General features: G+C 33.4%; 5 protein-coding genes and 1 pseudogene across 6 annotated transcripts; 4 read left to right on the top strand and 2 right to left on the bottom strand.

Annotated features, from left to right (window-relative positions):
* Positions 1-4442: 4442 nt before the first annotated feature.
* LOC120134284 lies at positions 4443-19136 on the bottom strand (annotated as a pseudogene).
* Positions 19137-20619: 1483 nt separating this feature from the next.
* LOC120134351 (phenolic glucoside malonyltransferase 1-like) lies at positions 20620-21998 on the bottom strand. Its single transcript, XM_039150784.1, has one exon. The coding sequence runs from the start codon at positions 21943-21945 to the stop codon at positions 20635-20637; it is 1311 nt and encodes a 436-aa protein (XP_039006715.1). The 5' UTR covers positions 21946-21998; the 3' UTR covers positions 20620-20634.
* Positions 21999-30962: 8964 nt separating this feature from the next.
* On the top strand, positions 30963-34701 carry LOC120134283 (probable inactive poly [ADP-ribose] polymerase SRO2). The gene is made up of 5 exons (XM_039150737.1): positions 30963-31462; positions 32034-32275; positions 32486-32607; positions 32702-32812; positions 34642-34701. Exons 1-5 carry the CDS (start codon positions 30963-30965, stop codon positions 34699-34701), a joined length of 1035 nt encoding a protein of 344 aa, XP_039006668.1.
* Positions 34702-36510: 1809 nt separating this feature from the next.
* LOC120134550 lies at positions 36511-60907 on the top strand. 2 transcript variants are annotated; one of them, XM_039150981.1, is made up of 2 exons: positions 36511-37333; positions 60875-60907. In XM_039150981.1, exon 1 carries the CDS (start codon positions 36541-36543, stop codon positions 37318-37320), a length of 780 nt encoding a protein of 259 aa, XP_039006912.1. In that variant the 5' UTR covers positions 36511-36540; the 3' UTR covers positions 37321-37333; positions 60875-60907. The 2 variants fall into 2 exon arrangements, with proteins under 2 accessions (XP_039006912.1, XP_039006911.1); XM_039150980.1 differs by lacking the exon at positions 60875-60907 and adding an exon at positions 38601-38641.
* Positions 44401-46544, top strand: LOC120134551 (uncharacterized protein At4g28440-like). The gene is made up of 2 exons (XM_039150983.1): positions 44401-44583; positions 45992-46544. Exons 1-2 carry the CDS (start codon positions 44469-44471, stop codon positions 46144-46146), a joined length of 270 nt encoding a protein of 89 aa, XP_039006914.1. The 5' UTR covers positions 44401-44468; the 3' UTR covers positions 46147-46544.
* On the top strand, positions 56284-58272 carry LOC120134549 (polygalacturonase 1 beta-like protein 3). Its single transcript, XM_039150979.1, has 2 exons — positions 56284-56370; positions 56464-58272. Exons 1-2 carry the CDS (start codon positions 56290-56292, stop codon positions 58255-58257), a joined length of 1875 nt encoding a protein of 624 aa, XP_039006910.1. The 5' UTR covers positions 56284-56289; the 3' UTR covers positions 58258-58272.
* Positions 60908-61649: the final 742 nt, after the last annotated feature.

Raw genomic sequence — 61649 nt, 5'->3', positions numbered from 1 at the left:
TTGTAAAAAAATAAAAAAAATAAAATTCATTGATTAATCTCAATAATTAGAAGGAATGCTATGAGGGCTTAAAAAAATAGAAGGAATATTATTTTCTTTTAAGGTCTTAAATTCAAATAATTTTGTTTGTAGGTATATATAAATTGTCTTTAAAAAAATCTAGATATATATTATCTTATAATAACTCAATATTATCAAAAATTTATAAAAAATTTATAAAATATGTGAACGAAAATCACGTAGCGTATAAAATTGTGTAGTAAAAATGAAAGAAATATTAAGTCAATTTCGGTACCTTTTGAGATCATTTTTTACAAATTGATGTCATAATCCTATAAGTCATGAATCTAACATCAATTTGTACACTATATGGGTTCTGCAAGTGTCCGAAAGTTAGGGTCGAACTGTGGTGGATCCATAAACAATACAAAATAGATACACATAAATAAAAATTTAGAGTGAATATAATTAATAAAATGATTAATTAATTAAAGAAAATTTAAATTTCAAAATTAATACTTATTCACCTTACTACCTTAGACATGAGGTGGATCCACCAGTGAGGCCGGGTGCTTCGGGTACGAATTGCAAAACAATGGTGAGACGCAAGCAAGGAGATTAAGTTTTCATCATTCTCATATGCAATTTCAAATGCTGCTGGGTCAAATAACTTGGGCTTTCAGGTCTTATGCCAAAATCGGGTCGGATATATGACCCATACGGGTCTTCACTTTTTAATATTTAATTATTTCACAGATTAAGTCTAATGGGTAACCTACAACAATAGTCACCCAACTATTTTTTTTCTACTTTAGCTACAAAATAATATTTTTTCCTGCAAATTTGATCATATGCTATATTTTTTTTTCTATTTTGATCATTGATAGTTAAATTTTCAATGAAACTTAACGAAAATGGTGAATAGGGGTGCTTATCAAGTAAGTCAATCACAAGTTGGGCAATGCTTGACTCGACTCGAAAATTGTTCTACTTGTGCTTGACTTGACTAGTTGTTCGTTAAACTTGATAAAATTTTGTTTGACTTATGTTCAATAAACAAACTCGAAATTCGACTCGACTCCTTGCTAATTATAATTTTTCCTTTTTTAATATATATATAATATAATAACACTAAATAGAACTAAATATAAACATAAATTAAAAAATTGATCAAAATAGTGTACGAAGCAATTCAAAGTTTAAACTTGAAAGTAGTAATCCATAAATACACCAAACTAATATATTACAACTAAAGTAACAATCCACAAATAACCAAATTAATATATTACAACCCTTCTTGAAAAATAAAAGTTTAACAATACATAATCAAACTTAAAGTTAAAACAAATAACATCCTTAAAAAATTGTAAAAATATTAATTAACTGCTCATGAATTTATTAGGTAAAATTCAAGTTGCTCAACTCAGATAACATCTCTAATGGTGATGTCATATAGTATAATTGCAATTTTAATTTTCAAATTTTATTCATTCTATCTATTGAATCCTGATTCTGAATTTGTAGAAAAAAACAAATGAAGAAGCGGTAATAATTATGTAAATGGAGTAGTTTACCGTAGCCTAAAATGGCATTTAAGATGAATAAACAGTTTCTCCCAAACACTTAAATTTTACATTAAAATCAAAAGCTTGATGACAACTGAAACCATCTCGAGTTAATCTTACCTATATTAAAAAGACTACTCTGTACAAAGCTTTCTCCCCCACTCTGATATGTTCATGATTCAAAGGGAAACTAAAGAAAGGTCATTTACATGAAGAAAAAAACATATGCTATAAGCGACTAGTACTCTTATTGAGGCACCCCTATAGGGATGGCAAACGGGCGGGTCGGGTGCGGATACCCCCTCCTCCATCCCCATACCCACCTAATATTTTTCAATCCACCACCCGCCTACCACCCATGATGGGTAAAAATTTTCAAATCCACACCCGCCCACGCGGATACATTCTCAAATCCATCCCTACACCCACTACCCACTGGAGACGTACCCGGCTAGACCCGCCTGATAACAAACTTAAGTTATACATAAGAAACAAACATAAAACAAACACATCTATTAAGAAAAATAATAAAATAAACCAATGATTATCTGAGTTAAGTGTTAATATAGATCTTAAAGTACATAAAACATCATAATAAAAGACATAATTAAAGTCTAGAAACATAAATGACAAACACATAATGTTTTTGTTTTTTGGCACAACATTCTAAAATTTCAAGCAATACTTGTGACATCTGATACTTCAGTATTACAATCATCATTCTCATAAAACACCATAATAAAACACCAATATTGTAAAATATTCGGTTGAAATTTGAATTTGAAAAAGTCTGTTTCAATGGCGTTAAAAATGGAGGTTTGAGAAGCACAAGTGAAACACATAATTCTATTAAGTGGCGTTAAAAATAGAGATTTGAGAAGCAACGATCTGACTCTGTTAGCAAAAAATGTGGGTGCTCAGTCACAAGATACTGATTTGTAGAACATTAAGAAATTAAGCTTAAAACAAACATTAAGATGAATCTAAAAAATAATTAAAAATCAGTACGAGCAAATAAAAATTAAACTCTTAAAACGAAATGCAGAGGAGCTTAAAACGAAATTACTACGGAATTGACTCTTACAAAATTAAATTTCAAGTAAAAAGGGAAGAAACATACCTGAATAAGCTTGAGAGTGAAGACAAGAGGTTTGAAAGAAAAAAATTATGCATAAACTTATCCCTAATATTTGGTTAAATTACAAGTTATATCTTATACAATATTAGGATTTATAAATTAGTTCTTAAAATTACACCTAAATTCATAATGGTCCAAAATTTAATGGATATTTAGTTGGGCGGGCGGATGCGGGGCGGGCGGATGCGGGGCGGGTGGATGCGGTGCGGTGCGGATGCGGGGCGGGTAAGGTCTCAAACCCATTACCCGCCCACTACCCGCGACGGGTATCACTTTCTAAATCCACATCCGCCCACTACCCACTAAAATTATACCCATCCCCGCCCCAATTGGAGCGGGTGCGGTGCGGAATCCACGAAATTGTACCCGCTTGCCATCCCTACACCCCTATGCTCACCATTACCTGGTTTCAAGGCCCGAGTTTCTAACTGCTCGTCTGATCACCCGACACTTCCCTGGAAATGTATCCACTACTGTACATAGGGATGGCAAACGGGCGGGTCGGGTGCGGATACCCCCTCCTCCATCCCCATACCCACCTAATATTTTTCAATCCACCACCCGCCTACCACCCATGATGGGTAAAAATTTTCAAATCCACACCCGCCCACGCGGGTACATTCTCAAATCCATCCCTACACCCACTACCCACTGGAGACGTACCCGGCTAGACCCGCCTGATAACAAACTTAAGTTATACATAAGAAACAAACATAAAACAAACACATCTATTAAGAAAAATAATAAAATAAACCAATGATTATCTGAGTTAAGTGTTAATATAGATCTTAAAGTACATAAAACATCATAATAAAAGACATAATTAAAGTCTAGAAACATAAATGACAAACACATAATGTTTTTGTTTTTTGGCACAACATTCTAAAATTTCAAGCAATACTTGTGACATCTGATACTTCAGTATTACAATCATCATTCTCATAAAACACCATAATAAAACACCAATATTGTAAAATATTCGGTTGAAATTTGAATTTGAAAAAGTCTGTTTCAATGGCGTTAAAAATGGAGGTTTGAGAAGCACAAGTGAAACACATAATTCTATTAAGTGGCGTTAAAAATAGAGATTTGAGAAGCAACGATCTGACTCTGTTAGCAAAAAATGTGGGTGCTCAGTCACAAGATACTGATTTGTAGAACATTAAGAAATTAAGCTTAAAACAAACATTAAGATGAATCTAAAAAATAATTAAAAATCAGTACGAGCAAATAAAAATTAAACTCTTAAAACGAAATGCAGAGGAGCTTAAAACGAAATTACTACGGAATTGACTCTTACAAAAATTAAATTTCAAGTAAAAAGGGAAGAAACATACCTGAATAAGCTTGAGAGTGAAGACAAGAGGTTTGAAAGAAAAAAATTATGCATAAACTTATCCCTAATATTTGGTTAAATTACAAGTTATATCTTATACAATATTAGGATTTATAAATTAGCTCTTAAAATTACACCTAAATTCATAATGGTCCAAAATTTAATGGATATTTAGTTGGGCGGGCGGATGCGGGGCGGGTGGATGCGGTGCGGTGCGGATGCGGGGCGGGTAAGGTCTCAAACCCATTACCCGCCCACTACCCGCGACGGGTATCACTTTCTAAATCCACATCCGCCCACTACCCACTAAAATTATACCCATCCCCGCCCCAATTGGAGCGGGTGCGGTGCGGAATCCACGAAATTGTACCCGCTTGCCATCCCTACACCCCTATGCTCACCACTACCTGGTTTCAAGGCCCGAGTTTCTAACTGCTCGTCTGATCACCCGACACTTCCCTGGAAATGTATCCACTGCTGTACTGTACATGTCCACTTCCGAACTGTTCCCCGTACTGCTCAGCATTTGCCTGAACTTCATGATCTCTTCGCTGTACTTGGCCGAATTGTATGCCGTGCTGTCGCCGTATTTTACACCGTTAGAGAGATCGGGATCGCCCTCGAAATCCAAGGCTCTTACTACCTATAAACATGGTGTTGATAATCACATGTTCAGTATATTTCTTTGATGAAGGCAACGTAGAGAAATGAAACGATGCAGTTTGTTAAATGTTACCAGTGCCATTCGAGGCCGCTTTGAAGCAGAATACCGAACGCAAGCTGCAGCTGCCTCGACCATCCTAACAATTTCTCTCTCTTCGTATCGCTTTTGAAGTCACAGATGATTAGTTCACCGTAATCACCGGTTTCCAGGGCTTGTATGAGAAGCAGTCTTGCCTGCATGCAAATGTAGAGGATTGGTAATCAATGGATTGATTTTGAGTCATGTCAACTCTGCATGATATATTCATATAAGATTATATTACACAATGTAAAACTCTTTTAGTTTTACACAAATTTAGACCGTTCGATGAGTGAAAATAGATGATTGAGATTAATAATAGGAAATGAGAAAATATTCGCTAGAAAAAAATAAGGAGTCAATCTCAGCCATCTATTTTCACTCATCAAACGGTCTTAAATCTATTTAAAATTAAAGAGTTTTACATTGAATAGTAGATCATAATCCTCATATATATATATATACTACAGCAAAATAGAGTTTTAGCGACGTTTTTTTAGTCTTATAACGGCATTTTTAAGCGCCGCTAAAAGTATTTGTGGCGATAAGAAAAACGCTGAAAGAAGCGCCGGCAATACCAGTGCCGCTAAAGTTAGCGGCGTTTGAGAACAAAATACGTCACAATAGGTCAGTATTTATTACGGCGTTTTTTGAACAAACGCCGCAAAAGGTCGATATCTATAGCAGCGTTTTTGGAATAAACGCCGTAAAAAGTTATGATATATAGCGGCGTTTCTAGAAAAAACGCCGCAATAGGTCAGATCTATAGCGGCGTTTTTGGATACAAACTCCGCAAAAGGTCAGACCTATAACGGCGTTTTTGAACAAAAACGCCGCAAAAAGTCAGACCTATAGCGGCGTTTTTGGATACAAACGCCGCTAATTACCTTTCTTTAGCTAATATTAATTGATTTTGCATATTTCATTTCTGCTATACATCACCTAAATTTATATCTAGCTTTATCTAATTAACAACAACCATACATTTTAATTAAGACAAAAAACATAAAGAAAAATACTTAACAACAAAATAAATTAAAGTTTTTTTTGGAGAGAGAACCTTAAAAGACATTAAATTATAAATGAGTTACAACTGAACCTCAAAGTGTAGATATACATGGATTTGTTGTTCGATACATCCTCAATTTCACTAGCGTCATCATCATAACCTCCAGATATGCCTTCTAAAGCTACTTTGTTTCCCACTTCATTGGAATTTGTCATATTCATCGTCTTGACATCTTATTTGAAAGTATCATTTGACAGTGAATGATCTCTCCTCAATAGATTAAAAACAAATGGGAAACGCTGTGCCAGTCTATTGAAGAAGCCGTTTTTTGTTGAAGTTTGTTCTTCAAGATTACTGCAATTACAATAATTTAGATGAGACTAAGAAGAGAAGGAAACAACCAGCAGAACTTGCATTCATAACCTACATGTGAGTGATTGAGAATTGAAAAAAGATGTTGCAACAAACAACAAAAACAGGAAGTCAGGAACCATGAAAACTAAAATATATTCTACATAAGAATATAAAAAATGTCATCATAAAGAAAAATTTTAATAATGTATTGGTTGCCATCTTACTTTTAGAAGTTAGAATTCTTACCCCAAGATAACAACTATTGTGACTAGAAGGTTGGGCTCCAGCTTAGGATCATGAAATACAAATATAATAATGTCCTTTGTGTACTCTGTAGTTTGACGGAATGTACGCAAAAAGGCTTGCAAATCGTCATCGCTGATAACATTAGAACTTGCAACAACACATATAACTATGCCATCGAGTTCCTACGTCCAAAAATGAAATGGTCAAAACTTTAATGTGACACATGCAACAAATAAAAGGAGTAGGTTGCCCCGTACAAAGAAAATCGGAAAAACATTTATGTTTGAAGTTTGAACCGACAAGGAAATAGGGTGAAGGAGCACTTAAACAACATAAAGTAAAAAGTCATGCATGCACATATATCTCAACATTTCAAATGAAACTTATGTCACATCTGCATTAAAATTTTCTTAATAATACCTTTACCCCTGCACCAATAAAAGGGCAGTCATGCATAGCTTGCAAAATTGAAGTTCTGATGCTGTAACCAGCTCCAAATCTAAGTTTTGCATCTTTGTACTTCCCAAGAATCTGAACAAGTTTGTATTCTTAGAAAAGTTAAGGAAATACAAAAGAGGGATAAGCAATGAAATCTTATAATTTTGGATCAAGAAAGCATGCATGTCTAAGTCCCTCAAATTTCAACCAATGTCGAGAAAAAAAGTGTCAGTAGCATATCCAAAGGATAATGAAAAAAGGTAGTTTAAGAACAGAATATAAAGGGTTGAGTAATAATAAACTCATGGGTAGTAACTAGAACAAAATGTAATGTCAGGTCAACTCACATTTATAACTTCTGAAACTCCAAACACCTTAATATTATCACGAACTGCATCAATGAGTTTTCTTTGCATCTCCTGGAGAATTCCCAGAGCTTACCAATGATATAAGCATGGCATAAAATTCAGAGCCAACCCAACAAGGCAAAAGAAATGCTGACACTTATGACAACTGACATGGCATTTATGGCAAGTATAACAACATTATTGGCAGTTCTCAAAGTCTCATCTAGAGTTGCCAACTCATTTTTTAGCAAGGAGTCGGTGTCAATTTCCGCGAATAAGAAAACCTGTGAGAACTCCCGATATTATAATGGGAGGCTTTTAGAGATCAATATCATAAATGATATAAATAGATTATCAATAAATTTTTTAAAAGAGATGATAAATACTCAACTAACAAAATCTTTATGTCATGCTTACCAATACAAAAAATTGTCATCTCTTGAAGTTTTCCCGTCAAATCCTTGACCTGCAAATTGTGTTACAAAAACTGAGTTAAGAATCAGTTTGAATTGTTGTCATAGTTATAAGCCAATAACCTCAAATTTCAAACTTCCCCCTACCGGTACACCAAAAAAACGACTTGTTATAGGTGGTAGAGAAGTTAATGATTATGCACGAAGAATGTTAGGAAGGTAATTATCAATCTGTTGAGAAACTGAGGACTACAAATCCTCCACCAGTCGCTCATGTCAAACCGGTAATTTCTAGTTATTCAAACCCTTTTGCTTATGTGTTTTGTAGAATAAAATATACTACATGATACTGTCTCTATTTATTTTTGCTTCTGTTTATTCTTGCTTATTTCCTAGGCTTTGATTCAATGATCAGTATAGCTGTGTTGGTATGTTGAAGGTAACATACTATATTCTACTCAAACTAGAAATAATTCATAGATAAAGAGTAGACTAACACCCCGTGTTTTCTAGATTTCAATCACAGAAAAATCAATTCTTTGCCGCAACCAAATTTACCAAATCCAATACAGAAAATCTTTGCATATTGATATGTATAGCTTTGAATTGACTTTTGAGCTACAAATTACAACTTCAAATTCTTAAACAAAGTAAACAATCAAATTATCTCTGATTATCAAATCAAAATTAATCATAATAATAAAAGAAAAATACCATTCTTTCTTCGATTTCAGCTAGTCGACGAATCATAATCCAAAACAGTGACATCAGTGTTCTACCTTCACTCCCATTTGATTTTCCAAACCTTTAAAAATATGCAGAACTTTCACATTTAGTAAACAAAATAAACCCCTAAGCTTGCAAAAATTAGGAAAATAAAATACCTTGGAAAGAGAGATTCAAAAATAACTTAGAATTTCAAGGATTATATCTTTATATGAAAACAGAAAAGAAACTATAACCGACGCCTCCACCTTTTGAAAAATATTTCTGAAAAGCCCGAGTTTCAGGTTAAAAGAGAAGATAAAAAAATTTGTATTATATTTCCCTGAATAATAACACATACATCCAGACAGCACATTTCAACCGAATCTAATTCCCTTAATCCAAGAACAAGCATTAGAAGAAGCCAATTTAATCGAGAAATCACCAAAACAACCCTAAGAGCAGAAGAAAAACACGATTCTTTTGACTAAACAATGCAGATTCGATAGAAATTTTAAACATACACAGAGAAGGATCCTTCGACATGATCAATCACACAAAAAAATCCTAAAAGGAATTACTGAAATAAAAAAAATTGAAAAAGACAGAACGAAAAGGCATAAATGAAATAGGGGAATGAAAAGAATGGAGATATATGGGTTGAATGTAAGGGGAAGATGGATCGAACAATGGAGGTCGAATGATCAAAGGATGAGAGTGGATGCGAAGAGATAAAAGGGAGGGGAGATGTATTTCGATGCCCAGACTGAATCTATGGAATTAGGGTTTTGTTTCGATATGTTAAAGTAGTGTTCAGTAGCAGCATTTTTTTACGTAAACGCCACTAGGTTATATGACAATTGCGGCGTTTGGTATTAAAACGCCACTAAAGTACGAGTCTATAGCGGCGTTTGTATAAAAACGCCACTAAAGTACGAGTCTATAGCGGCGTTTGGTATTAAAATGCCACAAAAGTACGTGTCTATAGCGGCGTTTCTGTAAAAACGCCACTAAAGTACGTGTCTATAGCGGCGTTTGTGTAAAAATGCCACTAAAGTACGAGTCTATAGCGGCGTTTGGTATTAAAACACCACAAAAGTACGTGTCTATAGCGGCGTTTGTATAAAAATGACACTAAAATACTAGTTTATAGCGGTGTTTGTATAAAAACGCCACTACATTACGATTCTTTAGCGGCGTTTTTATACAAACGCCACTAAAGTATAATATTTTGCGGCGTTTGTTCAAAAACGCCGCTATATGTAAAAATTACCGGCGTTTGCAGTAAAAACGCCGCTACATCCGCCGCTAAAAACCATTTTTGTTGTAGTGATAATTATAGTTATAGAAAATTATTTATATTGAAATTAATTAGTGTCATGACATTATAAATATTTACAAATAAATTTAAATAATAATTCGAACAACTCAACTCGACTCGAATTTTATAAACTAAAATAAACTTATCAACTCGACTAACTCAAAAAAATTTGATCCTACTCATTTTTGACTCAATAAAATACAAATCCCTAATAATAATAAGGTTTCTCAGTTGAAAATATATGATTTAGAGTTTAAGTAAACGTACATATTGGACCAAACTTTCTTCTCCCAAAGGCTGAGTTGAATCGGCTGGTTTTCTCCCCGTGATGAGCTCAAGCATCACAACCTCAAATGAGTAAACGTCTGATCTGTCCGTCAACTTCCCACTTGAAGCATACTCTGGTGCTAGGTACCTGAAAAAAAGCCATTGAAGCTTAATTACAATGCATGGTCTTAAACAGATGGGTTATTAGTATAAGAGGGTTATAAAAATGGAGGATTACAAGAGTTCCAACCCCTCAAGTGTTGAAAACTTGACCTACCCAAATGTGCCCATGGCTCGAGTCGAAACATGGGTCTGACTCAGAGCAGCGACGTTAAGCCTGGCTAGCCCAAAGTCTTCTACCTTTTTTTCTAACAAATTAATGTTTTGATTTCTAATGCTAAACCTTCACAAATAGAGAAAAAAAAATCAGAAAATTTGTCTTGAGGTTAACTTGCCTTTGCTTCAAAATTATCTTCCAACAAAATGTTTGCTGACTTGATGTCTCGATGAATAATTTTTGGATGACCTAAATACACACATATATGAATATATATTCAATCATATAAGTAGGAATAAACATTTTATTTGGCCCAATTGGTTTCGACCCGATCCGATATAATTAATTTTTTATTTTGAAAATTCAGGTTTGGATCAAGTCGTGTAAGATTCTTTTAGGGTGTGGTCGGGTCAAACTCGATTTTATGATGAAAAAAATCTGATATGACATAATATTATAATTATCTCTTATATATTTAAGGATAATTATAATAATATTTCTTTTATATATATTTTTAATTAGATAGAGTTGGGTGTGGGTTTTGACCTTAAAAATTAGATGATTTCAAGTCAGATGGGATCTCATAAACTCGGGTCAGATCAAATGCATACAGAAAGATTTAATTTTCAAGTAAAATTTGATTAAATAAGAAATTTAACTTAATCCAACCTATAACCATCGCTAGTTACGTGAAAGATTATAAGAGTTGCATGTGTTTTTAACATCCAATAAGAGATACGTACAATCTTCGTATAAATATGCCAAGCCCTTAGCTGCTCCCAAAGCAATCTTGATTCTTTTGGCCCATTCAAGCACCGGCAAATCCTTATTATGCAAATGATGTTCAAGGGTTCTATTTGGAACAAATTCATAGATTAGCAATCTTTGATTTTCAGCCATGGAATATCCAACCAAAGACACCAAATGTTTATGATGAACCCTGCTAATGATCTCCACTTCAGCTCGGAATTCTCGCTCCCCTTGTCCACTATCAACCTTCAATTGCTTAACGGCAATAACCCTCTCGTCCGGCATCTGACCCTTGTAAACACATCCGAACCCACCCTCGCCGATTACATTCCCACGAGAGATTCCATCCGTCATTTCCATTAACTATTCGTAAGTGAAATATGTCTTGGGACTCGCTATAATACCCGAGTCGGGACCTCTTTCAGGGCTGTTCGCCCTCCTAGATTGTTGACCATGTAATTTAGAATTATATGTTGGTCAAATAATAAATGCTAGCAGCCGGTGGCTGCTTGAAATTCAAAGGTGGAGGCTACTTTAAATTTCAAAAGTTAGGCGGCCCATTTTATTGAATTTGGGCAGGGATAATCACCAAATTGAGTCATTGAACTTTAAGGTATTTATAAGATTAGTCCTCAAGCTTCAACTATAAATACCCTAGCTCATTTAGCTTCAAAATCATCCCAAAAATCATTTCTTTCTCCCATTACTAGAGAGTTTTCTTGTGAGTAGTGAGTGTTTTGTGAACACCTGTAAATTTTCTCTCTTAGTAAAAGATCTGCAGCAGTCTGGAGACGTATGCACAATTAGCTGAACTCCGTTATCAATTTCGGGTATTATTTTTCCGCTTTTATTTCGCATTCTCACTAATCTGATTATAGGGAAATTACTTGTTACTCGTAAAGGGTTTATTTCCTAACAACTGGTATAAGAGCTTTTGGTTGTGAATTTTGTCAATTTTTTGTGAGGTTACTATTCATTACTATTCACGTGAATAGTGAATTTCGTGAATAGTGAAATTTTGTTGACGATACGAATTTGTCGACGGAGGTGTTCTAATATACGGTGGTTCGTAAGAATTGTAGAAACGATCCAAACGAAGCCAGATTCGAGTGGGAGCGATGGCTGCAGACAAAGGGAAGGTGAAAATTGAAAAGTTTGATGGTGCAGACTTTAGCTTTTGGAAGATGCAGATCGGAGATTTTCTGTACCAGAAAAATCTATATCAATCTCCCTCAGGAAAGCAACCAGAGGGCATGAAGACTGAAGACTGGGCTCTTCTCGACAGACAAGCCCTCAGAGTTATCCGACTGACGTTATCTCGCAATGTTGCTTTCAACATAGCAAAGGAAAAGACCATGACGGGTCTTATGGCGGCTCTCTCCAGTATGTATGAGAAGCCATCGGCCTCAAACAAAGTGCACTTGATGAGACGATTATTCAATTTGCAGATGACGGAAGGGGCATCAATGGCACAACACCTAAATGAACTCAACACAATCACAACCCAGTTGAGTTAAGTGGAAATTGAATTCGATGATGAAGTTCAAGCTTTAATTCTCTTATCATCTCTACCAGACAGTTGGAATGCTACTGTTACAGCAGTCAACAGCTCGTCGGGAAATAACAAATTAAAATTCGACGATGTTCGGGATCTGTTATTGAGTGAAGAAATTCGACAGAGAGAATCGGATGAAACATCAACCTCCTCAGCCTTGCACACGGAGTCCAGAGGGAGAAATTCAGAAAAAAATTCAAATCGTGGCAGATCGAAATCCAGAATGGGCAAATCAAGAACAGGAAAGAAAGATTTTACCTGTTATAATTGCGGCAAGAAGGGTCACTTCAAAAGAGATTACCGAGCACTGAAGAAAGATACCGGTGCACAGGAATCTGCCAACGTGACAGAGGAGACAGGTGATGCTATGATTCTAAGCGTCAACAGTCCGATTGAATCATGGATCTTGGATTCAGGGGCATCTTTCCACTCCACCCCATACCAAGAAATCATGGAGAACTATGTCAGTGGTGATTTTGGGAAGGTTCATCTTGCTGATGATGAAACCTTAAAGATCGTCGGAAAAGGAGACATCCGACTAAAGTTGCCAAACCAGACCACCTGGAAGCTGACAGGAGTGAGACATATTCCTGGCCTCAAAACAAATCTGATTTCTGTTGGACAGCTTGATGGAGAAGGATATAGCACAACCTTTTCAGGCTGTGAATGGAAGATTACCAAAGGAGCAGTCGTCATTGCTCGTGGTAAGAAGACTGGTACTCTCTATGTAACCTCAAATTTAGAGAATATCATTGCAGTAGCAGATGCTGATGGAAAATCAAACCTATGAAACCAAAGGCTTGGCCATATGAGCGAGAAAGGGATGAAGACACTTTTATCAAAAGGGAAGCTGTCGGATCTAAAGAGTGTAGATGTCGGACTATATGAGAATTCTATCTTTGGAAAACAAAAGAAAGTCAGTTTTGTAAAGATTGGCAAGACACCCAAGACAGAAAAGTTAAAGTTGGTTCATTTTGTTGTATGGGGACCATCTCCAGTTCCATCCCTTGCAGGCTCACTATATTATGTCACATTCATCGATGATTCAACAAGGAATGTGTGGGTTTATTTTCTGAATAAGAAATCAGAAGTCTTTGATACCTTCAGAAAATGGAAGGTCATGGTGAAAAATGAGACTGGTTTGAAAGTCAAGCGGTTGAGGTCTGATAATGGAAGAGAGTACAAAAATAGAAGATTCAGAGATTTCTGCGCAAATAATGGGATCAAGATAGAGACAACATTTCCCATGACACCACAGCAGAATGTCGTAGCAGAGCGCATGAACAGAACTCTGAATGAACGTGCCAGAAGCATGATGATACATGCCGGATTGCCCAAATTTCTATGGGCTGAAGATATCAACACTGTAGTTTACCTGATCAACCGTGGGCCCTCAGTTCCTTTGGATGATAGAATACCAAATGAAGTTTAGAGCAAGAAAGAAATAAACCTTTCACACTTAAGAGTGTTTGGTTGTATTTCTTATGTACACATAGATTCTGTTGAAAGAAGTAAACTTGATGCCAAGACCAACAAATGCGTCTTTGTTGGTTATGGTGGTGATGAGTTCGGTTACCGATTTTGGGACGACGAAAATCGAAAGATCATCAGAAGCAGAGATGTCATTTTCAATGAGAATGTGATGTACAAAGACAAGTCAACTGTAGAATCAAGTAGCTCCAATACCGAAGCTGAAACAAAGGAATTTGCTGAGTTCGAGGAGATTTCTAGAAATGATGTTCAGATCAATCCTGAAGCAATTCAAGAAGAACCAGGCACACCAGAACTGAGACGCTCCTCCAGAATTCCTAAACCAACCCAACGTTATTCGCCTTCTTTGCACTACTTGTTGCTGACTGACAATGGTGAACCAGAGTACTATGATGAAGCAATGCAGGTGGAGGATTCAATCAAGTAGGAGTCTTCCATAAAAGATGAGATGGACTCGCTTATGTCAAATCAGGCATGTGAATTAGCTGAATTACCACCAAGCAAGAAAGCGCTCCATAACAAGTGGATTTACAGAAGCAAAGAAGAGCATGATAGGAGCAAACACTACAAAGCAAGATTGGTCATCAAAGATTTTCAGCAAAAAGAAGGTATTGACTACAATGAAATTTTCTCTCCAGTCGTAAAACTGCCTACAATCAGACTGGTGTTAAAAATTTTAGTTGTAGAGAATTTTCATCTTGAGCAGTTAGATGTAAAGACAACTTTCCTTCATTGTGATTTGGAGGAAGAAATCTATATGAGGCAGCCAGAAGGCTTTATATAGGCAGGTAAGAAAAACCTAGTATGCAGGTTGAAGAAGAGCTTGTATGGTTTAAAACAAACTCCTAGACAGTGGTACAAAAAGTTCGATAGTTTCATGAGTAGCAGTGGTTTTACCAGATGCCAAGCAGATCATTGTTGCTACATTAAGAAGTTTGACAACAACTTCATTATTTTATTGTTGTACGTTGATGACATGCTCGTTGCATGATCAGACATGAAAGAGATTATAAACTTGAAGCAAAAATTATCGAAACAGTTTGTAATGAAAGATCTGGGCGCTGCAAAGAAGATTCTTGGGATGATGATCAAGAGAGACACAAAGTCGGGGACTTTGATGTTATCACATGCTAATTACATCAACAAAGTACTCTTCAGTTTCAACATGCAAGATGCTAAACCAGTAAGTACACCTTTAGGTGTTCATTTCAGACTCTCCAAAGAACAATCACCAAAGACGGAGGAAGAACGTGTACACATAGTGAAGGTGCCTATGCCTCAGCAATTGGAAGTCTGATGTATGCCATGGTTTGTACCAGACCATATATTGCTCAAGTAGTGGGAGTTGTTAGCAGGTACATGAATAATCTAGGCAAGGTACACTGGGAAGCTGTCAAATGGATCCTTAGATATCTGCGGGGTACTACAAACAAAGCACTTTGTTTCAAAGGTGGAGATACGATACTAACAGGCTATGTAGATACTGACTTAGCCAGAAATGTTGACATCAGAAGGAGTACTATAGGGTATGTCTATACTCTAGGAGGTACTGCAGTGAGTTGGGTTTCTCAACTACAGAAGATAGTTGCTCTCTCCACAACTGAAGCAGAATATGTTGCTGTTACGGAAGCCAGCAAGGAGATGGTTTGGCTCCAAAGTTTCTTGGAAGAGTTAGACAAGAAACAAGAAAACAATGTCTTGTATTGCAATAGTCAAAGTGATATCCATCTAGCAAAGAATCCGTCTTTTCATTCCAGGACAAAATGTAACACCCCAACCCGTATCCGACCCGGATACGAGTCCGAAGTGTCACATTGACTTTTCAAACATTTATTCGTATAAAATAGTGAGTAATTTAAAAACTTTTATAACATTTAACTTATTCAAAACATTTACAAAACTATTCTGAGCTTATACAATATATTCTTTTGATTACATGCCAACTAGAACTTTATATATAAAAATACATATTATTCACCTCTCTTCTGATCTGACATTCGATAAGGAGAACTGACCTGTCTTGTTCCTCTTTACTTCTCTTTCCGCTTTCCAAACCTACGTGTGAAACAATCACACGCTAAGTCGATGACTTAGTGAGGCATATAAAATATATAATATTTCATATAACATAAAGCATACATAAACATATATCATCATTATCATAATCTCTATCATTATCATTAAGAAACACACATAACATCATATGGTTCATGAAACACATTTCAAATCACTTATAAACCCATCGTATACATATCACATTCAGTATATTTGTTTATTCTCTTTATTAGCCCATGTACACTAGTGAGAACTTAAGGTATGTGAGTACATTGAGGTTGTGCACACATATGCTGTCACCACAGCTCGATCAATGTCCCGAAGGACTTATCCAGAGGTCATAAAGATCCTCGGTAACTATCCAGAGGTCATAAAGATCCTCGGTAACTGTCCATAGGTCCCGAAGAACCTAGGTAAACTATCCATATGTTCCCTTAGAACATAGGTATACTGTCCATATGTCTCGAAAGACATAGGTAGTTCTTTGACTCTTGGCATGCCAACTATACCTACAGTTCTCATAACTCATAACATGGGCATTATCATTATGAATACATTTCTCATCACTTGTTCTTTCTCTTCTGTCACATACCACATGTATGTGTAACCATGTATTTCATATCATATATTTTATAATAGATTCTTATATCATTATTTGTTTCCTTCCTACCTATTCACAATCACACTAACATGTAATGCAAGCAAGATGTATTAATACATACATGTAATCACATAACTTATATCATATCATTTCTCTTATAAACACATATCTCTTCTTTTCTGTCACGTATCACATATACGTGTAATCATTGATCTTATAATCTCATGTTCCTTCTCTTCTGTCACATACCCTATGTATGTGTAAACATATATCTCATAAACATATATTTATGAATCTCATATCGTATCACATATTCACATAAACATGTAATCCACTTTCACATAGCTTGTCACATAGGCATGTATTCTCATATATTATAATTTCATATAGTTCAATATCACATATCACATATACATGTAATCATGTACTCATACACACATAAGCATCATATCAGTCACAAATCAAATAACATTTTAGGAGTCACTTCTTACCATAGTAACTCCATCACTGGCTCATCACAAGCCAATGTTTATTCGATAACATAAGTACAATTAAATTGCACTCACCTTAGCTTTGCTTTGATTCGATTCTAATCCTTCAATTGTTTCTGAATGGGATCACGTTCTATATCTACATGATCATTCATAGATCTATATCAGTATTATAACTAATATACTCTAATGGTTCACTCCTTAGACTAAGAAAAATGCCAATTTCATCTTTCAATGAAAGTATGCATCGATGCACTACTGATGCATCGGTGCATAAAATGCATTCGATGTTGTATTATCACTGGGATGCATCGATGCATGCCTTATGCATCGATGCACTAATTGCATTTGATGTTTCTATTTTAAAAGAGTGCATCGATGCACTACCTATGCATCGATACACCTTCAAACAAAATTCTGGGTTTTAACCTTGATGCATCGATGCACTATGAATGTGCATCGATGCACTCTGCCCAGAACCTCTTTTTGAACCCAAAAATCATCAACTCTTCACTCAAATGCTTCATATTTCATCCCCTTTCATAATCCTAACTTTCATATACATGTTTAAACTCACTTATAATCATTTATCCCATCTTTAACCTTAATATCCTCTCCTCTTTAGGAACTTCAAGAATCATACCCTATTTTCCACATGTTTCAAATCCAATTCTAACATTTAATACTTCTTAATTTAGCTGATGACAAGTCAAATTTAGTTCCCAATTCAACTTATCATCTCTTTTCCAAAGATTCACTTAAAAACCCATTTTCTTTAATCTTTCATAACTCCTTTATCTTTTGATTTTAAGATAACTTAAGCTTTCCTTAAGCTTAGTTATCCTCTAATGATCAAAACCCAACCTTTAATTAAACAAATAATCAAGAAATCAGAAACTCACCTTTGCTTAGCTTCCACAGGGAGGAGGAAGAAGAAATGAAGAAGAAGATGAAATTTTTTTCATCTTCCACGTTTTCATCTCTTATAAAAGGGATAAAATATCTTTAATGTCAAATGACCATTTTACCCTTTAATTCCTTTAATAATTACTAACAACTTTTAGGAAATATTTTCAAACAAATAACTGAACTAATCCATTCTTCTACTTTAGTCACCAAATTCTGAAACTTTACAATTTGGTCACTAACCCATAGTTTGGGATGTTACACAAAAAACATACAATTGAGATATCATTTTATCCGGTCTCTTCTGGAAGATGAGATTTTGAGACTTTAAAAGATTAGTGGAGCTCAAAATCCGGCAGACATGTTGACAAAGACGGTGACTACGGACAAACTGAAGTTGTGTTCAGCTTCAGTTGGCATGCTAGAATAACAAGACCAGAAATACTGTTGTATTGATCGAGGTGTGAAGACAAATTAAAATCAGTCTTCAAGTGGGAGATTGTTGGTCAAATAATAAATGCTAGCAGCCGGTGGCTGCTTGAAATTCAAAGGTGGGGGTTGCTTTAAATTTCAAAGTTAGGCAGCCCATTTTATTGAATTTGGGCAAGGGATAATCACCAAATTGAGTCATTTAACTTTAAGGTATTTATAAGATTAGTCCTCAAGCTTCAACTATAAATACCCTAGCTCATTTAGCTTCAAAATCATCCCAAAAATCATTTGTTTCTCCCATTACTAGAGAGCTTTCTTGTGAGTAATGAGTGTTTTGTAAACACCTGTAAATTTTCTCTCTTAGTAAAAGATCTACAGCAGTCCAAAGACATAGACATAATTGGTTGAACTCCGTTATCAATTTTGGGTATTATTTTTCCACTTTTATTTAGCATTCTCACTAATCTGGTTATAGGGAAATTACTTGTTACTCGTAAAGGGCTTATTTCCCAACATTATAATATATTGTATCAATTCCGGCAGACTGCCCGGATTGTACATCTGCATGAGTAGATAAGATAAATAGATGATTGTCAAACGAAAATGAGAAATTTGGCAAAGAAAGTCGAGATTACTCGAATTTCCATACCCGATGTCATTGTTAAGTTTATCGGTGGTGGCATTTTAGAACCGCCATTGGAACCTTGTTTCTTTTTTCTCCCCCTTAAATAGAAAAACAAGACGATGAATACAACGACCAAAACACCCACTACTGTCGCATCAATCACACTTTTATTGATGGGGTTTCCGGCATTACTACTACTACTACTAACAATATTCCTTTGTCTGTTATTACTGGAGTTGCCTGAACTGGAAAATCCGTCGCTTGGGTTAGAGTTGGGAGATGTGGATGTGCTTGGAGTAGGAGGACGTAATGCTTTAGGAGAGGAACTAGATTACGCTGTAGCGGATCCATTTGCCTCTGCTGGTGAAGATGCTAGTGAAGACGACGGTAATGACGAAGATGATGATGATGCTGATGATGACAACCAGGTGTGGAGTTGGATGAAGATGGTGATGATGAGGTTCGAGGAGAACTTGGGGGTGGCAAAGGACTAGTTTCTGTGGAATTTCCCGAAGACTCAGAAGGAGAAGGATCGTCTGATGAACATTCTGATGGTGATGACAATGATGATGACGGCGATGGTGAGTTCTTAGAACGTCCGTTGGGAGTTGGTTGTGATTGCTGCTGATAGCTTTGAGTTTGAGGTGGTGAAAGAATTTGTTGCTTAGGAGTTTGAGAGCTAGGAGATGGTTCCGACGTTGAAGGTGGTGGCGGAGAGAGTGGTTTCTTTTCCTATGGCTCCGGGGGTGGAGGGGCAGATGACTTTGTACCTGAAGAAGGCAAAGATGAAGATGGTTGCTTATTTGAAGAATCGATAGGCGGAGGAGGAGAAGGTGAAGTCGAAACCGGAAGGGATGCTTCCGATGAAGCCTTATCGCTGTTATTATCAGCACTGCTTTCTAGAGTGGAAGAGCCCGGTGACGCCGACAGAGAAGTATCAATATCCGGCGAATCCTTCGGTTGTGACATTCTCCAATTCCTCTTTCCACTTTCTCCGTTATCTCAAATTATAATTATACAAAAAAACATACATTTCTTATGCATTAAAACAATAACATTAAAGGGTGGGAAAAAAACTTCAGAAACGAAATTAGTTTTTTAGAGGGTGAAAAGAAAGGAGTTGAAGGAGAAGAGAAGATGAAAGAGAGAAGCCAGGGAACACAAAAACATGAGAAATTCACAGCTTTACTTAAATTAAGGAAAATCGTCGTTATGTATAGTTAATAGTTGTAGCCTTGGTAGGCATCTGTTAATTAGTAGTAACAGCCTTTTTTTCTGATCAATCATCCTTGAGTTTCGGGTTACCAGACAACTTCAGTTTTTATATTGTATTTGAAAACACTATAACATTAAAATTTGTCTAACAATTAATTAGGGGTAAATGAAATAATAAATAATTTATAAATAAATTTGCACTAATACGTCAATAGTTAAAAAGATAAATAAATTTATAAATTATATTGTTAGATTCATAATAACTATTTTTATATAAATACAGAAATATAAACACCATCAGTAAAACAAAGCAGCAAATTTCTCCATTTCATGCTTCTTCAGTGCCAAACCAACCTCAACTCCTACTCTCGGCCATGAAAACAGCTTCATCCCTCTCTATGGACACAATCTCCACCTTCTTGATCTTACTCTGTCCGAAATCCGCCTCGTAAACATTCAACTTAGGTGATCCAGCAACCATGATCAACTGCGTACCAGGTAATTTTGGAGCGTAGAAATTCGTAGGATTCATTTCCGCACCTTCAAGAACGCCCTTATTGATCTTCTGCACCAATTCGCTCACTATATCTATAGCAAAGGCAAAGCCACCTTCTCCCATGAAATTTGTCGCTTCCGCCGAGTTGGAATAATTCACAACGCAGTTACCGAAGTATGTCGGTGGAGCCGGCGGGTCTAGTCGAGCCCTACAATCGACTCCGAATTCGATGACGACGTCTCTGTCGCCTTCTCCTTTTGTTTTAACCAGACAGGTTGATGTATAAGCAAGCGTGACGACGAAACTCGAGAGATGATGTTGGTGTTTCCCTCTCCCATGATCGGTTGCTAATTCAGACAAAGCCTTTTCTCTGAGTCCCTTGATGTCTTTGCAGCTGAATTCAAACGTAGCTCCAACAATGTTGTCGGAAACCGCCTGTAACGAGGCCGGGATTTTCATGCTTCTCGTATCGGACTCTTGTTCGAAAATAGCTCGCCATTGATTCAAGAAACTTATGACCAGTCCCGATGGGTCTTTGATGATGCTCCTATCGAACGACGGGGTTAACTCGGGTGGCAATTCGTTAGTACCGTGTTTGCATAGATAAGCCCATGACCGCATAAACATGCTCGCGATTCTACCGTCGAACGCTGAATGGTGCGCTGCCGTGCCGATGCTAAATCCTTGACCGGGAAACAGTGTTATTTGCAAAGGGAGTATTTCCGCTTTATCATCGAACAAGATCAACGGAGGTGCAAAAGGATGCAACTCTTTTGCTCGATGCATTTCATTGCTGATTAAAGTGTCAAAGATGGCTACATTGGATTCGGCGACCGAGAGAGTAACGCCGTCGTTAGGAGTGTAGGACACGACGGGTTTGTCGGATTCCGATGGCCACTTCAAGTAGACGGCGATTGGAAGGTAGTGGGAAAGTGCGAGTGAAAGAGATTGCTTGAGTCTGGGGAGGATTTCTGAGTTGAAATAGGAAGGTGTGGAATGGGAGTCACTGAGTTGGTATAAGTATAGGCTTTGAACGGGAGGGAACTTGAACCAATAGGTGTCGAAGAAAGTGAGTGGAAGGCTGAATTCGTTGGCGGAGTTTGGTGAGTCGGAGGAAGGGGTGACTCGAGTGATCTCATGTATTTTAACTGTACTTTCAGATGTAGGCATGGTTGAGAGAATTTAAGGGAAGAAGAAAGTTATGGTTTTTTATTATTAAGAATGAAGAAGACAGCTCTTTTGGCACGTGAGATTTGAAAGGAAGGGGAGACAATTTATATGGATTACGGGCTGCTGAAGTTCACCTACCCAAAATTGAAGAAAACACTTAAAAGAATTTTGGTGAACAAAGTGCTTTAAACTATATAACTAAAACGTCCTCATCTCTAAACCCTCTTCATGGAGGATTTGCGAACAGGTGATACTCAATTCAGTATTGTGATAATTTTTCTTTATTAAAATAATATTTTATTGTAAAATTTCAACTTTAAACTATAAAGAAAGAAAGTTTTGATGTTTTAGGTATTAAATTTATGAGGTTACAACTTTTTTTAAACTTTTTTTTATAATATTTGTTTTTCAATATTTCTTTTATAAATTTTAAATTTAAAAAATATATACATATAACGACATCATCATTAACGTATGTTATAATATTATATTATTATATCATTAAAAATACTCGAACTAAAGGGTCGGGTTTTTTTGAACATCCCTGATGAACACTGCATATCCTTGGACAAGAGGAGTGGAAGTGATTAACACGACACTCCTTTAAGTATTACACTAAGGTGGTGTTTGTTTTTACTGTGTAAGGTCTGCAAAGTTCTTATGTCTGCGCCGCGCAGACATTGGGCTTCGCAGACCGTTTGTTTTTTAGAAAACAAAATCTCTTCTAACGTCTGCACGAGCTCTTCCTAGTGCAGACATGATTTTATGTATTCAAAAGTCTTCAAACCTCTTCAAAGAGCATTAAAATTATTTAAATCTATTTTAAAATGAGAAAATAACCTCAGTGACAAAAAATGCCTTATAATATACGATTTTAACCAACTTTTTTTGGATTTACCAAAATGGTCAACTAAATCGCAATGCGATCGATAATTCGTAACGCGATCTTCGGTATCGCAAATCAGTTTCCAGATTCGCAACGCGAACTTCGACTATCGCAATGCGATTTTCCAAATTCGTTGCGATAGTCCAAGTTCGCGTTGCGATTTATTCCAAATTCGCGTTGCGATAGTCCAAGTTCGTTGCGATAGTCGAAGTTCGCGTTGCGATTTATTCCAAATTCGTTGCGATAGTCCAAGTTCGTGTTGCGATAGTCGAAGTTCGCGTTACGATTTATTCCAAGTTCGTTGCGATAGTCGAAGTTCGCGTTGCGATTTATTCCAAATTCGTTGCGATAGTCGAAGTTCGCGTTGCGATAGTCGAAGTTCGCGTTGCGATTTATTCCAAGTTCGTTTCGATAGACGAAGTTCGCGTTGCGATTTATTCCAAGTTCGTTGCGATAGTCCAAAATCGCAACGACTGGTGGTATTGTATTTGTTTCTTAAGAATTTTCTCTAAAAAGATAGTATTCGTGCGGACGTGTCGAAGACACGTATTACCACGACCACGACCCGAGACGAGACGGACGGCGGCGGCGGCGGCGCGCGAGAGTCCCCCTTGTTCTCTATCACTCAACAAGGAAGTGGGAAAGACAAGCCTTAAATATCATTCCCAATAGTGTTTCCAATACTATGCGGGATTGAGCATTACCAACACTTGTTCCCAATACTATGTGAGATTGAGCCTTAAATAGTGATATTATTTGTGAATTATAGTTAATGACTTTAGTATTTGTATGAAAAGTATTTGTGGTTCGTTTAGTTTTCATGCAATTCTAATTTATTTTCAATTGATTGTAATTGCATGATAACAATTTTTTTTATTCTCGCGAGTGATGCAATTTTTTTGAATGTTTTGCTTAAAATTGCAATAATCGTGATTGATTGTAGATTGACTTTTAATTATGACATATTTAATCGTATAATACTAATGCAATTGGTTGCTGATTCGGTTGTTTTAAGGTGCATGATTGTTAATTGTTTCCTGAATAATCACATAGTATTAGAAACAAGTGTTGGTAATGCTCAATCCCACATAGTATTAGAAACACTATTGGGAATGGTATTTAAGGCTTGGTTTTCCCACTTCCTTGTTGAGTGATAGAGAACAAGGGGAACTCTCGCACGCCGCCGCCGTCCGTTCGTCTCGTCTCGTGTCGTGGTTGTGGTCGTGGTCGTGGTAATACGTGTCTTCGACATGTCCGCGCGAATACTATCTTTTTAGAGAAAATTCTTAAGAAACAAATGCAATACCATCAGTCGTTGCGATTTTGGACTATCGCAACGAATTTGGAATAAATCGCAACGAATTTGTAATAAATCGCAACGCGAACTTCGACTATCGCAAATCAGTTTCTAAATTCGCAACGCGAACTTGGACTATCGCAATGCAAATATATAAATCGCAATGCGATAGTCGAAGTTCGCGTTGCGAATCAGGAAACTGATTTGCGATATTGGAGATCGCGTTGCGAATTATCGATCGCATTGCGATTTAGTTGGTCATTTTGGCAAATCCAAAAAAAGTTTGTTAAAATCCTATATTATAAGGCATTTTTTGTCACTGAGATTATTTTCTCTTTTAAAATTTATTTTAAAATATGGATTGATTTATTTTAAAATATAGATTGATTTATTTTAAAATATGGAAAATTTATTTTAAATTATGGATTGATTTATTTTAAAATATGAAAAAATTTATTTTAAAATATGGATTGATTTATTTTAAAATATGAAAAAAATTATTTTAAAATATGGATTGATTTATTTTAAAATATATATTGATTTATTTTAAAATATGGATTGATTTATTTTAAAAAATTTATTATTGTAGTTGTATGGATTATTTTAATTTCAGTTTTATAAAACTAAAATTATTTAAATTTCAGTATTGCAAAACTCTTTTAAGTTTAAAAATCAGTTTATTTTAACAGTCTAAAGACGTTAAAAAATAAACAGTCTTCTTCTTGCAGACTGGAGACTTTTTGTCCACCTCTTCTGCTGCAGATGCCTGCAGATATAGTCCACAGACTGCAGACCTTTTACCTCTGCAAAAACAAACACCACCTAAGTGGACCGACCCTAGGTCACAATTTTAACGTGTTTCAAGAATTCATTGATATTCTAGGCACTGTGTAGATACTGGCACAACATTTCCTATCTATAGACCTTCATCCATATTTATACAATTAGATATAAAATTATTTATTTAAAAACAGAAATTAAAGTAATCAATTTTCTAATTTCTGATCATCGTGAAAAAAAAAATCAAACTACTTTAAAATTTGAATAGATAAAACAATACTTATTATGAAATTGATAATTAGGATACGAAAGTCTATAAGGATATATTCGTGTTCAATAGAGTAGGTAATGGATGCATCAATGAAATTATCTTCACTTATATAAACCATAAAAGTATATAAATACGATTTTACCTTCCCTCTAATGATCATAGCAATAATATGAATGTGGTGCAAAATTTCAAACCCAAATCAAGAGCGGTTGTTGCACCAAACCAAATACAGTCCCTCAACCAACGCGAATAAAACGAGTGGCGACGGGATAAGGATGAGACGACGTTTTATCGATAACAAGTCACAATGGGAAAATGGACAAAAGCCTAAAAAGGAAGTGCGTTGCGTTGGGTATAAGTACACTGTAATTTTGTTGAAATTGTTTGTGGTCGGACGACGCGGCAATGTGAAAGGATATTTTTGTGTAGTCCTATAAATGAATCGAACAAGTATATTCATGTTCATTCGTTTAACTTTAACCGAATAAATACGAACATAAACGAACGAAAAATTTCTTGCTCATGTTCGTTCGATAAGGAATATAGCTTGCTCGTTCGTATTCGTTCATTTAAATGATAAACGAACACAAATGAACGAACATAAACGAACACAATAAACGAATGTAAACAAACACAATAAATGAATATAAATGAACGTAGACGAACATAAATGAAAATAGATTTTTTTTTTCTTTCCTAACAATTTTATAATTATATTTTATTTAATTGTTTTGAGATTTTTTTATTTGTATTTAAAATTAATAGAATTTTAAAATATTTATGGGTATCAGATTAAAATTTATTGGGTTTTAATATTTTAAATGGGTCTAGAGAGATTAGGTTAAACATAAATGAACGCACATAAACGAACATAAGCAAACGAACATAAATGAACGAACACAAACAAACATAAATGAACGAACATAAACGAACATATTATCGAACGTTCACGAACGTAAATGAACGAACAAGCCCTCTGTTCATGTTCATTCATTTAATTAAACGAACACAAAATATTATTCATATCCGTTCGTTTAATATATAAATGAACATAAACGAACTTTCCGTCGGTTCACGAACTGTTCGTTGAACCTTTGGTTCATTTACAGGTTTACTTTTGTGCAATAAAATTAGAAAAGGTGGGTGGAGACTTTATAGTAAAAGATCATCTTGTTATTTTAAAAATACAAGCGTTTGTCTCAATTTGGATTTGAAACTTCCCACAAAGTCATTTTATCATCCCGCCGTTGTTTTTATTCCATTATGTATAATCATATCATATAATATTTAGGGTAAATTACATTAGATATATTAAATTTTATTTGTTGACTCGTTTATACTATTGAACTTTCAATTTTGATATTTATAGCACTAAATTTTAGTTTTACATTCAATAATATATGTCACTTCTTCGTTAAGTCACTAACAGAACGATGACATGGCTAACTATTGCTAACATGGCTAACTATTGCTAACATGGCATGCCACACCAAAACGACGTCATTTTGGTACAGTTGTTCTGATGCCTAAACGATGTCGTTTTAGAAATTAAACTTTAGGGGTTTACTGATTATGCCACTAAACTTTTAAACAATTTTTTTTTACCACTGCATTTTTCGACCACCCCAAAAGTCAATCACAACTCGTCACCGATCATATTTTACAACAAAATCAATTTCAAATGTTCACGTTTGACTCATCATTCTTCTCATATGATTAGTTTTTCATGAAACACACTTAAAATTGATGAAATTAAACGCAAAAAATCTACCATTTTTTAAATGTTTGGAGACTTTATTAGATTTAAGGGATTTGAGGTGTTTGTTAAAAAATATGAAAGGTGAAAAACATTGATTTGATAAGATAAACAACATACCTCAAAACTAGTTTCATCAATCGATCATTGAAAGAGATCAGAGTATTAATATGTTGAACTTTTAAATGGGCTTTTGACGATTTTAAATGGGTTTCATGGAAAACATATCATGTGAGAAGAAAGAGGAATGAAATACGAATATTTTGGTACCTATCTTATTGCAACATATGACGAATGAACGACGGTGCTTGGCTGCTGACAAGGGCCAAAAAGTGTAATGGTAAAAAAAGAAAAGTGTTTAAAAGTTTAGTGACAAAATTGATACACTCCAAAAATTTAGTGTTTAATACGACATCGTTTTAATCATCAGAACAGCCGCACCAAAACAATGTTGTTTTGGTGTGGCATGCTACGTCAGCAACCATTAGTCATGTCATCGTCTCGTTAGTGACTTAACGGAGGAGTGACATAATTGAACCTTAAAACTAAAGCTCAACGCTATAATTGGAAAAATTAAAATTTTAGTGGTATAAATAAGTCAATGGGCAAAGTTTAGTGGTATCTGACATAGTTTACCCTAATATTTGTTAAATAACTATTGAGTGACTTTAATGATAAATGAGAATATTATTCTTTTATTCAAGAAAAAGAAAAAAAAATATTATTTCCTTTAAATATTTTGAGTTAAAATAATTGTATATATAGAATGTGTATATGTTACTTTTAATCTAAAAAAATATCAAAATAAATACTATTTTATAATCATCCAAACTATTAAAAAATAATTGAAAAAAGTTTGATAGTGTCAAAGTTCTCATGTTTTTTTATATATAAATAATCAGTTAAATCTCATATAATCATGATTAAATGAAGAGTTCGCAGTTCCAGAATACCTTTTTTAATTTCCTTAATCGAAATTTCCTTCTTACCGTCCACAACTTCCTCTTCTAAGATAATATTCCGAATCCCGTATAATTATCTTTGATTGTTGTACTAAATCTAATTAAATTTAAAAATTATCTTTAATAGTTTAAAACCAACGTATTTTATCATAAAAATTTTAAGGTTCACAATACTTATTTATAAGTTTTTTAAGGGTTTAAAGATAACATTCTAAATATATACTTATTAAGTGATTGAATATAAGATATATATTTATATATATATATTCACATTGCTATCACCGCTTAATTAGCTTGTGCTTACGTATGTGTTAACTTTTTGAGTAAATTTTTTTTTATTATTTTAAATTTATGATTCATTTCTTTTATTTTGGTATTGCATGATGTTAGCGTTGAAAAGTTTGTTTGAAAAACATTTCACATCAATAAAGGTTAGGGATGAGCATGAGATCTGAACTTGACGGATTTTGACATGATTTGATTTAATTGGATTAGATTTTTTTTAAAAACTCGGGTCGGGTCGGATCGGGTCGAGTTAAGGATTATGGTGAAAAAATCTAACCCGACCCGAAAAAAATATAAGTTTACATTATATATATTAGGAATAATTGTAAAATACTCCTCTATATATTATTATTTTCAATTAAGTCACTGTTTTTATTGAATAAAAATAATTTTTTTATTATTTCGGATCGGATAGGGTTCGGGTCGGGTCTCGGGTGGAGGACTCCTTGTTCTCAGATCAGGTCAGGTATACCAAAAATCGGACCCAACCCGACCCATGCCTATCCCTAATAAAGGTACGTCCTACAATCTTTTGAAAAGCATCTTCCATATCTTGTCCTTTTATTAAAAAAAAGTCATTTTAGTAAATAATATTATTTGGGTGTCATTTGAATAAATAAATATAAAATAAGTATTATTTTTATATATTAACTGAGAAAAATGAAAAAAAAACAATAAATGAATGAAAAAAAATTCTATATAATATAGTTACATTTTCATAAAGATGTTAAATGATATTATTAAAAGTTTAGTGCTCGAATCTGAGACCTCTATGAATAAAAATTATCCTCTTAATTATTGAAGTAGCTTGATTCATGTAATTTTAATCTTATTAAATTAAATCGAGTCATGATCTATCAAATTTAAATATTTTAACTATTTCTAACTCTCAAGTATACAAGAGACCCAACAATTTTGAGCTCTTCATTATCCACGGCCATTTTATTGGCTGATTGGGCTTGGGCTTCATTCATATCGGTGTTAACTAGACCACCCTCCATGCTTTGTTGATCCATCGCAAGGCCCTAAGTTTGTGACTCAGAAGTTGGCCCAAGATAGGGTGATCCCAATAACACATTGAATCATTGCAGAAACAAATGGTATTTTGCCTGTTGGGGTCTAAAACCATTTTGTACAATATAGCATATCCTAAAATATGAAAGTAATTGATCTTATTTGGAGGTCGTGAGTTCAAACATAATGTTTGTAGGGGTGTTTGAGCATTCATTATCAAATAGTTGATAATTTTTCAAACAAATATTATTTTATATTCATCTCATACTAATAAAAAAAATACGAAACAAGCCTACACTTTTCTCCAGTGTTAATCTTTTTCCTTTGTAGCATAGATGCCATAGTGGTCCATTGAAGTCTACGACAATTCGCACTTTGTTTAATTGTTTTATGGTGGGTTTAGGGATTAATTACTATCTTCCCAAGTATATATTCTATTTCAGCTCCAGACTTAGAACAATACTACTTAAATCTTGTTCATTTAAGAGAAAGAAAAGGAAAGACATCTTACATTTTTATTATTGAAATCATTTATTAGATTCTTTTCTAATATTATTATTCAATTCCTAGAGGAGGGTTAAGGATTAAAAAAACCTATATTCGAAGAATTTGGGTTCGATACGGTAGATATTTGTTTTTATAGAATTCGAGTTTTAGGTTGGATCAATTTTCTTTTAAGTTTAGTAAAGCTGAATCGAGTTTTTATTTAAGAAGAACATGTTCTATCATTCTTTAAGAGAATTATAAAAATATTCTTTTATGTATTTATATTGGGTTATGATCCACTTACAACTAATGTAAAATTTTTAGTTTTATACATTTTTAGGATCGATGGATGAATTAAAATAGACCATTGAGATTATCTCATTATTTTTTTTACTGTGAATATCTTCTCATTTTCTAGTGTTAATATCAATCGTTTATTTTCACTTATGTAATGATCATAAAAGATATAAAATTAAAAAAAATTACAGTATAAACGGATCATACTTCATTTATATATTATTAGTTAGGTTTGGATAAAAACATACGTAAAATTTTGACATGGAGGTAGAAGAATTATGATATTAATTTAAAATTTATTTTACTTTTATAAAATTAAATTGGATAAAATAATTTTTTAATTAATTTTTTTGACAAAAAATATAAAAAGAATCAAAATTATGTTATATCATAGTGAAATCTAATTTTTAATTAAGATTTTAAATTAAATTCAACAGAGTACAAATATTCTTAATTTTGAACCAGAATCAAAATTTATTATTATAATATTAAGTTAAAATTGAAGTTTTTAATTATAATTTTAATTATAATATTTAAAATAATTATAAATACTTTACTAATGAGATTGGTTAAGTGGTAAACAGTTTAATAAGCATGTCTCGAGTTTGAGGTCATATGTATGTAAAAAGTCTTTGTCAGGAGACTGACTTATCAAAATTAGGTGTTTGATACGTATCGATCCAAATTAATCTAGAAAAGACCTTGGAGAATTGAGAGAACAAAAAATATATATATATTTTTAATAAAAATTAATTTTTATTATTATAATATCAAATAAAAAAAAACTACCCTAATCCGGCAGTTGGCATCCCTAGTCATACCATGGACTCTATACACCAAAAGGTCGGTATTTATCAAACTTTATGAAAATCCATTAACTTCTAAAAGCGTAACCGACTTTGCAGTGTAACTCTTCATTTCTTGAGATTTCTTCAGTAAAAAGAGAAAACCTGTTTTCTTCATTCTCCGGAGATTGTCAATGCATGGAGTTTATGGATGAAATTGCTGAAGATGGTTATCAAGAGTCGGCGATGATTGTTGGTAAAGATAAAGATGAAATTTCACGCGCTGCAGCGTCGAAAGACGACGAGATTGATTCTGGTTATTGTTTCGATATTTTTCTCAAAAGCGATTTGATTAAGCTGCATGAATCAAGCACTGAATATTTGATCATCACAAAAGCTTTCTTCTCTGGCATGGAAGAAAATTTGAGCAAGATGATACAAATCGTCGCGATTCATAAAATCTCCCATTCTAGTCTCCCGGCGAAAGGTCGGGCCGAAAACTTCCAGATTCTGAAGAAGGCTGTGGCCGGAAAATGCGGCGGAGATGCGAATATCAAGTACACCTGGTATAGTGGTTCCAGGGATGAGATCTGCGAGATTGTGATGCACGGATTTAGCTGGTATAGTAAGACTGCTGAAAATCAATATCGTTGTAGGAATAGCGTCTATTTGTCTGCTGCAAAGTTTTCCTTTGACAGGTTAGCCTTTTTATTCTCAACTGTTCTCTAATTGCTTTGTTGATAATTTCAAATTATCATGTAATTATTATTTATTACAAACTTTGGAATCAATTTTATTTTCCTCATTAAAGATTTTGCTGCTTTCAAATACCTGTTTCTATGATAAATTCCTTGTGTTTGATTGGATTATTACGAGCATTAGAAAGTAGTTGTATTAACTTATGTTTATAGGTTTCAACATCAAATTATTAAATGAATAATTAGGGATCCGTATTTGATGCTTCCTCGTTAAGAATAAATTAGAGGACACTTCCTCGTTAAGAATAAAGTGAGATAACACCACACTATATAAGTATATGAAAGGTGTCAAAAGATATCGACCAAAATTTTAATTAATCTCTAATAGTTAGTTTCATTTAAAACTCTTTCTTACCAATTTATAAATTGTTTTTCCACTCGTATAAAGTTGCAAATAATACCATTTGAGTTCCAAAATATGAGAACTCAATGATGAAACAAATTTCACCAATATTGGAGCTATAACTCCAACTGAGTTTTGAATGAAGATATAAGAAACAAGATTTTGCAGTGTTTTGTCTTCGAAGGTTGATGATACCGGGTTGAGGCATTTGTTGCTATGCCGCGTTATATTGGGAATGCAAGAGGTGGTGACAGGAGATTGTAATGGTCGGTTTCATCCAAGTTCGCCGGAGTTCGATTCTGGCGTAGATGATCTATCAACTCCCAGAAAATACATCATTTGGAGTACTTCCATGAATTCTCACATCCTCCCTTGTTACATCATCAGTTTTGAGGCCCCTTTCTTAAGAGGTGAGTAGCTTAGCTAAGATGTCATTTCTGTAGTGTGTACTGTGTACATCATCATCGTGGATTTAGGTATAGTTGGAAAAAAAATTATGTCTGTAACAATATTTGGCCATTGTTATTTAAATCATTGTTTTTCATTTTCTGTATGGTATATCTCATCTCTGCCTATAGTATGTAGCCATATTGATTTTTGCGTCTCCAAATGACTAGCAGATGGAGGTACCGTCAATCCTAGATCGCCATTGCTGAGGATTAACACCTTGATGTCCATGCTCTCAAGGTTTTTAGGTTCTTTAGAAATGGCTTCCCTTGAGAAACATTATAAAGATTTTCAAGTAAGTGTTTTATATACATTGATATATATTCTATCATTCTCTCAATCTCTGAATTCTAATTTTTTTCCTTTTTCTTGTTTTGACTTTTTACAAGGAGAAAAAGATTACAAAGCCACAATTGGTAGAAAGGATTAAAGAAATAGCTGGACGCCAGTTATTATCTACTATACTCAACCGGTACACAAACAAGGTGCAAATAGTTTTTTTTTTAATCTATATATTTAAAATTTAAAATTTACATTTTCCAATTTCTGCCCCTTATAAGATAAAATACACTAGAGGTCACCAAATTATACTTAGATGATCATTTTAATTACTGAACTTTCAAAAATTATAAAATAAACATTAAATTTTATTGAATTATTATAACAAGACCAATGTAACGTTTAACAAGAGTAAAAATTGATAAATTTAATCATAATTGTATAACAATTTGATAAAATTTAATGGTCATTTTAGAACAATTCGATAAATTTAATGATAAGTTTAGAGAAATCAATGATCAAAACACTCATTTAAACATAATTTTGTGACTTCTAATATATTTTTTACCCATTTATTTAAACATTAATCCATGCATATTATACTTTTCGGTTAAACTACTTGGTGTGCAAGATTGAACCATTTGCAAACAAATGCTATATTAGCTGGTGGGGTTTTAAAACCTCTTTGTATAATGAGAGTAGCATATCCCAATTTGAAAGCATCCTCCACGAGCTTTTTTTTTTGGTCTTTTGTAGCCATCCATGTCAGAATGGTCCATTGAAGTGTTTGACAATTCTCATTTTGTTTAATACTTTAATTGTTTTATGGCACCTTTTGGGGTTTTCTTGTTTCTCAAGTATAAATATTATATGACTAATTAGGTTTTGTCAAACTATTATAACTATTTTGGTATATTAATGAGAAGTCACTATCAAGGGTTAGTTAACATGATATTGTGATCGGCTTCTTGCGATATAAGTTTTCCTTTTATTTATTGCATGGAAATGACTTCGTACTAATTGTTATTCTCTTTCTACAAAAATATTTGTGCAGGAATTTCAAGGTTGCAACGGTGGAAAGTAGAAAAAAAAAACCAAAGGCCGTGGATGCAATTTGTTTGAGACCATATATGCATATGACGGTAGCTCTATAGTCTTTAGATATTGATACATGCTGTAATTCTTTGAATAGGAAACCAATACTTACACGAACTGAATGAACAGCATATATAGTTCCCACAACCAAAAACAATTGAAGAGAAAATATGAAAGATTAAATGTGTTTTTTTGTATTCAATTTCATAAAAAGCATATTTGATTGAATATTGTATTTTTTTACGTGAGATGGTTTTAGAAAAAGATATAATTGATGTATATTTTTAGGAATTATAAACAATACATGATTAAATTAGTACTATCAAAGATTAAAAATATAAAAATAAATAAATTTTATACAAAAAATATTTGTGATGTGTTTGAAGACGGCTCATGCTAATACGTGTATTCAGCATGTATGTGTACTTTTGGTAATGTTAGTTTTATGGTATTTTACTCAAAATCTAAAAATGTGTGATGTGTTTTTTCAAAATCGTATCACGTGCGTAAAAGCATATACAATCAATTATATTTTTTTTCCTAAATTTCAACTAAAGTGCACCCTTTTAAAAGTAATATTATTTTAAAATATGGTTTCATGATCATGTGGAGCTTATTGTTGAAATTTTTGGGATAAAGTTTAATTCAAATTATTCCCGTCCTAATGTATTTACTAAAATACGTTTATCTAATTTTATAATTTTTTTTACAAATAATAATTAAGGTTTTGTGTTAAAAATTTTAAAATCAATTTAAGGCATTATTTTTTTTAATATTAAGTGGACATTAAATATTTTTTTAAAAATTAAATGAAATTTTATTAAATTAAATTAAAACGAATACTAAATTAAAATTAAACTATATCTTTATTATGTCAAATCGAAATAAAAACAAAACAAAAGTATTATGCCCTTATTCGCTGTTCACATTTGTTTATGCATATTTGTGCCTTCAGAAATACCATAAACCGTATGTAGAAGCACTGATATTGGAGTTTCCACAGAGTGGTCCTTAGTCAATGTTACCTGTGGGCGGGGTGTACCTGTCAGCCAGTCAAATCAACGCAATTCGTCTAGAATCTCTCGGATAATCTTCTTCTCCCACGTGCTATTTTAGTATTTTAACCAGGCACCCTTTTGCATTTGAAAATAGATTTCTTACAAATTACATTAAAAATATTAAATAAAATCCATTTTCTTCCTTCTTTTCAGATATTTTTATATAAATATAATCTATATAAAAGTTCAGCGTGTCCATGTATTGATGATATGGAATCTTACGTGGGAAAAAACACTTTAAATATAAATTGACATTAATACACAAATTTATAATTAAAGTAATAAAAGAATATAATTAATATAGAATTAATATTTTAAAAATTCAATCAAGACGTGTAAAATATATATATTAATTGCAAGTCTAATTATAAATATTAATTCCAATTAATCAATTAATAAATCGAAAATCAGTGATTATAACAAACAATGATAAGTTACTTTTTCTATCACTCAATTTTCTTTTCACTACTATATTATTATATAGTTTAAAACGTTTAATTTAATAATCAAAATTTGAATTACTCATGTTTTGACAACTATATCTTTAAATAATTAACGACATTATAATATGACAATTTACATCAAAATAATTTCATTTTGGATCCCTATAGAAAATCAAATTTAGACCAAAATAATATTATTTTGGATTCGTATAAAAATGTATATTTTCTTTTTGTTGTCATCCCTTCTTTCCTTCTTTCTTCTCATTCTTATTCTTTGTATCCATCTCTTTTCTTTTTCTTTCTCTTCCTCAAATTGAATCAAACTCAGATTTTGACAATCGTGTTGACCATCATTCTAACATTCATCAACCATCATCACTAAAAGCCAATGAATCTTGAAATTTTTCATCAAATCTATTTCATCATTTTGAACACGAATTTGATGTTCGTTTAATCAGAAAATACCTTAAAGATCTACAAATTTACCATTTGACAATCTCAATTGTTGAACACCAACTTCCCGACATCACTTCTAACTAACAATAATATCGTTGAATTCAAATTCTTCCTCTAAAGCATCTTGATTTAGTTTCTCATAAAAACTCCCTAAAAGCTTCAAAATTTGTTCCAAACTTTCAACCTTTTACATTCATTGATTTCAACATTTGATTCTTAAATCAAAACAATTTTGAAATATATATTTTTTTCGGCGTCCACCTTTTCACCTTTGAAATTCTCCATTCGACAAATAAAATGTTGGGAGCTAAAATTAGATTTATGACCGAAAAATAATTTCAAGGTTTGATTGAGATTTAAGCTTTTATGGGTTGATTGTAGTTTATTGATTCAGGTGAAAACAAAGACCGAATTCAAATTCAATGATTAAAATATATCGGTTTAAATATTTTGGGCCTAATGAAAATTGACAACGATAATCGATGTAATTTCTAGCCTGAAAAATTAATAAAAATACCAGATCAACGTATAATTAGATAGATAAACAACTGAGTGACTAAAACAAAAATCAATTTGAGTTAATGATTAAATTAAAAAAAATCAATTTAAAGACTAAAATAAGAGTGAGAAAAAAATTAAGTGATAATTTGTGTAATTTACCCGAATTAAAATTGCAAGTAGGCAACTCCAATGAAAATTCCGACATAGAATCGTCATTCTTTAGCTTTTCTATTTTTGTTCATTTAGAATATCGCCCGCGTTTACCTACTTTACCTCCAATATTTCCGCGTTTATAATTTCTTTATTAATACCCCACAGCTTCAATCCCACAGACTACATTTTTCAATTTATCTATTTGATTTTCATGTTCTTGTGTTTTGGTTAACGTTGCAAACCATGAATTCTTCTTTGTCTTTATCACCAAGGTTTAATAATTATTCCGACGACGACGAGTTCAGCCATGATTTTGGATTCAAATTACAGCTCAAAGAAGACGGAACGGCGGAGGAAGACGAAGAGTTTTCGTTTGTTTGTGTAAATGCCGACGGATCCCCTGTTTCTGCCAACGACGTGTTCCAAAACGGACATATCCGTCCCGTTTTCCCGTTATTCAACCAAGATCTTCTCTTAGCCGAAGAGGACGGCTCAGTTTCGAAATCGAATGACGGTGACGTGTCACCACGGCCGCCGCTGAGGAAGCTTTTCGTGGAAGATTCGCCCGACACGTTGGAACCGGTGGGACCATACTGCGAGTGGAAGAGAGATGATAGAATAGCCGTGGAGGCAACGTCATCGGACACGTGTAAGAAGAGCAACTCCACGGGATTCTCCAAGCTTCGGAGGGTCCGAGATTTGATGCTCCGAAGTAACAGCGACGGAAAAGACGCGTTTGTCTTGTTGAACCACCCGTTTCCTTTCTCCGCTTCGGCGGCGAAAATCGAGAAGAAGAAGGAAATGGAGGAGAAGAAAGTGAAGGTGAAGGTGGTGGGAGAGAAACCGCCGAATGGGAAGAAAGATAAGAGTGAGAAAACGGCGTCGTTGTCGGCCCACGAAAAGCTTTACGTTACGAACAGAGCCATGAGGGAAGGGGATAAACGGCGGTCTTATTTGCCGATACGGCAGGTTGGTTTTTTCACTAACGTCAATGGACTCAGCAGAAATGTTCATCCATTTTAGGATTCAATTAAATTATTTAATTCAATTTGTTATGTAACAATATTAATTCAATGTTTGTTCATTTTTTTAAAATGTTTCATTTATCTGAAAAAAAAACAGAAAGTTCTGTATAAACTGCTTAAATAATTAAAACCAATAACTTTTATGATAAAATTAAAAAATAAAAACATATGATAAAATTAAAAAATTAAAAAAAATATTTTGTTTGAAAATTAAATCTGTTTAGAAAATAAATTTTTTAAAAAATACATTTTATATAATTTATATAATATATAATTTAAATAATAATACCATATATATTTTGGATTGTAAATGGTTATAATTTAAATGAAAAAAATATAAAACTACTAAAATAACTATTTATTATGCACACACATTGATTAAAAATAATATAGAGTAATCTCAATAACTAATTTTTACTATTTAGTAATGATATACTTTGGGTGGAATGCAAATTTTTAGACAGTTTAACCTATAATTTTATAACTTTTTTCAAATTAGTCCAATATTAATTATATTAACATTATATATACAAAAGTAATCACAATACGAAATGAAATTTATGATTTATACATAAACATATTAATTATACGATACCAAATGAAATTATAATTATCTTTTCATTTTCTGGAATTTCTCCCTCTCGTAATTTTTTCTTATTGGTAAGTCGTTTATCTCTTTTTTATTTTGTCTTTGTTGATCGACAGTGACGCCAACTTTAATGTTGGTTGCCGACCGCTAGTATTGTTTATTGTCATTTTATTTCTTATATAACATATTTATTTTTTTTTCTTTTTTATTTTCAAAAAGTTTGCATGTATGACATATTTTTCTCTGTATTTATAACACATTTTCCTCTATCTTCATACGACGTTTTCTTCTGTCTTTTAACATATTTTTTTGACATTTTGGTCGTTGTTTTCACTTATTTTTTTTTCTAAGGGTTGATTTGACATTACCACGACCGATCAAGATAGCGGTTATATGTTACATCTTTTCTACTTTGGACCCTCGAATTAGATTTGGATACCCATTATGTGTTCGTAGATAGTTTTTTATGTCGCTCAAGTTTGATTTGCAGTTTGTCAATAGATTTTCAATAGCTTGATATCATTTTCTAATTCATTTGCCAATGCGATCAGATTTGTTTGTACATATCTTTGTTTGAGCTTTCTTGGTTATATTTTAATCTTTTATTGTATGTTTCTTATGTGATCTTAAGTTACTAGTTTTATTTCAATGATTATAAGAAATTGTTACAATTACCCTTTTAATTTACGATTATGATTATAAATCTTTATTTTAATTTAAAATATTTTCTATTTTAAATAAAATGAGTTAAAAAAATAATTATAATTATAATTTACATTATGTTATGAGTTTGATCCCGGACAACCATGTTCTTTTTTATAATAAAAAAATTAATAAAAAAAATGTACACGACACCGTTTTCTGTTTCTAAAAACAGAAAAAGGAATACAATAACGTGGACGGCTAGGATTTGCACAAATTGTATCGAAGATAACTCTGGACATCGACGCGTATGAAAGGCTTTGACTGTGGAAACTAGTAAACCATTGTTTCAGAATCCAAACAGATCTCCTCTCCTTATCTCACTTACTTGGATTTCGCTCTCCAAATCTCCCAAGGTAACGTCCAACTCTAAATTTACTTTTTAAACTCTCGCCTTTGTTCTTTAAATCTACTTTCCTCCCAGTTTACAGTTTTTCTTTTTCAGTTCGCGTGCTTTTCCAGTGGAAACGTTTACCCTCGTTTCATACGATTCTCTTAAATTATCAGACACGAAACTAAGAAGAATCTGTTTCGTTAGATTTGATTCATGTAGGTCAGTTGTTTGTGTGTTTCTCTATATAAATCTATAATTTTAGGCAAAAGTTAGGGGTTTTACTCTTGTATCTATAATTATTGACTAGGATTTAAGTTGTGGTTCTTATAGATGGAATTTCGAATTGCACAGATCCAAGTGTTTCTTTCGTTGCTAAAATTAACCCTTTTTTTAACGAATTGTTTGGATCAGAACTTTTGTTAAAATATCAATCAGAGTTTCATACCATTTTAGGTTTGAAAGAAATAAATAAATCTGGAATGTAGTATATCATCTGATGTAATTCCCTCTCTTTTCTTGTAGTTTTGCTGATGATCTATTTCTTTATGCTTTTCTATAGGTACTGAAATGGCAGAATCAAAGCCGTTGAGGAAACCTGTTTCCACCAAGGTGGACCAACTTCGTGCTGAAATTAAAAAAAAAATGGTAGCGGCTGATTTGGTCACAGTATATTTTTGTTGAAATTTGGTCATTTTCCCTTACCAAAATTTCAACAAAAATATGCTGTCAACTTGGACTAAATCAGCCGATCCATTAATGCTGTCATCTTGGACCAAATCAGTCGTCCCATTAATGTTGTCATTGTTTTACTTTCAACAATCTCTTATTTAAAGATTTAATTAGAGCAATCATATCTTCATATTATTTTTTCTATCTTGTACTATTCATGTTGCTTACGTCTCTGACAGACCACATGATGACAGACACCAAGTAAATTTATCAGCATTGATCGCAATCGTCAAGAAATCTGTTAAGTTATCTTTGGTATGAATTTTCTGTATATCTACCGTCCATTCTTTCACATTTTCACGAATGAAATGGTATTGAACTCGTATGTGTTTTGTTCTTGAATGAAATGTTGGATTCCTTGCTAAATGCAAGTCGCTTTGACTGTCACAAAACACAGAGACATACTTTTGATTGTGCTGAAACTCTTCCAATAGCATTTTCAACCATATTGCTTCTTTACTGGCTTGTGTAGCTGCTATATATTCTGTCTCTGTTATGGACGTAACACAACTGTCTGTAATTTTGAAACTCAACTTACAGCTCAATCAGCAACTTTAAACATATATCATGTAGTAGATTTGATTTTATCTAAATCTCCTGTATTGTCAGAATCAACATACCCATTGATAAGTAAATTTAATCTTCCGTAACATAATGCAACATTTGAGGTCCATTTAAGTCATATATCGACTAACCACTCCCACCGTTTATGCGATGTCTGGTCTTGTGCATATCATAGCGAACATTAAACTTCTTACTGCCGATTCATACGGTACTCGAGACATCTCTATCTTCTCTATCATCTCTTATTTACTGCTAGAACTCATATTGGAGGATAATTTGAAGTTAATAGGAAGAGGTGTAGAAATTGACATATAATATTGCATGTTGAATCGTGACAATATCTTCTTCAAGTAATTCTTTTGTGAAAGTTAAATCTTTCTATTATTCATGTATCGGTGAATTTGTATCCCTAGAATCTTGTTTGCTGACCTCAAGTCCTTCATTTCAAATTCCCTAGCTAGTTGTGTCATCAATTCTTTAATATGACTTTTGTTGGGTCCTGCAACAAACATGTCATCCACATAAAACAACAATATAACAAAATTGTTATCACCAAACATCTTGAAATAAACTTAAAGGTCTGCATTAAGTCTGTTGTATCCGAGACACATAATGAAGAAATTAAATCTCTTATACCAACCTCGGCGCCTACTTTAGACCGTACATAGATTTGTTCAACCTGCAAACCAAATTCTTCTTTTCTTTTTCTTCAAAACCTTCAGGCTGGAGCATGTAAATCTCTTCTTCAAGATTTCCATGAAGAAAAGTTGTTTTAATATCTAACTGCTCTAGATGTAAATTCAATGTAGCACACATTGCTAAGATTACTCGAACTGTTGTTAGTCGAAATAGAGGAGAAAAGATTTTATTAAAATTAATACCTTCTTTTTTAGTATATCTTTTAACTACCAGCCTTGCACGATACCTCTTAACTTGATTGTTACTATTTCGCTTGATTTTGAAGATCATTTTGTTACCAATTGGCTTCCTTCATTGTTGTAGTGACACAATGTCTTATGTATTATTTTTATGAAGGGTTTCAATTTCTTCTTGCATCGCCATCATCCACAGTGAAACATCTGAGTTGTTTATTGCCTCCCGATATGTTGATGACTCACTGTCCTCTGTTAAAAGGTATTATGCAATATTTCTTTCTATAATATAATCTAAGTGTCAATTGAGACGTTTTTTCACACGATCTGATTGACGAGTTATTAGAGCTTTAGAACTCTCTAGTTTTTGTTCATCATCTAATGGTTTTGCTTCAGAAGAATCTCTTTGTTCAAACTCCTTTTTCCACATGTATTTGTGTAGTCTCTGACTTTTCAGTTCTATCATCTTCTTTTCTTTGTAGTTTATATTCTACAAAGATAACATCTCTGTTGATGATCACTTTGTGGGCAGTGGGATCCCACAAACGATACCCCTTTACACTATCAACATACCTCAAGAATTTAAATTTCCTGGATTTTGGATTAAACTTTGAAATTTCTTGGTAATTGTACATCACATACACAATACCTCCAAATATATGGAGGTTTAAATAATCAGCTGTTTTACCAGTTCACATCTCTATTGGCGTCTTCAGCTTTATTGCAGTTGATGGAGCTCGATTTACCAAATAACAAGCGGTATTGACTGCTTCAGCCTAAAATTATTTTTTTAGGTCTGTAACCCTTAACATTGCTCTTGTTCTTTCTAACAAGATTCTGTTCATCTGCTCTATTACTCCATTTTGTTGACGAGTGTTCGCCACTGTTAATTGTCTTTTGATGTATTCTTTCCTGTAAAAGTCATCAAATTCTTCACTTGTGTATTTTTCTCCATTATCTATTCTGAAACACTTGATCTTATTTCTAGAATCAAGTTCCACCCGTTTTGAAGTTTTTGAAAGTTGAAAATACATCTAACTTCTTCTTAATATGGTACATCCAACATCTCCTGGAGTAGTCATCATTAAATGAGACAAAATATTTTGCTCCGGCTAAGGATGTAACTACTGATTGTCATACGTCAGAATGAACCAATTCTAGAACACTTTTACCTAGAATTGAACGTGTTGAATTTCAACCAGTGCTGCTTACTTGTTATACAATGTTGCTTACTTGTTATACAATGGTCATACAAAGTAAGTGATACATTTATTAAGTCTGGAAGTAGCTTTTGCTCCACAAAGACTTTCAGTTCTTATTCTGACATGTGTCCAAATTTCTGATGCCATAGCATTGTAAAATCTGAATCACATGAGGCAACAGAGGCTTCTGCTTCTAACAAAGTCTCTCATTTCAGCATGTATAAGTTTGTTGCTATATTTTCGCATTTATCACCACAAGCGCTCCACGGAATACCTTCATTATTCATTTCCGTGTTTCAATCTTACTTGCATTATTATCCAACAATCCATAGAATAATAAAATTTTCTTCAGGCCTTTCACGTTACGTACACTTGAACAACTTTAATTGTTTCATCATACATTTTTAATTTGATGGTTCAAACGACAACGATCTCTAAGGCATGATCATTGCAACTATATACAGATCTTCCTAAGACATGTTCATAATGATGTAACCATTCTCTTCTTAAGGTCATGTGATATGTTGCTTCTGAATCAATGAGTCATATATCTGCAAATCTCTTTCTACCTTCCATGGTGGTTGACGCTTCACAACATAGAGTATTTTTATCATCTGAAGTGTTTGCGGTATTGCTTTATGGATTGTAGTTTTTACCTAGACTCCAATAATCCTTATTCAAATGACAATTCTTTTCATAGTTGTAGCACTTTAAATTCTTTTTGTTTCTCGACTTTGATCTACCATGTTTGTGACTACTGCTTTGGTAATGTTATGTTGATCTCCCTCTCATCGTTATCAACGCTTCTGCTTGTTGCAAATTTATTTGTCTGTCTTCCTTGATCTTGTGTCGATTTTCTTCTTGTAGAACAACAACTGCAACGTCATCGAAGACTACTGGTGACATTATTGTTTGTCAAGTTGATGATGAGTTGATCATACGAATTCGGTAGACTTTGAAGTAGAAGTTTAACACGTTATTTTTCTCCTATTGTACATCTTAAGGATGTAAACTGAGAAAATAAAGTGTTCAGTGTATTTAAGTGTTCCGTCACTGAAGTAAATTCTGGCATCCGTAGAGTGTACAATTTCCTTTTAAGGAAAATTTTATTGTGCAACGATGTGACCTCGTACAGTTTGGTAAGATGATCACATATCTCCTTAGTTGTCTTCGTCTCCTCAATGCTTGACAATACTTCATCTGCTAATGCTTGACAATACTTCATCTTCTAATGCTAGATGAAAGTTTGTCACATCATTTCCATCTATCTCGTTCCATTTGTTGTCATTTGTGAAATTTACCAACCTTTCACTGATAGCCGTTAGAAAATCGTCTTTCCTTAGGATGATTTTCATCTTCAATTTCCATAATGAGAAATTTCTCTCATTGAATTTTTCAATATCAAATTTCTTTGCCATATCTTTTATTACGGATAGCTCCCACTATTTTACTATCGTGAATAGTTCTCTGGAACCTTCAAAAAATGTGTAATAACTTCTTAATTTCTTATGTTGGAGAATCCATCTTTTGGTGGCAACCACAAAGACAATAAATATATATTACACACTCAAATCTGACTCTGATGCCAATTGTTGCGGAATACGGTTATCAGATAGATCAAAATCACAACTGATAATTTGAGAAAATAAAAAAATGAAAATAAAGAAGACACAAATTTTACGTGAAAAACCCCTAAATAATATAGGTTAAAAACCACGGGCAAAGATAGAAAAATTTACTATGAGAAAATAGGAATTATAACTTTCGATCTAACAAGGAGAAAACAATGACAATTCTCTCTTGATAAAAAGGAGAAAACAACTCTCAAGAAAACTCTCTAAATTCTCTAGTATTGGGAGAAAGTTAGAATGATTTGGAATGGTTTTGAAACTAAATGGATTAGAGTATTTATAGTTGAAGTTTAAGGATTAATCTTGTAAATATCTTTAAGTACAAGGACAAAATTAGGTAATTTTCTCTTACCAAAATTTCAAAAAAATATACTGTCAACTTGGACCAAATCAGCGATCCCATTAATGCTGTCATCTTAGACCAAATCAGTCACCCCATTACTGTTGCCATTTTTTTTGTCTTTCAACACTTCGTTCGGGCACCAGTGGTCACACGCTTACTGTCAAGGTTGTTAGTACAAAAATGTTGTTGCAGAAGGCTCGTGCTGATGGTCCTCAAGTTCGTCAAACGCGAATTGCTGAATGCTTGGTTGGAGATGAGACAGGAATGATTATCTTTACCGCCGGAAATGATCAAGGTATATTCTTTAAAATTTCTCCTTATGCAGCTTTGTTTATGCAATATTATTACTTTTGTTTTTGATAGAGTTTTGACTTCTCATACATCTTGCCGTTTTGCATTCAGTTATTTTTTGTTTGATTGTATTTTCTCTTGTTTCCTTTTATATGTGTAATGTTGCATTGGCTTCATAGAGTTTAACTAGTAGTCACAATAGTAAATTGTGTTTGATTTGGTTATATGTTTTTTATTGCATTCTGTAAGTAAAGAAGTAATGATATAGATTTGGTAAAGTTTTTTTAGCAGAGTTTATCTGACAAAGCGTCCAAAGTGCTTGGGAAATCTCTAATGTAAACTGTTTCTATGCTCCACTAATGTGTAACCTTATCTTTTTAACTTACAAATTTGAAGTGAAGAAGTAAATCAACAACAGTCTTAATGGTTGCCATTAAAAGATGTTAAATTTACGCATCTATTAAAAAATATTTTAAGAGAATGTGAATAAAACCCAAGTTCTTTACATTGCCATGTTGCACCTTATAACTGAACCATCTTTCCCGCTTTTGACATGCATTTGTCCATCCCCAACGACACCTTGTAAATCCCCCAAATCTCTACTCTACCCCCACTAAATGGTTCAAGTTCAGCTCGAACCTTCAAAACCCTTCTCTCCTTAGCTCTCTCCGCCATCTTTTTTGTTCACCAATGATCTCAAATTTTGCTCTCAAAACCATCTCCCAGTACCCTAACATGCTTTCCAACATGGGTCCTATCTTCTTCACTTAATGGACTGTCCTAGTGTATACGTCAACACATTGTTGATGGTGGTAGCAGAAGGTTTAGCTATGATGTTTCATTTGTGCCCTTTGTTTCTAAGAGTGACCTGGAGTGATATAAATGCTAGATTTGCCTTTCACTATCTCACTTATAGACTTGTAGTTACCGGCCACAATTTATTAGCATCATCTAGCACCATAGTGCACATCTTAATTATACCAAATGGAAGAGAAACAGTCCTTTGACTACCTGAGTATTTTGGATGTCTACTTCTCTGTGGCCGTCTTAAATTCCATTTACGTCCAGTCAGTGCAAATATTATACAGCAACATCTATGATGTCATATTTTATTATGGTGCATTCTTGAACTCTGCTAGATTACATTTGAGGTGTTGAGTACTTTTTTCCGGCACAGTTTTACATGGAATTCAGTAATCCTTTGTTTTCCCCTTTCTTACCAATGGAAACACCTCTTTTTCGAATTAATCTGAAGAGGAAAGAGAAATTTCATGATCACACCTAATGACTATTAATATGCTTTCTTGATCATTATATTCATCATGTGGTATTACCAACCAATGAAGGTGACGACTTGTTTTATTTGTTTCCAGTGTTAACTATAACTAACAGTACGGTCATGGTTTTTGTAGTGGACTTAATGAAAGAGGGAAGCACTGTAACATTTCGCAATGCGAAAATTGACATGTTTAAGGGATCAATGAGGCTTGCAGTGGACAAGTGGGGTCGGGTTGAGGTTGCTGGACCTGCTAGTTTTTCGGTGAAGGAAGATAAAAATCTTCACTGACCGAATATGAACTCGTTAATGTTGTTGAAGAGTGACCCTTTCTGAATGGTGTTTTCTTTGCTTTATATCGTGACCCAAGAATAAAATCGATGCCAGTACACATGTTATTCCGATCTACACGACATCTCATCTTCAAATAGGCTTGAGGAAGTTGAGTTTTAGGAAAGAAGAAATCTGGAAGCTACTGTCAGTACTCTGAAGTTGCTTGTTGTCTTTGCACCAAATCCAGCAGAACCTTTTCGGTTGGAGGTATTGTGATGGCTGTAGAATTTAGGGTTTTGGAACTTGCTTTCATGTGTTACTTCCTTCCTTCTCTAGGCTGCAACCGTTTTGGCTTCTATGTTATACTCGACAAGTTTAATATGATGAAGTGTATGGCTTCATGCTTCTTAAACTTATTTTATCTCTTGCTTGTCTAATTGTTTCAAATTACATCCTTATACTTTGATTTGTCAGAATTTGGTCCTAGAAGTTAATTCAATTGGTTGTTGATTTGTTAGCATCTCCCAGTTTGCTTAAAATTCATGTCAAATATAACATTAAAAAGAAGAAAGTTTAGCTATTTTTAACCTCAATGATCTTTATATAGGATGACAAAGTTAAAATAAAGGAATTATGATATAAAATAAGCAATTGTGTTGCTTTTTTATTACTTGGGGCATGTTTGGACGCTATAAAGTATATGTATGAATATGTAATTACTACTCTAGTAATTACGGTCACGCGTAATTACAAGAAATTATTTATTTTTTAGACATGTTTAACTATAGAGTATAATTTCATTATAACTTTTTATATTATGTTTGATAGTATATATTGTAATTACATGATTTTGTAAGTTTAAATTATAAAATAATACTGTTCTAAAATTGAAGAACATAATTACATATATATTCACATCGTGAGAATTAAAGAGTATAATCGAGACGTCCAGTTACTCATTGAGACTTACAAATTACAAAGATTATTTAAATTCGTCACAAATGTGTACTTATATTCAAATCCAATTATAAGGTGACATTTCAAATGAGCCCTATTATTTTAAAATTTAAACTTATATAATTGTTTAATTACAAGTTGCACTATCAAACATAACATAAACAATTCTAATGTAATTACACTTCCGAGTCAAACACGTCCATGGAATAAAAATTTTTGTAATACACTCTCTTACTGAAATAATAGTTACATTTTCATGCAATTATACTATGATGTCCAAACGCGACCCTGTTATGTCTTCGTACATACAAATTAACAAATCTTGAGTGAAAAGAAAAACACTTGAAAAATCCAAGTCGTTCTCACCTTTTGGTACATGCATCAATGTGTGTGAGTATATATATAAATTGATGATGGTAGGAATGGAAAGCTTTCAGCACCTGCTATGTATGTGCATTCATGTGGGGATTCATTATCGTTTGATGGATAATCCAATGTGAGAGGAGAGGATCACTCACATGGATGATAATGAACTATTCCATATATCGAAATAAAAACGAGAAAATAAAACATGATCATGAACAAAGGGGAAAATGGTTGTAATATTGTCGGTCGATACCCTAAATAACATAAATTTATTATAGACATAATGATTTGACATTTTATATCTATAAATGTATATGCTATGATATATACGTTGATAGATGTATCAAAGAAACGAAAAAAACGTTGATAGAGTTTGGCTACCAAAATTATAAGGACATTTTTTGAAATATTCATGTAAGATACGTGGAACAAATAGGGTTAATATCATTGTTTTGTATTGGACTTTGTTTTTGTTATGAGTAATTATAAAATTTTATTGGGTACTCTTTTCCTTCTTTCACTTTTCGACGTTGAACTTTGTTTAACGTCAATTATGATGGAGGTTTTTAACGAGATTTCATGTTCCCTTCAAAAAAAATATCATTAGAAACTCATGTTATATATATATATATATATATATATATATATATATTATATTGATAGTTTAATTTTATATTTATTAAAATTTTAATATATTTTTTTTAAAGATTCACACCTTAAATCTTAAATCTTAGACAGAAAAAATTATATTAAAATAGAAAATATTATATAAATTAAATTTTGTACAACTTATATATCGAATAATTTTCTTTAAAAAATATATATTTCTTTGTTTAATTTTTTAAACCGTAGAATTCTAAAAGCATAGAATTGGTTGAGTCAAACAATTTGCATCTTTTCACACAAACGTGAAGACGATTTTAAAGGACGATATTAAAAATGAACATGAATCTCCCATGGTGTCTTGAATCTCTATTCTTTTTTTATTTGTGGGTCTGTGTTGAAAATTAGAAAAAACTGAGATTGAATAATCCTGCTTGTTATTAGAATGAGTATAATACAAGTATATATACAGTTTTAATCTAATTAACTAACTGACAATTAGTTATAATTAAAATAGAAAATAACAAATTTAACTTCTAACACTCCCCTCAAGTTGAAGAGTAAAAGATATCTTTTACACCCAACTTGGATACAAGATATTCATGTTGTTGCACACCAAGAGCTTTAGTAAATATATCTGCTAATTGTTCTGAAGAAGACACAAATTCTGTCTTGATAAGCCCTTCTTGTATTTTCTCTCTTACAAAGTGGCAGTCAATCTCTATATGCTTTGTTCGCTCATGATAAACTGGATTTGCTGCAATCTGAAGAGCAGCCTTGTTATCATATAGCTTGATCGGATATTTTCTTTCCAACCCAAGCTCGTTGGCCAAACCATTTAACTAAGTCAATTCTGCTGATGCAACAACCATGCTTCTATATTTTGCTTCAGCAGATGATCTGGCTATAATATTTTGCTTCTTAGATTTCCATGAAATCAGAGAACTTCCAAACTTGATGCAAAAACCAGAAACAGACCTTCTCGTGATTGGACACGCAGCCCAATCCGAATCACAATATGTTTCAAGTTCATTGCTGTTGTTCGAATTCATCAATATCCCTTGACCTGGATTCTTTTTAATGTACCTCACTATCCTCAAAGCAGAAAACAAGTGAGATTCCTTAGGCTGTTGCATAAATTGGCTCAAGTAATGTACAACAAAGGTTATATCAAGTCTGGTATGTGTGAGGTAAATGAGTCTTCCAATAAGTCTTTGATAAACATTCTTGTCAACTAACAATTCATCTACTTCATTACTTCCTGATGTGCACAGCTTATCGTATTCTGTAGTAGTAAGCCTAATGTTCTGTTCAAGTGGTGTTTTTGTTGGTTTTGAACCACTCATTCCTGTTTCCTCAATCAACTCAAGTGCATACTTACGCTGATTAACTAGAATTCCTTCTTTTGATCTCATAATCTCAAGACCCAAAAAATACTTCAGTTCACCAAGATCTTTCATTTTAAATTTCTTGTTCAAAAGACTCTTCAAATCATCAATCAAACAATTATCATTGCCAGTGATCAACAAGTCATCAACATAAATCAACAAAACTACAATCTTTTTATCCTTTCTCATTGTGAACAAAGAATAATCAAACTTACTTTGTTCATAACCAGCCCCTAAAAGAGCCTCAGTTAACTTCAAATTCCACTGCCTAGATGCTTGTTTCAAACCATAAAGGGATTTTTGCATTCTACATACCATATTCTCCCCCTGACTGAAAAAACCAGGAGGAAGTTCCATAAACACTTCCTCAGACAAATCTCCTTGTAAAAAAGCATTATACACATCAAGCTGAAACAGAGGCCAATAAAAAAACAGAAGCAATGGCAAGGAGAAAACGAACAGTGACTAACTTAACCACTGGTGAGAAGGTATCCACATAGTTTACACCCTCCTTCTGACTATAGCCTTTGGCTACCAACCTGGCCTTAAACCTTTCGATAGTACCAGCAGCATTGTATTTAATCCTATAGACCCATTTACAGCTAATAGGGACTTTTCCAGGAGGTAAAGATACAACTGACCAAGTTTTATTTGTTTCAAGGGCAAGAATTTCATCTTTCATAGCCTGTACCCACTCTGGATGTTGAATTGCCTCATGATAGGATGTAGGTTCAATAGATTTTGAAATAGAAGAAACAAAGGATTGTGTACCAAAAGGAAGATGTTGATAGGAAATATAATCTGAAATGGGATAATTGGAAGTAGAAATAGAATTACAAATGAAATCAGTTAACCATTGAGGTTGTTTAGAAACCCTAGTAGATTTCCTAACCAAGACTGGAGCTACTGGACCTATAGGATTTTATAGCTGTTGTGATGATTACCTAGATTCAGAACTGGAAGGAGAATCAGATGAAGCAACAGGAACAAGTTGTTGCCCAAAAGAGAGGTCTAAAAATTCAGAATCAGGAATGAAATGAGTAGAAGAAAAGAAAGAATCACTTTGAACAGGAAAGTGAAAGGGAAATACCTGTTCATGAAAAATAACATCCCTATTGACAAAAAATTTCTTAGAGGTAAGATTAAACAAGAGATAGCCTTTTTCAGTGTTTGAGTATCCCATAAAAATAGAAGGCAAAGCTCTAGGAGCAAACTTATCAGTTTGTTTAGGAACAGTAGCATAACATAAGCAGCCAAAAACTTTTAGAATAGACATATCAGGAGGTTTGTGATAAAGAATTTCATAAGGTGTTTGCCATTGTAAAACAGAAGAAGGGAGTCTGTTTATAAGGAAACAAGCTGTCAAGACACATTCACCCCAGAATTTAATAGGCACTTTTGAATGAAAACGTAAAGCCCTAGCTACTTCTAAAAGATGTCTATGTTTTCTTTCTGCAACTCCATTTTGCTGTGGAGTTTGAACACAAGAACTTTGATGCAAAATACCAAGAGAAGAAAAAAAGGAGAGCAATAAGAATTGAAAAATTCTGTACCAATGTCACTTCTAATTATTTTAGTAACAGAAGCAAATTGAGTGGAGGTAAATGAGAGAAACTGTTTGAGAAACAAACACATCATTTTTAAGCCTTAAGAGATACCCAAGTCATTCTAGTGCAATCATCAACAATAGTCAAGAAAAACCTATGACCACTATGAGTAGATATCCTATAAGGACCCCATAAATCTATATGAATTAATTCAAAAGGTTTTGATGACCTAGTAGTACTGAGAGGAAATTGTAATCTGGTCTGTTTTGCTAAAGGAAACACACTGCAAGTATGAATAGACTTTATATCAAATTTATCAGAAACATAAGAGGATAATTTTTTCATAGCAGAAGCAGATGCATGCCCAAATCTAGCATGCCAAAGACTAGTTTTATTGAAATCAGAAACAGTAGGTACATGATGAACACAAGAATTAACCCCAGAACCAATCAAAGAATTAGAAATCAAACCAGTAGCTCCTTTAGTAGACTCAAAAATATAAAGGCCATTAAGCTTTCTACCAATCCCCTTGATCATGCCACTGTAAAGATCCTGCAATATACAAATGTCAGGATGAAAGGAAAAAATACAGGCATGATCTTTGACAAGCTGAGAAACAGAAAGTGAGTTGTGAGCAAAACTGGGAACAAACAAAACATTAGACAAAACCAGATCATATGTTAACCTATGAGACCCTATATGAGACACAAGTTCAGTTTGACCATTAGGAAGATGAATATAACGATGGGCAGAACATAAAATTGGAAATTGCAAACCCTTGAAATCAGACAAAATGTGGTCAGTAGCACCAGTATCAACTATCCAACGAACGCAAGAAGTATTGGAAGCAGGTAAATTACAGGCAACAGTACCTGCAAGATTCACACTGGAATCTACGGCGGAGCTTTTGTTCAATAGATGCAAAATCTGATTGTATTGCAGAGAAGTAAAGGTGGGAACAGCTGATACAGGAGAGGAAACTGTCGAAGCATTCTCAGACTCTCCATCCACAGTATGTACAGAATTAACTGTCATAGAAACTGGAGGAGGCTTCTTTCTGTTGAACTTGAAGTCTGGTAGAAAACCAATGAGTCGATAACATCGATCACAGCTGTGTCCCTTGATCTTACAGTATTCGCACGTCCCATTGAAACGCCTTCGTTCATTCCCTTTGGAAGTGGCTGTGAACATAACAGAAGTTTCAAGAGGTGTAGCAGACAACAGAATTCGATGCAATTCCTCTTGAGTTATCATGGAATATGCCTGATTGATGGTAGGAAGGGGCTTCATGATAAGGATCTGACTCTGAATCGCAGAGTAGGTCTCATTGAGGCCCATCAGAAATTGAAAAAGACGCTGTTGAGCCACATGCACTGAATTTTGTTGTGCAGCGTCACAATCGCAGGAAGTGAAGGGGATAAGAGCAGTGTATTCATCCCAAAGGAGCTTGAGACGAGTGAAATAAACGGATACAGATGAGTCGCCTTGAACGAGGGTAGCAATCGACCGATGTAAATAAAAAACCCTAGAACCATCGATCTTGTCAAAGCGCTCCTTAAGGTCATTCCAAACAGATTCTACGGTCGAGGCAAAAACGATGCCAGCAGAGAGATCGTTGCTGATAGAATATAGGATCCATGAGAGTACAAGAGCGTTGCAACGCTCCCATTGAGACTGCATCGGACCGTCATAATCATCTCGTCGACAGCTTCCATCGATAAAGCCAAGCTTGTTCTTGGCCAGAAGAGCGATGCGTATGGAACGGCTCCAGAGACTATAGTTTTCAAAGCCAGTGAGCTGAAGAGACACCAATTGAACACCAGGTGTATCAGAAGGAAGCAAGAAGAGTGGGTGATTTAGATCGAGTGTGATCGCCATGAACCCTAAAAAAAAGGATTTGGGGAAAAGAAACGAAATGAGAAATCTGTTGGAATGAAAAAGATGCTGCTGCTGAAGGGATACGGGCCAAAACGTTTTAGTGAGAAATGGGCCAAACAGAGAACCCATGAAGGAACGACCTGGAAACTGATACCATGTTGAAAATTAGAAAAACTGAGATTGAATAATTCTGCTTGTTATTAGAATGAGTATAATACAAGTATATATACAGTTTTAATCTAACTAACTGACAATTAGTTATAATTAAAACAGAAAATAACAAATTTAACTTCTAACAGTCTGTCTTTCAACTTGTAATTGTAACAGTATGCTAAGGGATGGCTCGAATGGGGTAGGTGAGGTAGTTGCATTTTCTAAAAAACTCAAATTAGGATATATTTCAAATATTTTCTTTGTATTTTCACTTGATAATTTATTTCAACCCCTAAAATTTTATAGATCCGTTCCCTCCTAAAATTTTAAAAGTTCACCCTTAATATAAGATTTTACGTTTGTTCCGAGTGTGCTTAATTACTCATTTCATGTTCCGTCCACATGCTTTGCAAACATAAAATGTGGTCCACTAATTGGCCTTAAAAGTGCAGTTTTCCAAAAATAAAATAAAATTTTAATATGACATGCTTCAAAATTAAAAGATCAAGCTCAATCAAATATGTTTTAATATATTTCAAAAGTTAGGAGGATCTAACAAGTAATTGTAATAAAAATCTTGAGAGACCGAAATTGCTCGCATTCGGTGACGGATTCAGAAATTTAGAAATGGGGGTCCAAAAATTTTAATAGTCTTATTTTTAATATAATGGGTATGCAAAATTTCTTTTTTTTTCTTCTTTTAATATATTGAGCCATATTGAATATCTAATCTAAAATAATGGGTGTGCATTTGGCCCCCTATATGGCCATATGCATCTGCCCCTGCTCGCATTATACATATGGTTCTATCCTTACATATGAAGTCTTTACGAGTGAAGTTATAAAATTTTTCTCATACTTTTTATTTTTTAAATATTCCAGTTATTATAAGTTAACATCTGCTTAAAATCATTTATAATTATTAATAATGTACACATTTCCTAAAAATATAATTGTTTAAATTTGAATCTATTGAAAAGAATAACGATCTCTTTTAAACAAATATTATTTTTGACAAAACTTAATTCCTACCGATAAAGGCGTAAGTTTACGATCGAAAGGACCAATATGAAATTGCCACGTAGTTTTATTGCTAAAATAATCATCTTTAACAAATAAAAGGGTTAATTACTTAGTTGGCCCCTTTACTTCCTAAACAATCTTCAACCTTTAGACAGCCACTCCCTACTCCCCACCATAACAACCATCGTCTTCTCCAATCCCTCACATAAACCCTTCACCATTTGCTTTGCAATTTGGAACCCATTAACTTAGAGGCAAACAAGTAATCACATTCGAGGACTAAATAAACCTTTATCCTTAAATTCGGGGACTAATTCTACAATCCAAATTTAAAATTTAAAACAATATCTAACATGGTCCATATCAGCATTAAAAATGAACCGAAAAAAACAATGGACATGAGCCCTTTGGTTTCTTTTCTCGTACAGAAAGGACAGGGGGTCTTGAATACTTCAATCCATGCATGCATAATTAATTTCTGCAATCTAATTTTTCTAAGCCTAATTGTAGACATTAATTTAAGTTAGTTGGAGAATTAATTAGAGGTACATGCGCGATAATTAGGTTTCGATCATGAAAGCATATGCAGCAAAATAATAGTGCTTCTCATAATAGCTATCACAATTGCAGAAGAACAATGATGTATCTGCAAGAGCATGCAACAAGGAATTGGGTTACTTGGAATTATGGCGACCACCCACACTTTTTCTTCCATTAATTTCTTTTCAACCAAAATTCAAAGCATGCTAGGGAACAGGGGTTTTGATCTATCGCTTTCTACCATTTTAAATCTTAATTTCTCTTATTTTTAATTTAATCCGATTCAAATAATATAACAATTTCATTCTAAATTAAATTTATTATGATACTAATAACATGGACGGACATAATATTTTATGCTAGGGGACATACTTTTAGAATTTTAGGAGAGAATGATTTATAAAATTCTAACAGATGAAAACTTATTATTAATATAAAAAATAAAAATAAAATTTCTTAAATATATGATAATTGAAAATTTTCCATATGCTCGATTCATCCTGATTAATCTGATTAATAAGATTACTCAATCAAATTAAAGTTAACTATCAAATGATCAACTCTCTCTGCTAGTCATCAGGAAACTAATATAGTTATTTCATAAAACTTCGTAATGGAAGTTAAAAAGATGATAATATTATGGTATAATATTAAAGTTCACCCCTAAAATTTGATGAAATAATTATTTTAATTCTTATTTTTTTAACACCTTAACTTCTAACATTTTATTTTGAGACAAAATGTCCTTTAATTAGATAAAAATTGCTACTTGACTAATAGTCAACGTTTGTTGCTAACTTGTTAATTCTTATGTGTCCAAAATGATAATGTGATATGTTCCAAGTCATCGCTTTGGACACGTGACAATGTCACGTCATTACCTTGGACATGTGATATGTGTCACGCTATCATTTTAAACACATGACACATTATTACTTTAGATATATAATACTTGTCATGTCAACATAAACATTGATTATTAGTTAACTAATGGTTTCCATCCAATCAATAGACACTTTATTTACCAACAACCAATTGGTTTAGTGTGATGAGGCACTAGGTCCCTTAAACAAGGTTAGGGGTTCGAATCTTGGCGTTTGCGATGAAGCAAACTGGGTTGGTAGGGTCGTCCTCGTCTATGCAGTACCCGATCTAGATTAATCAGTAAATAGATCAGATACTAGTGATTAATTCAACAAAAAAATAGACACTTTATCTCAAAATGAAACGTTGAGATCAAAATACTAAAAAAAAATAGATGCCATAATATTATCCTATAATAATCTAATAATTAAAATTTTATAAAATAAAAACAACAAAACCCTAACTTTTTTATTGAATTCTCCAAAGAAACTAATAGGTACCTATAAAGGAAGAGACCACGTTGCTACTAAATTACTTGTTTTACAAGGAAAAAACTAAGAAACACAAACAACTAAGTTACTAGTTTAACCAGTATATATTACTTTTACTTCACATTAATGATCCCATCATATTCACGTAAGTCTTTGACTAAATGCAACTCAATTATACCTCAACTCTAATCTGGGATTAATATGTCAATAAATCACAAATCATACCAATTATTAGCTAAATCTTCCGTAGTAAAGCTTAGAAGACTATTTAGTAGCAGTTCATCTTCCTTCTATAAATTCGGCTCCTCCAACGCAGCCAAGCAACCACACCAATATCTCCGAGAAATTATAATGAAAACAAAATCCCAGGAAATAATGCTTCCTCTATGGAATTTTCTCTTCTTCTCCTTCCTCCATTTCTCATCCTTCACTGTAAGCAATTTTCTTCATTTCTTTTTATTATTCCTGTGTTTATGATATTTACTTATTTCAAGACATGCCGTGTCTTGTTCTCGGACAATGCAGGTGGCTTTCGGCGGTACCGGTAATTCATCGGCATCGGAAAACCCATTTTCGCCAAAAGCCTCGTTCGTTCGTTATTGGAACAAACAGCTCAACAGGGACATCCCAAAGACACACTTTTTAATCTCCAAAGTATCGCCTTTAACTGCCGTGGACTCCGCCATTTTCTCCAAACTAGCCGCCCAAAACCACCTCGATTCTCGTCTCCCTTCCTTTTGCTCCTCCGCTAAACTCTTTTGTTTCCCCGATTTATCGCTGAGTCTCGAGAAACACTCCAAAGACGTTAACTTCGCCACCTACCTCAACAAGAACTTCACCGATTACGGCTCGGGTAGTCTCGCTGGAGCCGATACATTCAAGAACTACTCTGAAAACGACTCGTTCCGCCGATACACCCGGAACTCCGTCGGTCACAAGGATCAATTCAACAATTACGCCAGCGGATCAAATGTCGTCGACCAGAGCTTCAACACCTATTCCACCGCCGCCACTGGTGGTTCCGGGAACTTCGACAACTACAACCACGAAGTTAACGTCCCTAACCTCAAATTCACTTCTTACTCCGATGAATCCAACGGTCATGGACAGTCATTCACGCGCTACACTGAGAACGCCAACGCCGGGGAGCAGTCGTTTTCGAATTACGGCAAAAACGGCAACGGAGTTCCTAACGAGTTCAGTAGCTACGGGAAAGGATCAAATGTGATCGGGTCAGATTTTTCCGGTTATGGACAAACAGCGAACGGAGCTAAAGATACTTTCACTTCGTACGCATTTGATATTTCCAACGATCCGGCGAATGGTTTCAAGAACTACGGCGAAGGTGGCAACGCCGCCGTTGACAGTTTCTCAACTTACAGAGACCATGCCAATGTAGGTGACAGCTCTTTCCAGTCTTACGCTAAAGGTTCCAATGGAGCTGAAGTTGATTTCACCAACTATGGCCAATCATTCAACGAAGGAACCGAGAAATTCACCGGATACGGCCAAGGAGCCGACGGACAATCCATCGGATTCAATATCTACGGAAGAAACACCACTTTCAAGGATTATGCTAAAAAGGGTGTAACTTTCAAAAAATACAACCAGAGTTTAAATTCAGCTGAAACTGCTCAAGGCCATTGGGTGGTGGAGGCCGGAAAATTCTTCCGGGAAAAAATGTTAACACAAGGAACGGTGATGCAAATGCCGGACATTAAGGATAAGCTGCCGGCGAGATCGTTTTTGCCACGGACTATTCTTTCCAAAATACCGTTTTCGTCTTCGAAGATCGGTGAACTGAAACGGATATTCCACGCAGGTGATAACTCGTCACTGGAGACCATAATGCTAAACGCTTTGAAAGAATGCGAACGAGCGCCGAGCCCCGGCGAGATCAAGCGGTGTGTGGGCTCGGCCGAGGACATGCTCGACTTCGCCACCTCCGTTTTGGGGCGGAGAGTGGATGTTCGCACGACGGAAAACGTTAATGGGTCAAAGAACTATATAAAGATAGGGGAAGTACGGAAGATCAACGGTGGGAAAGTGACGAAATCAGTCTCTTGTCACCAGAGTTTGTACCCGTATTTACTTTACTACTGCCACTCGGTTCCCAAAGTCCGGGTCTACGAAGCTGATATTCTGGATCCGAATTCAGGGAAGAAGATAAACCATGGTGTCGCCATCTGTCATTTGGATACATCAACTTGGAGTTCGGGTCATGGAGCGTTTATTGCTTTAGGTCCAGGTCCGGGTCGGATCGAAGTTTGCCATTGGATATTCGAGAATGATATGACTTGGACAATAGCAGATTCCTGATTAGAAATTTATTGTTAAAAATTAAATAAATTAAAATTTAGGATGTGTTTGTTTGCCGTAAAATCAATTACGGAATTGGTTTTCTCCGAAATTTCGTGTTTATTTCATGTAATTCGTTTTTCGGAAAATGTTTTTCCGTGCTTGTTTCACGTAATTCGTTTTCCGGAAAATATTTTCCCGTGTTTATTTCACGTAATTCGTTTTCCGGAAAATGTTTCCCGTGCTTGTTTAACGTAATTCGTTTTTCGGAAAATGTTTTCCGGTGTTTGTTTCACGTAATTCGTTTTCCGGAACGAAATTCATTTTCCTAGTAACATAATTTACTTTGTGTTTTCTGTAAAATGACTTACGGATTTATTTTCCGTAAGTCATTTTCCGAACTTTTCACTTCAAAGCAAAAATACTCAAAATAATTTTATTTTATAAATTTAATATTAATAAAATATTTTAATATCATTTTCATCAAAATATTAATTATTAAAATATTTAAAATATATTTATTAATATTTATAATATATATATTATTAGTTTAATAAATAATCAATTATATTATAATATAAGATATTATATTTTTTATTTAATAATATATAATTTTTTATATTTAATAATGAATAATATTATTTATATATTAAATAATATTTTAGTAAAGATATTTAAAATATACTAATTAATATTTTTAAAATATATAACACTATTACTTTAATAATAATTAATATAATTTATAATATTTTATTTCACTAAAATATACCAATATTAATATTTTTATTAATAAAATTATAAAAAAATATTTAATAATAAATAAATTATTTTAATATTTTAAAATAATAATATTAAGTTTTATGAGAAATAATATTATTTATTATATTTAATATTTGTAATAAATAATTTTAAAAAAACTCTTCAACTAGTGGAAAAAAAGTTTAAATAACATCTTCCAAACATCATAAAACGTTTTCCAGATGTTTTCCAGAAATGTAATTCATTTTCCAGAAATGTAATTCATTTTCCAGAATTCAAATTCCAGAATTCAAATTCCAGTAATTCATTTTCCAGTAATTCAAATTACAGTAATTCATTTTCCGAAAAACCAATTACATGCAAACAAACAGACCTTTAGTAGTACAAATAATACATAATTTAAAGTTCAATGATATTAGTACGATTTATCCTGAATTTAATTTTGTTGGGTTGGGCTGATTATATTAGGAATTGGGTTGGGTTATATGTAATAATATTGGGTTGGTTTTAGGTATTAAATTGTTTAATGATTTAAAAATTAAATCGATTTATTTAGTTTGCAATATTGAATCGAAATTAAACCGATTAATTCAGTTAAGTCGAATAAGGTAATCGAATTAATAGTAAAATAGACTAACTAAAAAAATGTGATGAAATTAACTCAGTTCAAATCAGTTTTTTTTCACACCCTAAAAGTTATCGTCAGCTTGATTCGATTTTAAAATATTTGAGGTCTAAAACAATAAAAAAATATTCAGAGAAAAAGAAATTTCTAGAAATCAATCGAATTCTACTCTGAAATATTCGAGGAATATTAGGAAATAGAAACTAATCTATAAAATGAATGTGAAAGAAATGATATGTTTTGGGTAGCTTGTAAACTTGCAAGTGGTTGTTTGACCTAATTGTATCTATATTTTGCACTTTATTTTTCAAAGAAAACGAAAATTCTTAAATATAACTTGTTAGTATAAAGTTAAGAATCGACAGAAATCAGTTTGCAACTAAAAATATTATCAAGAGCATAAATTTTTAGGTTGGATAAAGTAACATTTTCGATTGAAACAATATATATTACATTTTTCATAAGATTTTAGAGTGTAAACCTTAAACTCTCGCAATGTAATTTTTCAGTTGCAACTAAAAATGTAATAAATTTGCATAACTTTTTAGGTCGAACGTGATAATATTTTAAGTTGACCTTAAATTAAACTGCAGCATAGCATAACTACTCATAAAAAGGGGATAAGTCTGTTGTGCGACATCTAAAATACGGTTAAAAGATAGAGTGAAAGATTCTATCGAATATCGATTATCAAATTAAATGTTATATATACTGGTAACATTTTAGGTTGGTATAATAAAAAAATGTTACCAAACATATAACATTTTAGGTTGCAAATAAAAAATGTTACTTAACATATAACATTTTAGGTCAAGTATATTTCACAACATGTATCTAAACTTTTTCTCCGAGTTTTTACACTTATAATTTTCAACCTAAAGTATTATCAATATTTATGACATTCTAGGTTGAATTGGTAAGTATCAAAACTTATTTTTTGAGGTTCGATTCTTATTATTTTCAACCTAAATATTATCAATATATATAACATTTTAGGTTGGCTTGGTAAGTATCGAAACTCAGAGTCTAAGTTTTGATATTTGTCGTGAAATATATTCAACCTGGGTAGATCAAAAACTCATATAAAAATTTAAGTTGAAACCTCAAATGTTATCAGCACCAACTTAAAATGTTATATTTTTTTATAACATTTCATGTTGCAAACCGAAAATCTTATATGATTAGTAACATTTCAGGTTACAATCTAAAATACTCTCAATATTAAGTTGTAACTAATTTAAAAATTTAGATAACATTTTAGATTACAACTGAAAATTTTAATAATTTTAGATTGGCATGAATAACATTTTAGGTTAATACTTGTAACAAAGTACTTCTAATTGACAATATTAAAAAAATTATAAATATGATAACAACATCAAGTGTACCAACTTAAAAAGTTACCATACACCATAATATCCTTTTTTTGTTTAAATATTAACCTTAAATTAATTCGTCGCACCTTAGACTCACCCGGAAAAAAAAGAGAGTTTTTAGATAAATTTTGACTTAATACAAAAAATAAGTGTCCAAAATATATCCTAAGTTAACTTTAGGTACCTAAAGAACTTTTGGTTAAAAATAAGTACTTAAATATTTTTTTGTTACACTGTTAGGTGCATACATAGTAATGACCGTTAAAATAAATTGTTAAAAAATAATTAACTGACACGTGTCATGTTTATATTTTAGCTTAATGCAAAAATAAGTGCCAAAACTATACTTTAAGTTAACTTTATGTGCTTAAAGAATTTTTCGTCAAAAATATGTCTAATGTTTTTCACATTACACTTTTAGGTATCTACGCAATAATGACTGTTAAAAAATCATTGAGTGACCATGTTTACATATTTTGAGATTTTTTAAAAAAAACTTAATAATATTATTAATTAAAAAATTAACATTTTCTAAAATTACAAAAACCCTACAACCCCAAAATCTCTCATTTCAACCTTATTATCAGTTGTCGTCAGTCATCATCGACTGCTTTCACCACCATCGATTGGTTACTCACTCGTTGTCGGACCTC

This window comes from Hibiscus syriacus, unplaced genomic scaffold, assembly GCF_006381635.1.
Source record: "Hibiscus syriacus cultivar Baekdansim isolate YM2019G1 unplaced genomic scaffold, ASM638163v2 tig00110597_pilon, whole genome shotgun sequence".
Classification (NCBI taxonomy): Eukaryota; Viridiplantae; Streptophyta; class Magnoliopsida; order Malvales; family Malvaceae; genus Hibiscus; species Hibiscus syriacus.
This window is presented reverse-complemented; position numbering and strand designations above follow the sequence as displayed.

What these genes read in the sequence shown, in the direction of transcription:
- LOC120134351 (XM_039150784.1), bottom strand. Translation starts at nt 21,945, where the DNA reads ATGCCTACATCTGAAAGTACAGTTAAAATACATGAGATCACTCGAGTC.
- LOC120134283 (XM_039150737.1), top strand. Translation starts at nt 30,963, where the DNA reads ATGGAGTTTATGGATGAAATTGCTGAAGATGGTTATCAAGAGTCGGCG. An exon ending in GCAAAGTTTTCCTTTGACAG is followed by an intron (nt 31,463 to 32,033) that starts GTTAGCCTTTTT and finishes AAGATTTTGCAG; the next exon opens with TGTTTTGTCTTCGAAGGTTG. An exon ending in ACAAGGTGCAAATAGTTTTT is followed by an intron (nt 32,813 to 34,641) that starts TTTTTAATCTAT and finishes TTGTGCCTTCAG; the next exon opens with AAATACCATAAACCGTATGT.
- LOC120134550 (XM_039150981.1), top strand. Translation starts at nt 36,541, where the DNA reads ATGAATTCTTCTTTGTCTTTATCACCAAGGTTTAATAATTATTCCGAC.
- LOC120134551 (XM_039150983.1), top strand. Translation starts at nt 44,469, where the DNA reads ATGTTGTTGCAGAAGGCTCGTGCTGATGGTCCTCAAGTTCGTCAAACG. An exon ending in TACCGCCGGAAATGATCAAG is followed by an intron (nt 44,584 to 45,991) that starts GTATATTCTTTA and finishes TGGTTTTTGTAG; the next exon opens with TGGACTTAATGAAAGAGGGA.
- LOC120134549 (XM_039150979.1), top strand. Translation starts at nt 56,290, where the DNA reads ATGAAAACAAAATCCCAGGAAATAATGCTTCCTCTATGGAATTTTCTC. An exon ending in TCCATTTCTCATCCTTCACT is followed by an intron (nt 56,371 to 56,463) that starts GTAAGCAATTTT and finishes CGGACAATGCAG; the next exon opens with GTGGCTTTCGGCGGTACCGG.